This window comes from Pungitius pungitius, chromosome 11, assembly GCF_949316345.1.
Source record: "Pungitius pungitius chromosome 11, fPunPun2.1, whole genome shotgun sequence".
Lineage (NCBI taxonomy): Eukaryota > Metazoa > Chordata > Actinopteri > Perciformes > Gasterosteidae > Pungitius > Pungitius pungitius.
This window is the reverse complement of record NC_084910.1, coordinates 16,901,116-16,970,499: the sequence shown is the minus strand read 5'-3', so window position 1 is coordinate 16,970,499 and position 69,384 is coordinate 16,901,116. Positions and strand designations below refer to the sequence as shown.

Below are 69,384 nucleotides of genomic sequence, written 5' to 3'. Positions count from 1 at the left end.
TTACATTCACTCAATAAAGCCAGTTATGGTCTTTTATTTAAATGAAACCCAGATTTACTTCTAGTTTAGGGGGGTATGAATATTCTCTTGTGCGTCTGCCTCCAGCTCCACCTGAAGTTCTGCTATGAGGCCGTGTTGAAGCACGCTGAGCAGGTCCTCCAGAGACACGGCATCACCACGGCAACCTGCAGCAGGAACACCAGCTCTGCAGCCTCAAAGGTTTGGCTTCCTCAGGTCTCCATTCAGAGTTTGCCTCACTTTGGAGGTCTGCGATACGACTAGCCCGGTTAGCGTGATCCAGCTTTGAAAACTGACCTGGAACTGTAGAGTTACGACTTCAGTCCCCGAAAACTCACATGGCGTTTGTGTGAGCCTCATGAACTTGTATTTATTCATTTAATTACTGGTTATATATGTATGAGCTCAGTTAACAAGCTAGCACCAGTACTAGTACCATATGTTGTTAAGCACAGTCACGGGTAAATGGTTTCGGGAATATACACATAGATGTTTTAAGTGATATGTAGAGCTACAAATAACATTCTTTTAATCAGAAAATCTTTTCCTGTTATTTCAAATTATTGTTTTGTCCATGAAATGCAAATAAATTGTGAAAGGAGGCATATTAAGAGACATAGAGGAGACCAAAATAGCAAAGGAGACATACCAGATTTTAATATATTTTCGCCCACCAACAGTCTTAAGACTCAAAGATATTCCCGTAATGATATGTATTAATTTATCATGTGAAAAAAGGCAATATTTATATGGATCTACCAGCCATTATTTCAATCTTGAAACACTAACTTGAACCTACTGGTTAGTTTATATTAATTTAACACTCTCAAGCCAAACTTGAGACTTTTCATTGCTAGAAAAGCAACACATATTACTAATATATTATTATTATTAACATTATTTATGGTTGGTTTCGCTCTAAACCGTCTCTCTGCAGCCTTACTCGAGACAGGAGTCTCAGCAGGACATCGTCCTCGGCGGGGACATGCCCATCAGCTCCATCCAAGCCACCATCGCCAAGCTCAGCATCCGGCCCCCCAGCGCCACAGACCCCGCCATGGAGGCCCCGTGCGGCCTCGAGGGCCAGGTCGGCGCCATCCCGCCCGGCCTCGACTCCCTGGCCGACGTCCAGGCGCCCCAGGACCGCTTTCCCCCCACGTACCCCCGACCGCCCTCCTCCTTCAGCCCGCCTCTCGTCTCTCCGACCAACTCTCCGCCGCCGCCGCCTAACGGCCTCGACGGCGCCTCCCCGTCCACGCCCGGCTCCAGCCCGCCTCCGGCCCCCTCGGCGCCGGCTCCTTCGTCCCTGGAGCTGCTGGCCGCGCTGACGCCTGAGGCCTTCTCCATGGAGGGAGGGGGCAAGGGCCGGCAGCGGGTGACCAAGCAGAGCTTCCTGGCGCCGACGGAGGGCCGGGGCCTCCACGGGACACGAGGAGAGGAAGGCGGCGGCAATGACGACGACCCGCTCAGCAGCCTGGACCCGCTCTGGAGCCTCGGCAAGCGCTGAGCCCTCACTTCACCCCCCAGGCGTCCGAGAAGCCCCGTAGCGCTTTCTAATCCTGCTCTTAACAAGAAAAACCCCCGCTGAGGCCCGACATTGTGAGACATTTTAGCCGTGTTGATTACCAAGACGTGCCTGGTGGCAGACGGTAGGGGTTCAGATTTGAGGGTTGCTTTAGGGAGGGAGGGGGGGGGGGGGGGGGTAGTTCGTGAGACGCACTTCGCTTCTCCTTCCGTCACATGTGGCTTCTGGGATCAGATCGCTATGCACTCGTCTGTATTCCTTCATTCCTTCTGTCGCTCTTTGCTGCTTTTTCTTTGTAGTCTGGATGTTCTGCACTCCCAGCGCCACACGGGGGGGGCCTCAAAAAGTAAAATCCCAGCATGCACTCCACTTCCATGGCCTCCCCGCGTTCGGCCTCTGCCTTGTGCGATGGTCTGCGATCGTTTTGTGGACCGGATGAACCGGTGGATGGAGTGCAGGCAGGCCGGAGGAGCTGGGTGGAGCTGCTTTTAAGTACACAAAACAAATCACAAATCAGCACGTCCTAACCAAGTTGATTACTTTTCTTCATCTGTAACACTGTAAATATCTTAGATAAAGTCGGACTATTCCAAGAGTTCTTCTGTTAAACTCACTAATCGTTCATCATTGTAATAAAGGTTAAATAAAGTAGACAACACAACTGTTGTATCAAAACTCCTGTGCTTATATAAAGCCTTGTTTTTTTAATCTGTGTGTGTTACAAACTATTAAAGAAGTTGGCGCCACTGCGGCCTGCGTAGATCGCATCCAGTCAATGAGGGGACGAACCTGGGGGTTTTAACGCGGCTTATTGTGACGATTTAGCTGCAGGAAACTTTCCTTTTTCCTTTTCCTGCTTTAACCACTCAAAGGATAAAACAAATGCTGCGGCTGCATCCAGACTTTTCTGAAGGATGAATGAAAGCAACCGGATGGAAAAAGTGATTTTTAAAGCAGCAAAAACTATTAAAAACAAATTTAGCAGATTCACTAAGTCTTAGTAAGCAAAACATTTAAGAAATACTAAGCTTTTCCTGCCTCTTTAAAAGAAAGTTTGAAATTTTGGAAATAATTTTAATCCGCTTTCAGCTGGATGAGAAAGTCGATACCATATCTGTTCATTAAATACGAAGCAGGTTAGCTTAGCTCATAGAGAGTAAACGTAACTGCTGAAGACTTAAAATATCATCACATGTTTAATGATAATTCACAGTTTTTGTAAAGATTAAACCAACAATACAAATTTGTTAACTCTTCAGCTCGGAAGTCGCTGGTGGGGAGACTGTTAGCGTCTTAGCTGATTTCCCGTTCTTTGTGCTAAGCTAAGCTAAGCTAACCAGTATTCTGATAATACAGTACTCGTGTGTTCTCACTGACTCACCCACACAACATACATTTCTGTTCTCAGCCATGAGACGTATTCAAGCTCATTTCCCTCTACTTTGAATAAAAAATAGAGATATTTTAAGTCATTATGATGATTATCATAACTGGCTTTGCACATGAGTAATAAAGTAAAGATGCGCTCTGAGTCAATAACGTTCATCAATGTAAAAACAATCCAATATTCTTTTTTTTATGGATTATCCACATTGGATAACCAGGAGCACCGTCTCAACCACCTGCTGCAGAGACAGCGAGGCACTTTCTTCAAAAGGCCATCACAGGAAAGAGGAGATCCTTCCTGCCGACTGCGGGAAGTGCAATAAATTCACTGTACCTTTACGCTGTGGTTCCTTTTTTCGTTGATCTTTGCACTGTTGTTAGTTATATATTAGTGCTTTTATATACTTTACAGGAGGTGTCTCTTTGCAAGTTTAATACATCAACTTTCTATATATTAACAGTCAATTAAAATGTCTCTAAACCTCTTTTATAGTAGTTGGACCTGATACAAATTGAGGTCCAACATTTAATGTGTGAAACACCACTGTTCAAGATTCCAATACCGACATTTTTCAGAGATTGCTATTGACGTTTCAAAGATACTTCACCTCTTCATTCGCAGATATGACTTAATATTATACATATTATATTACAATGAAGGTGTTGATGTTGGCACTCTATTGCAAAATATCTTAAGTGGAGGAGTTACGGTAAAAGAAAAGGGCTAAGAGCTGTCTGTTATTTATAACGTTAGTTGAGTATTTGAATACTGTATTATTTCTTATATAAAAATTTGTTATGGACGTTAAATTAATTCCCATATTTTGAAAATCTCCTAACGTCCAACCGGAAGTCGTCATTGCGTGATTTCGTCACTTCAACGATGACGATCTCTTCCGCATTGGAGTAAAGCTGTGAGTTGGAAGCTCCCTGAAATGGGGAATATGTACAGTCATTTTGTGAGAACAGCGGGGTCTGGTTCAACCATACAAAAGAAAGAAGCCGTTTCCATGAAGCGTTTGTCTTTACCGGAGGATTCTGACTCGGTTTGAGCCTCGCTGGCCTCACGGCAGTTAACTTCACACAAAAGATAAATCAATCACCGGCTGCATGTGACGTTAACGTTTCACCAATGACCCGTTAGCAAGAGACATTCTTCGGGGCTTTTTTTTAGCAGTGACTTCATCCCTGATTCTGATCAGCGAAGGGTCGGTTGTTGTTGTTTTTTTTTTACATTGAAATAATTCCCATCGCCTATTTTTAGACTTTTGAAGGGCCGAAGATGTCGTGGATCAGGGAGGGAGAATTAAACCTGCTGGAAAAGATTTCAGCCAATATCCTGAAGGTGAGCCTCATTTCGTATATTCTCAAGTACTTCTTGGTGTGCACCTCTCTCTCTCTCTCTCTCCCCCCCCTCTCTCTCTCTCTCTCTCTCTCTCTCTCTCTCTCTCTCTCTCTCCGAGAAACACATTAGCGACCGAGCTGTGTTTGTAGCTCATTAAGCAACATTAACCGATGTTTGTTCTATTACTGAGGATTCAGCACAATGCAGAAATACTCAATCGTCCCTGTAGCAGTAGTGCCTTTGTTACTCCAGAAACAGCTGTGTGTTAAATAGCATGCTCCATGTTGCATTGCTATGTCATTGCTGGATTAGTATCAGATGGTATACAGTAAATCTCCTGGTCAGCCCGTTAAACCACTTTCTTCAAAGATTACAATAGTAAACATTACATATTTACGTTATCAGTTAATCTGCAGAACCAAGTCTCCACCTAATCAAGTTATCACTTGCTCCATAATATGCCAGAAAAAAAGTACTAAATGCAAGGAATCCCTTCCCAAATGGCTTGTTTGTCATGCAGAACAGTTTTCCACAGCATCTCACGGATTGTGTTTCATGTACGTTCCCCAAGGCAAAAATGAAACTTAAAGACCGTGAAGCCTTCACGTTGCTGAAGCTTGAGCTAGAAAAATTGTTGCACTTTTTTTTCTGGCGAAATCCTCTGCGCTCTTACGACTGTATTCTTCACGTTGCTTAATGTCTCTTATTACCCAAAGTCGCTTTTGACTCCCCTGATCTGCGTTATTTCTCCCAGGCGGGACCCATGCCTAAACACGTGGCCTTCATCATGGACGGCAACCGGCGCTTTGCACAGAAGAAAAACATGGAGCGCCAGGAGGGGCACATGCAGGGCTTCAACAAGCTGGCAGAGGTGAGGCCGGAGCTCACCTTCTCGGAAAACAAATCAATCCAACCGGTCGCTCGCTCACGGCCCCTTTTGGTTCCTTCCGCGCCAGACGCTTCGGTGGTGCAAGCATCTGAACATCCGCGAGGTCACGGTGTACGCCTTCAGCATCGAGAACTTCAAGCGCTCCAAAGACGAGGTGGACGGGCTGATGGAGCTGGCCAGGCAGAAGTTTGAAAAGCTGTTGGATGAACGGTGAGTTTTCAATAAGCTGTGGCTTTTGGGGCAAGTCCCGTTTTGTACATCTAATGATTGAGTTTTTCTTTAGAGAAGAACCAGAGCAGCGAGTATTTAAAGTACAGTTCAGTGTCTTTGATAGAATGTCAAGGTTTTAATTTCAGTATTCGCAAAAACCATCTGGGCATCTGATAGATAGTAAGTAACTAGTCGTAACAAGAACTTTTTCAAACTGCCTGTTTAATGCTATTTAATCTTCATAGTTCATAGATTCTGGAATGTTTTGCTGCAGCTGGATACACTGAGAGTTGTCAGCAATGACACAAAGACACACTCCCCTGCTTTAGCCAATGACTAAGATCTACTGATGCCAGAATGACCACGGGGAAGCAGGACTGGCTTATAAATAGGAGTGTACAATATCGGTTATTTCCATGTTCGTCATAGATCCTGCCTCTGTAAAGCCCCTTTTTGCCCCTGTAGGGAGAACCTGGAGAAGCACGGTGTGTGCATCCGGGTGCTGGGCGACCTGAACATGCTCCCGCTCGACCTCCAGCAGCTTATTGCCAAAGCCGTGCTCAGCACCAAGGCGCACAACAAGTAGGTGTTTTACACGGCTCCGGGGACCCCCGTTAACGGCCACGCGACGCCGGCTGATTCTGCCTGTTTTCGCAGGTGCTTCCTGAACGTGTGCTTTGCCTACACGTCGAGGTACGAGATAACCAACGCGGTCCGGGAAATGGCCTGGGGGGTGGAGCAGGGCTTGATCAAAGCAAGGTGACGACACAACGACCACCTTGCCCACAATGCAGCCCGCGGCGGGCCAAAGAGACGTTTACTCAAGCTGAGCTGTGTGTTTCTGCCCTTTCCCGTCGCGCTCAGTGACGTTTCAGAGCCGTTGCTGAGTGAGTGTTTGTACAGCAGCAAATCTCCCAATCCGGATCTGCTCATCCGCACCTCGGGAGAGGTGCGACTCAGCGACTTCCTTCTGTGGCAGGTGAGGATGAGAGGGGCTGCAGGGACGGATCGTCCATCACCGCGGACTATGAACGCTATGAATGTATTAAAAAAAAAAAAGTTAATATCTTTGACAACGACGTCTTCTCCACCAGATCAGGGCTCCAAGCCGTGACGGACGGCATTAACCATGTATGATCTTATCATCGTGCAGAACACTCCCACCGCTTCCATTGATTCTCCTCCGTCTCCCACTCTGCAGACTTCCCACTCCTGCCTGGTGTTTCAGTCCGTGCTGTGGCCCGAGTATTCCTTCTGGAACCTTTGTGAAGCCATTCTCCAATATCAGTTAAATCACGCCTCCATCCAGGTACGGCCTACGCTAATATTGGCGATAAATATATTAAAAGTAATGCATTAGAATTGACTCATCAATCTCAAAAAACACCACATTTTTTTATATTAACCAGCAAAAGAATGTCTCTCTTCTGACTAATTATTATGGCACAACATTCATTTGAAGATGTAATGAACTATTTTAGTGTGATGTTGCAAAACAGCAAAAGCTTTATTTTTACGGGGTAAAACCGGACTGCGCTGCCGACCCTCCTTCACATCACACGTGCCTTCTGTCGAGCACACAAACAGTCGTGGGATTATTATTTTTTTTTCTGATGAATTCCAGAAAGCCAGAGACCTCCATCAAGAGCATCAGGCCCTCCAGCAGCTGGAGGCGGATCGCGCCGGCGCGGCGGAGCTCCTGCAGAGCCACGGCAACGGGAAGCCCCCCGACGCCCAGAGGAGGCGGGAGGCGCTGCTGCAGTACACCGCCTGCCGGGAGGAACGGGTTCAGGACTTCCTAGAAGCGCTGAAGCGCAAGAGAGACTCCTTCTTTAATGACTTGTGGCGCGTCGGCGTCTCGGCCTAAGGGGAGGAACGAGAGGAGCGCGGCCGAAGTGGGGGATGAAACCTCCCAAAAAAGAGGCCCTTCTGTGGAGAGGGGAGGAGTGAACAATACATGGTTTCATGGTGTTACTGATTTTCAACAGCCCCTATGGGGCTGTGAACTAATCGATATTTATGATTGAAGATTTAGAGGAAACAAAGAGTCTAATACGTGGAAATGTCTGGTCAAGATGTAGTTAAGTGACTGTGTAAATCGTCCGTCTACTGCATGCCGTCGATTGTAAGATCTAACTATGGGAATGAAGGCCAGCGATCCGTCCAGATTAATGCAAGTCAGTGCAGCTCGGTTGTGGCCCAAAGGAAGTGTCGTTCGTTGAGTGTGATGTTGATGACATAACTAGATTTTGACCAGTTTCCTTTAAAAGAATAAAGCGATTGTCGTTTGTCCGCTGTGATTAAAGGATGTGCGATTCAGACCTTTGTACTCACGCACCGCATGTCAAGTCCCTGAAGAGTTCCATCTGACTTTTAATATGTCGATATGTCATGGGTACACTCGTGCAGGGGAAATACTCAGCATCTCAATGTATTTGGTCCACTGAATTACTGAGTTCTTTTTAGACCTGCTTAGTGTTTAGTCCACTCGGCCAGTTCAACTAGTAAGTGTTGGAGTCAGTATTGGACTTCCCCACTAATTGACGCGGCGTATGAGAAATTCATTGCATGAAATTTAATCGGCATGATTATATATTTGCAATATTTGGTTGACAGAAAATATTTAGCTAGTAGTTCTATTTTAGTACCTGTAAAGCTGAGTAAACTATGAGTCCTTAAGTATCATCCCTTCGTTGCGTTAGTCACTTTTCCTATGTCTGAAAATGCAGTAGTAAGGATCTTGATAATACACTTCATAGAATCCTGAATTTGAATGCCCCTCTATAGGAATTATCAATATAAAAAAGTATGTTTTCATTGACACACAATACTACTGATGTCAATTCAATGGAATCCGGTATGAAGTATTGAGTTTTTAACTCTTTAAAAGTAACAATTGGACAGTATAAAAGTACTCCATTTCAAGTAAAAGCAAAAAGTTCATTAGGAATGTACTTTGTTTTCTAATGTGGGTTTGTTTTATTGATGTTTATTTATTGATCTATTCATGACCAATGGGTAAAAAATGACGATGCATTTTACTGTTGCCGAGGTGGAGCTCATTTCAACCATTGCATCACATTGTGTGAGCTGAAGCTGAAGTACAGGGTGAACTGGGCCTACTTGTTGTCTGCACTGCGTTTCACCCACAACTCCCCTCGGTGAAAAACCTTCCGCGAAGCGCCCCCTCGCGGCATTGGCCAGTATTTCCCGGGCCGCTTCCTGTCTCTTTAAGTAGATGGGCGGTGCCTGGACGCACGTGATGCATTTGCGGCCAATGACAGACAGCGAAACACAAAACCGGTTCGAACTGGTTTCGTTCTTATATTTCAGCGTATAAACTACAAAAAACATTGGTTTGCATTATACATTCGCCATTTTACACAGCTACTGGTCGGTTGTTATCGCTCCGGGTAAAAAACAAAAACAAACCTACGATTCTATATTGTGAGGTCTGTTCACTTCCTACCAACAACATGGGCAAAGCGAAGGTAGGATTATTTTTTTTATTATTATTTTAATTTTAAACTCTGGTGCACCGGGTTCGTGTTCAACTTTGAGTCAGCCGTTAGGCAGCGTTAGATTTTTCTGCATCAGAGGAACGTCATCGTCCCCGCCGAGCAGCCATGGCGGTCCCGCGGCGCCTCCCGACAACCGCACACGCCGAAACGCGAGGAAAATGTGCAACGCTATAACGTTCGGCCGCCGGGTCAACGCGGAGGCATCCCGACCGTTTAAAACGCCGAATGGCGGTTTGTTGTGCAGCCGTCGCAATAAGTTATTAGCACAGCTCGCACATTTCAGGAAGGAGTTGGGGGAGGGGAGGTCGCATTTTTATTTATTTATTTTTCGCTGTGTTTTGAGCGGGGGGGATGGGGACGGGAACCTGGGGGGGGGCGCTGAGGTGAGTCGGACTTTCTGGTGTTATTTTTAACATTTTTCTTGCTTGCGTTTTCGTCCGCAAATTCGGTCAGCGCGGGCCCTTCTTGCACCGAGGTGGGCTCCCATTAACGCGACTAGTTTACCCCGTTACACGTGCCCGTCAATCACCGAATGCATCGACGGGGAAAAAATAATAATTTCTCAATTATTCATAAATGTATTCTGCAAATCGCAGTTTCCCACCTTGTAACAGTACGTGGGTTTCATTTAAATTTTATATTTTACTTTTTTTCTGGCTTCTTTATAAAAATGTCTACTTTAAGATAAAATAAAAAGAACTGCTATCTTAAAAGCGGTTTGTTAGCCGTGCTCTTGTTTTGGTGCGCGTAGTTGAGCAGAGCGGTGATCGATCTGATCGGTTGGCTAACAGCTGTCTGTGCGCGCGGGCAGACAAAACAAAGGAAGCTGTCAGGGCGCCAACGCGCGGCTCCTCTGACAGGACGGCCTCGATTTGAATTCAAATATGCGCGGGAAGGTCTTTGTCACCTAAAATTCTCCTCGGATTATATCTGCAGAAAAACCTGGGATTTTAGGATCAGATCGCATTTGAGTTGTCATGAATGATAATGGTGGAGCTTGATCATTGATTTTTTTTTTTTTATTAATTGTGTATTATTTTTGTCTTGCAGGCAGCTGTCCTCCCCGAGGTTTGTATGAATGGCCTAAATTTATTTGTTGATAGTATTCATTAAATATTGATGCACTGATATTGCCAGAGTTTTATAATAATCGGATTATAATATATACTAATCATAACACCCTGATAATTATTTCTTTTGATTGTAATCTTGCTAAAACAAGCCATCTGATGGCCACTGCACGGCTGTGAATAGTCTCTTTACGTTTGGTTTTCTGGCGAAGAAGTTTTCTCATCAGTCTCATAAATTTCTCTCCCTCTATGTCAACAGGAAAGACGATTTTCCAAGCGGCTGGCTGCTGTGGTAAGCTCCTCATAATCTCATTATAACTTGTTAAAACTGTTCTTGTTCTTCACCTAGAAGTTGGTTTCAAAAGAGATGCTCTTTTAGTCTGACATTTTAAACTAAATTAAATGTTTCTTTGTTTTGCAGAACCCCCCTAAAGCAGTGGAAGCTAAGAAAAAGCCCGCTGTAAAAGTATGACACCGATAACTAGCTGATATCAACAGAACATCTGTGTGCTGTTTGTCGCATGTGTAAATCTGTTTTCTTGTCATTTGTAGAAGGCGCTCAAAGCAAAGAAGACCAAACTAACTGAAAATGGCGGCGCCAAGGCCGAGGTTTGTTTTTTTTTATGATAAAGATCTGTTGTTTTGAAGTATAAACTCGAGCACCGAAAAGTTTAAATATCTCCTAACAATTCATCACAAACCCATAATTATATCTTTGCATATGCTTATGAGTGTGATGGTAAAACGCTGGGAATCAACTGGTTGTTTGCATCACTGAAAAGTTAAAGTGCACCAAAAGACCGTTTTAATAAATCATGTTGAACAAAATGTCTGTATCCAACTCAAAAGCAACTTGGGATTTACTAAACTAGATGATCTGAGCGTATATTATTGCTTATAACATATAATATAATCTTTCCTTTGTCCCCAGGAGCCAAAGGCTGAAGCCGCGGAAGCCAAATGAATACCAGTTGATGTGCTCAGTCTGTGTACTTGGTGATTGTACAGTTTTAAATTAGTATTTTTTACCAAGTTTTATATTACAAATGTCATTTATATGTTTGTTTTTGGGCTTGCACTTGTAACAAAAGTTTGTTGTCACATTCATATCCATTTTATACCCATAAAAATGATTACCGTCCATATCTGGTAGACAAGGCATTTTTAGTTTGTCTAATCCTGTTTGTTTTTGTTGTTTTTTTAAAACTGCTGAGTAATGGACGTTTTCCACCAAGTTGGAATTTAAATCCAATTTTAAACATTATAAGGCAGCTAAAGCATATTGTTAAAATTTGAGGTAAAATAGGAATTTTGCCTTTATCTCCTTGTATTTTAATGTTAAACTAATAAGAAATTGCTTACCAAATGTTTTGAAACACTGTATAATGAAAAAAGTTCCAGTCAGTAAAAATACCACAAAAAGAAACGTATTAGGTCAAAAAGATTGAAACATCCCCCAAAAATGTATGACGTGAACCTGGTCATCTGATGAAAAGTCCCGTTAAGTTATGTTTCTCTTCTGACTGATGCTTTTCTGACTTTAATGGTTGATCTAAATGTTCTTGAATAAAAATTGTCAAATGTTCTTAGAGTATTACGTTGTTGCAGCACACAAATGTTGATAAGTAGTTCGGCTCATGTTGGTGTGTGTTTCCATGCCAACAGCCCTCCAGCAATTAGTTCAATAGTCTGGTACATGTTGAACGAGGCTGACAAAATAGAAATGATTTTTTTTTTTTTTTTGGTTTTTAAGATGATTCTCAAGGATGTTATTTTTAGGGCAACCTGCTTTAATCTTTAAATTAGTTTCATTTATTCAAATGTCTACTTGATTTAGGAAATTATTTGACTTTAATTAATTCAAATTCATCGGATATTATAAATCCCATAAAAAAAATACTGCTTCATACTTTGACGCAGGTATAAACTGAACCGTTGGTTATTAAGCCTCTAACTGAAGTTAGTGTCTTTTGAATGAATGACGTTACTGATCAAGGGCAATTCCCATATTGTGCTGTTTGCTAAATTCTAATAATATATTTGATCTATTCTATACTAGCAATGTGCGTATTTGCTTTTTAAAGTTGCACTGAAGTCAATCATGTATCCCGCTGTGAATATTTGGGTGATGGGTGTCGTTGTGTTTCCTCTGGAGCTCCAGCAGAGCGCAGCATCACTGCAGCCACAGGAGATGCTCTCCTCTCCCTCCTTTAACCTCCGCGGGCTGCCAAAGTGGGTCAAATACGGCACGGTTCGTTTGGAACCCTTTTAACGGGACCATTGACGTCATCCACGGTGCTGCTGTTTCTATGGTCTCACACATCCAGATGTGGGTAAAGTGAGGTTACTTTGTGAATATTACGGTAAAGCTGCTACCAGTCAAGGTCTTTTCAAACATGAGTTAATTAAATTAGTAAAAAGTATTGTCCTATTCTGTGCTTTTTCTTTTCTTCTCTAGTTAATCAATCATTTATCAACTTTGGAAGCTATTTGTTTAAAAAAAGAAAGCTTGCTAATAACATCAAACTGTCCCCATATCATGCAGTTTGTTGCAACGTTGCCATGGAAACGCAGATGTAGATATGTCAATGTCATTTTTTGTTCTTGTTTTGGGTCACCTCCTAGTCATCAGCCAGCTTTCATCTCAGTAGTTTGGCTCCAGAACCAGCACTGATGCGGTGGGATCTGCTTTTTTCAAACTTTTATGCTTTTTAGCTGGAAATTGAGATGAGCTGTGCCAACATCTGATGGCCTTAAAGCGCCACAACATCTACAGCGCTGACCTTAATATTACATCGTTTTATCTACACATTAATTTTCTTTCAAAGACCGAACAAACCTTTTTTTGCACCTGTTTTACCTACTTAAAATATAAAAATGCAACTTAATCAACTAACAAATGTTTGGAGTGAGACTTATTTCCACAGCGCACACATGACACGTGCGTGGAGTCTTCGTGTCGGCATTTCACGGTGTGCAAAACAAACACCTCCAAATGGACCAAACGTGCCAGCGGCATAGGAGCCGCAAACGTGGACGAGTCCACTTCCCACAAGCCGCGGGGGGTCCATGTGATTCACATGTACACCAGCACGCGTTGTTGTGTGCTGCGGGGATCTGGGCGCCACACCCCCTCCCAACCCCCCCCCCCCCCCGCCTCCGTAGAACATGTCCCGGTCTCATATAAACTCTGTACTTCGCGTACATGTACTTTTCACCTGAAGGAAGTCGGAGCGACCCCCCCGACCCTCTGCTCCCCCCCCCCTGAAAGCGTCCCGAGCCCCGGCTCAGCTGCAGGTGAGCGCGCGCTGGTGTCCGGTGAGAACTTTCACACAAAGCGATGGATAGAAAACGTAGAGGAGGAGAAGACAAGAGACACGTTGTCTCTGTGTGGCGCTGTGGGACGTAAATATGTTGTAAATATGGCTATATATATGTGGCTCCTTCGTTGGCTTCCTTTTACTCCTTTAAAACGACCCTTTGCACTGTTTTATGAAATTAACTAATTTTTTTAATTTAAAAAAAACTATTTTTAGTTGTTGAGAAGCTAGACTTTTAAGGGCAAACGCACTAAAACGAGGAGCTGCATGTAAAAAAAAATGTTCCACCCATTCATTTCCTAATTTAATTAACGAGTGAATGGTAGATGTGATTTTTTTTTTTTCCTTAACTTTTTTTAAATGAAACATTTTAAGCATGTGTACCCCGGTGTGTTTACTCTGATCCGCTGTAGTTGGCAGGTTGGTTCTTACCTAGTTACCTTATTACTGTTCTGTGGGGTCACTTTCCAATTTACACTTCTGTGTCAGCTCAGTGGGGGGGCGCTTCTAACAGGTCCTCAGTTTAGCTTAATGCTAAATGACAAGCTTCAGGTCGGGCTCATTTAAAGCTCATCCAAGTTCAACTTGTACTTTGTCTGCCATGTTGGTAGGTTGGTCTTCACAGCGGGGCCCAAAACGGAGACCATGTCTGGGGTTTTGTTGTCGTGGACACATTGAGTACATAGGTTCTAAAAGTTTCTTTTTTAATTGATTTTAGCTGAAATGATTGGTCGACCGAAGTAGAATTAGTGGCTCTATTAACTCACAGTAGACATTTTCTTTAGACTAAACAATCAAGTGTCTTATTGCTGTAAATAATCAGAAGCCTTAATTAGTTGTTTTTTGGCCATATTGCATTTTAGATTCATGCGAGTAGTGACCAGCGCTGTAATGCTTTGTATTTGTGGTGGACCTTGACGTGTGTGTGTGTGTGTGTGTGTGTGTGTGTGTGTGTGTGTGTGTGCACACAATACATGATGTGTAGATTGCTGCGGAGCCAAAGGTCAAAAGCGCAAACTTTTTAGCTGTATGCTGTTGTCAGCATGTGCTAACGCTAACGTTAGCACAGCAAAGTTCTGAAGACCTGGTCTGCAGGTTCCTGGCTGCAACACCCAAGAGAGTCTTGTGTTATCTCCGTGATCAAACTATTATTAAAGCGACGTGGGGAGGAGGAGGAGGAGGAGGAGGAGGAGGAGGAGGAGGAGGAGGAGGAGGATGTAATCCTAAACTCCTGTCGCCCAGCAGGAGATTTTTATTGACGTTGTTGCAGCAGCAGCAGCTGCGTCCGTCTTCACCTCCTCGCTGACTGGCAGGAGATCCCCCTGCTGCAGGAGGGTCTGCTGGAGAGAGTCTGTTAAGTGACGACAGGAAGGCGGAACCAGGAGGAGGAGGAACGGAATACTGATTTCTAATTGGCTGTTTGGGGTTCGGTACGCAGTGTACCCAGTAAATGTTTATGGGCCTGTTCCAGGCTGATTGACGTCCTTCCAGCTTATTTTCTATTCATCTTAATTGGGAGCGTGTTTGCCGATGGAAAGACGCTTGCATTTTATTTTTACAAGCTTCAAACTGGTTTTCTTGGTTTATATTTAACTATGAAAGGAGAATCTCAAGTCACTGCCGTCTCTGTGCCTCTCACGGAGTCAGTCTGCAGCCGATCTGTTGAAACGTGGTTAAAAGTGATCCACATGTGTGGGGGGGGGGGCGGGAAGACTCCCTTTTTGCTTTTATAGGAGGCCTCAGGTACACCTGAACGCTCCCGAATGATTCATCTGACGCATCAGCAAGAAACGGCTGCTGGGACGGTCAATGTGGTCCCAGGTATCTCGACTTTGAGTCTCTCTCTCTCTCTCTCTGGTGGGGGATCGGGGCGCCTAAATGTCCCACAATGCACCTCCCGGCGGTTTTGTCTATTTGGTCGAACACGCTGGCGTGGTTCTGACCTCTCGCCGGCTGCTCCGATCCCTTCTCCTTGATTGATTTCAGTTCAAGCTGAATCGACTTTGTTCAAGGTGTGAGCAGACTGGACGAAGCCCAGATATCAAAGTTACAAGTGGAGCTTCGTGTGAACTGTGACTAATCAAACTTGCGTGATATTTGAGGCTCGTATCAAAGATTCATGGTGAGTTGCTTTTTTTTTTTTTTTTCAGTGTAGTGAGAATAATTACATAACACCGATGGCCACTGTAGGAAATGGAGGGGGGGGGGGGGGGGAAAGGCACAACTAAAATAGATAAATGTTTCTAAAAGAAGGGCCGTTATCATCCATCTCTAATGTCCGGGGCATGTGACTCCCGCTCCAGCTGAGATTTAATGGCGACATCGGGCCGCTTACGCAACGCTCCTCTGTGACACGCAGGCTGCGCGGTAGAAGCCGCTGTCACGTGACACTGCTCTGCTGCCACTGGGCCTGTTTTGTGTGGACTACGATGTGCCAATCGTGTGTCTATATATGAATCCTCACAGGGTGTTTCCAGTTTTTTTTTTTTTTTTGATTTGGAAGGAGGAGAGGGGAGGGCTGTGTTTTTTTTTTTGTGGGGGGGGGGGGGCAGAGCGCAACCCACTGAGAGTAATGCCTTTGGACAGCGTGTGTGTTTTTTGGAAGTGGGCGTGTGCTGAGGGCGAGTCCACGGGTCGGGTTGGGTGAGAGCAGCTGTATAAAAGGCGCAGACGCTCTCTCGGTAGTTCACGTTTTTTTTGTCTGTTGGTGTCTCTCCCTCTCTGGCATCCGTCGGGGTCTCCAGCGCGGTCGGGAAGTGGAAGGTCCCGCCGGTCGGTTTCTCGGGCCCGTTACCTTTCCTCCGCCGATCAAATCGGCCCCTGGAAGGTGAGGAAACCCCCCACCCAAAACTGTCTGGTGTTAACGAGTAAAGAGCGACTTTTTCCCAGCAGGAGTAACTTTGAAGGCTTGGATCTCATTTTGTGTGCAGCGTTGGACCAGGTTTTGAATGCTCTCCATGTTTGTCCCTCCCTGAAACCTCCATCACAAATGTTGTCAACATCCTCCGTAGTGACGTCCCCTGTACATGAAGCCAGCATCTTTTTGGGGGTTCGTCTTTACGACGTCCTCCTCCTCTTTTGTCTTTTCTCTGGAAAGCCTTTTGGAGGCGACTCTTTCCCCTCGCCCATCCAATATGTGGCTTTTTAAATTATTTATTTTTTTAATTGTCTTCTCCCTGCTGGGCACTTTGGTTTGGTTTTTGCACTGGATGGACTTCCATCTCTGTGTGTGTGTGTGTGTGTGTGTGTGTGTGTGTGTGTGTGTGTGTGTGTGTGTGTGTGTGTGTGTGTGTGTGTGTGTGTGTGTGTGTGTGTGTGTGTGTGTGTGTGTGTGTGTGTGTGTGTGTGTGTGTGTGTGTGTGTGTGTGTGTGTGTGTGTGTGTGTGTGTGTGTGTGTGTGTGTGTGTGTGTGTGTGTGTGTGTGTGTGTGTGTGTGTGTGTGTGTGTGTGTGTGTGTGTGTGTGTGTGTGTGTGTGTGTGTGTGTGTGTGTGTGTGTGTGTGTGTGTGTGTGTGTGTGTGTGTGTGTGTGTGTGTGTGTGTGTGTGTGTGTGTGTGTGTGTGTGTGTGTGTGTGTGTGTGTGTGTGTGTGTGTGTGTGTGTTTCAGGTGTCCAGCAAATCATTCGCCACTCATGTCCCTTCATCGGTCACTCTTCGGCCCCGAGCGGATTATCATCAAAATTGTCCCTTCCTTTTTGTGTCGCTGAATGCCGCAGCATGAATGGAGGCTGTGTTGCTTTTGGCGAGGGGGGGCAAATGTGATGGGTGTCGGGTAGCTCGGATCTTAAATGATCGTGTGAGCACTCGTTGGGTTTCTCTACGCGGCGCTCGTGTCGATCAGCACATGGACATTCCCTGCAGGCGAGAAATGCCCCCCACCCCCCCCTCCTTTATAGATCAGATGATTAATTGATTCCCAAGAATTGCAGGGTTGGCTCAAACTTTTTTTTTTTTTTCTGTCTTGATTTCCATGAGGTCACTAAGTGAAATCTCTGTTTTCTCGGCAGGTCTCGAGAGCCGCCGCCCTTCCCTCTGTTTGGGCCCCCCCCCACTTCACTCCAGCAGACATGATCATCCGACTGGGCCGACTGACACCTGGATACTTCCGTCTCCTCCAGGTAGGTGTCCGGATGTACTTTGCACAACTCTAATTGAGTGGGATCGTTTCGGGTGATGAGATTTCCTGATGGGTGTTTTTATCTGAATGAGAATTTCTCTTTATTTTCACTTGTATCATATTGTGTTTTGGGCTTTTAACGCGTCCGTCACCGACAGGCCGACGAGGGGCTCGGTGCCGTTCCGTGACCCACCATCCACTTTCACCGCCGGGGTAATTGGAGTCGACACTAATGACCCTCATAGAGGCGTCATGGTAATCCACTCATCCGTAACGACCCCCCCCCCCATGTGGCCCCGTCGACTCGAAGCTCTTTGTTCTCTTATTTACACTAATTTGGACACAAAGGCTGTCGCCTCACACGACTTTCACGCCGACCAGGCGGACCGGAAGAAAAGTGACTTCCTCTCGCACGCCATTTGGCGGCACGGAACGTATTTAATATCATTGAAGATTGAAAGATTTTAAAGGTGGTTTAGACTTTGAATCGCTGCTTTACATTTGTGCGTCAGAACCCCCCCCCCCCCCCCTCCCTCACAAAGAGTAGCAGATGTGTGTACTTATTCAAAATTTGTTTTATAAATTCTGACCGTATTTCACTACGATGGGGGGGGGGGAGGCGTGCTCTTACTTCTTCCCAGAACACCGTGTTCCCCTTTGGATCACGTCTCTCCCCTCTTCAGTGTTTTTAATAACGTTTCCTGCCTTCGGGCCTTCGGGCTCTGGAGCTCCAGCTGCAGACGTTTGGCTTATTCTCTCCTTTTCTTTTTTTTTTTGGGCTCGTCGAGTCTGCCATCGGCCGACCTCTGACCCTCAGCCTTGTTTTGCAGAGGCAAGTGGCCGGGGAGGTGCGGACGCAGCCACAGGACCGCGCCGTCAACCAGCTGGCCATGATGCTGGCCATCATGGGCCTGAGCTTGTCCTACTACAGCGCCAAGCAGATGACTGAGGACGTCCCCGCGCCGCCCCCGCCCTGAGGAGACTCTGACCAGCCAATGGGGAGAGAAGGAGGGAGGGAAGAGAGTGAAGAAGACCACTATGACGGGGGGCGTTTTCCTGGTTCTGGTTTGGGTGGGCGATGAGAACCAAACGAGTGGCACCTGGTTCTGACCCTTAGTCGTTTACCGAGGCGCATGCTTGCAAGATGCCGTCAATGCTGCTCTGAGCAACACAAAGGGAACGCTCATTTTGCCAGTGCTCAAAGGGGGAGGGGGGGGTCAAATAAAAAGAACAGTAATGCCTCTTTTTTTTTTTTAAAGGGATAGGCTGACTGCAGTTGAGATGCACCTTGAAACGAAGCGATGGCAGGCTCACAACATGGTGAAAGGGGCTAATAAGTTAGAACGTTCTTTTCTTCACTAGAGCTTTATGCAAAAACCTTTAGTGTATAAATACTCGTAAAATGTGTCTGTTTGGTGTTGGATTCATCGAGTAGATGTGCAATAGTGCAGAGACCTTTTTTCTTTTGAGTGAGACATTGGATCCTCGAGCAACTCCCCACTTTTTAGTGTTTGTTTTTTTTCTTTAATTTCTCACTACCAAATGAAGTCCTGTTGAAATGTATGACTTTGTTTGTCTTAAATCACACTGTTTAAGAAACCTTCCTGCTGACCTTTAACTTCACTGAACATCGCATGGGGGGGTGCAGACTTTTAATCAGTGCAAAAATAAGAACAATCTTGTTTTTTTTATTTTAATGATGGATGAATGTATTACTTTTATTTTGTAACGATTGAATAAAGCTGTGAATATTTTGAGATTCTCGTGTCTGAGCGCTTCCTGTGTCGGATGTGTGTGCCGTCTTCTGCACACGCAACAGGATGCGGTCTGGCACCAACGCAGCAGCAGTCCGCTGGCGTGCCCTCATCACACGCAAGCCCAAAGATGTATCCAATGTGGGGGGGGGCGGGGGGTTAGGTGGAGATCCTCGAGTTATCCACTGCATTCCTCGGGTTATTTCTGAAACATTCATGTGTTGATCTCCCACTTGCAGTGCGTGCGGAGGGGTGGTGGTGGGGGGGGGGGGGGGCAGATGGGTGATGGCGTCTCTGCACGTCCTCCCTTCGCTCGTCCACTGCGTGGGGAGCGCAGGGTGCGCATGTCTGTTCACAGTCTGACGTGATGCTGCGCGACAGGCCGAGAGCTCGGAGGGCGCCACGTGCCCCTCTGCCCACCCCTCAAGCCCCTCCCTCTCCCGCCCCCGCCCTACATCACTGGGCAAAAAAATCAGGCTTTGTCGGCTGCGATGCTGGGCTGAGGACGCAAACCCTTAACGAAGGGCGCCCATTGGCCAGCCGCTGATGCGTCACTGAAATCGGCCTTGTTCTGAGCCACGGAGACAAAAGGACGGGGGGGGGGGAGGGGGCGGTGTCATTGGAGGGGAATGTGGGCGAAAGATCACTATTTGGGACGGGGGCTCCATTCCCTTTTGTTTTCTTTTACTTTTGATGTCCAACCAACTGTGACAAAGGGACATAAAACTGCACCCGGGAAGAGGTGACCCAGAAGTTCTGTAGCGGAGATGGTCTGGTGGATGTTTGGAGGCCTTTTCAATGCGGCTCGCAGAGCATAATGACGGTGGAGGAATCTGCAGGTGCAGAAAAGCTTTCGCTTTGAGTTTTAATCATATCCCTGATGAGCAATTATGTGAAATATGTTGAACTTGTGCGTACTTGATGCATCGTCATGGCTTTGGGCTGACGTGTTGCTTTGGTGTCTTTTAGTTAAGCATTTCAGGCCCACGTTTGGTCTTTGGGTCTCGACCATATTTTCTCAACCCGAGGCTTTGTCGACATTTTTCCAAAACCTGAAGTTTGATTACGTCCATCTGACCAGACCCAGTTTAAAGCTCCACTGAACCATTGCCAAGCGTGTGAACCACCTCGAAGGCCTTCAAATGCTTCTTTGTGGTCTGGGATACAGCGGAGGTAACTTGGCACAGGTCTTTCCTGGGGGGGGGGGGTGTAAGTTCCATTTCCTGCTTCTCAACGTCTCTTTTAATGTGCAGAGATCACATCAGGTCGCGTCTCACCAGCCCGAATGAAGACACCGCAGCGTGAAAACGTGACGACTGCAGAAAAAAAAAAAAACCACGTCGCGCCACACTAAGGACGGGCTCTTATTTTAAAACTAATCCGTTTCAGTGGTCATTTAAAATATTGACGACTTAACCTGACAGTTTGTCCAACGGTTTGTGTGTTTGTTGTGTAGCTGCTGCAGTGTCTCATCCCTCAGCGGTGCAGGACGCCACGTTCTGTCTCCTAATCTCTGTTTATTTTCTCTTTCTCCCTACGGCTTCCTCTGCATTAGGATTTAGTAAAAAGTGGCTTATCTGGGTTTTTTTCTTCCCCTCTGGGCTGTAAAGTCTTTTTTTTTCCGCGTTATGACTGCTGCTAATTGATGGATACAAATGGAAAGTGCTTCCTTCCAGCATTCTGGATCATAGAAAAGCTTATTTTTTTTGTTTAATGTTACGACGACGGCATTCAACCTACAAAGTGCCACCTGTTGTTGTTGTTGTTCTTCTTCTTCCTTCGTGGCACGTGGAGGAAATGGTCTGCAGCGCCACAGAAAGCTCAAACTGAAACGACTGCAGCAGGAAGCCGTGACTCGGTAAACCTCAAACGCCGGGCGCCTTCACGCAATCGCGTGCCGAAATCCGGCTTTGGGGGGGGGGGGGGGGACTCGCGACAGATGTTGGGCATCTGGACTGCCGGGCTTCCTCCTTTCCGCTTTGCATCAGAAATGGGAAGTGGAAGGCTGCCAGAACGAAACCAAACGGCCCCGTGGTTGGAAGTCTGCCGGTTCCAACTGGTTCTGTCTAGTTAATGTCAATTTAAAGTGATCCGTTCACTTTAACCCGGATGAAACTTTGGGAGTATTTTTTTTTTTTTTTAAACCAGTTCAGAGCGTTCCGTTGGCCCATGAAAGCCTGGGAATGCTGGAATGTTGTTTCGGGCCCCACCACGTGTTCACGGGCCCTTTGTTGACCGGAGGACGGCGAGACGCTGACTTCCTGTCTGTCCTGCAGGGCTCAGGCCCCAAGCCTTTCGATGAGTCGGCACATCCGCGCTTCTAAAAGGGGATTAATGCTTCTGATGTGAGGAGTATTTTTTTTTTTATCACTACACAAATGTTGAGTTATTTGATCTATGATATAAAACGATGAACTAGGGACTTCTGGATCGGGTCGCTGTCTCTCTACGGTTGTCTTGTTTTGGTTTTCCCCCAAGAATAGCAATCACAAAGTGAACCACCTGAAAACAGGTCTCATTCTTATTTTTATAGTCCCGACACACTGTTTCTGAATTCATCTTTATGATTTGTGTTTATTTTTTTGATGTGTGATCTAGTTACATCATGGCATGCTGTTGTCCACTGGTTTATTCCAACAAGTGGTGCTAAATCTAAAAATACAAGTTATTTAATTACATAAAACATCCACTGACCAACTTGCAGTAACTAGCTTTGAGTGTTTTATGAGTGAAAAGGAGCCTTCAGCCTGACTGGGTGTGTAGATTAAAGAGGAACGTCTTCAGTTCATCATAAAGAAGAACGACTTAATTGGTCCATTATTTAATTGTAACCTATGCGTGTTCACACCTTGCTTTAACCCGCTCATCCTGTTCGCGGGGGGGGGGGGGGGGGGGTCCACACTGACTTTCACGGTGCACCCTGGAAGGAGGATGTGTTGTGTTCTCATTCCAGTTATTTGTTTCGAGGTGAGCTTCAGCTTGGCTGCACAGACGGGTGATGACATGTTTACGCTCGTAAACTTGAGAGCGCATCGCTGATGTAAAGTGACATTCAACAGCATTGCATGTTGGGGCGTTTACATTTTGGTGACGAGGTCTAAGGATTTAGATTGTGGTAAACAACAACAACAACAAAAAAACACTGGAGGATGCATCTTTCTGCACTGGATGCAAAACGACTGCATGAGTTCAGCCACCTTTTGACCTCAGTAAACGGTGATCAGGTGATTTCACCATGAGACCCTCCCAGCAGAGACGGGGCTGCTGCTGCTGCTGTGATGATCTCGGAGGTGAAATCCTCCGCTTGCAGAGCTGTGACACCGATGGAAACTCACTCACTGTTGCTGCCCTCTATTGGTTAGAAATCACGGCACCGCCTCCATGCGCAGTGACGTCACTGAGGAGAGACGGCTCGGACATACTGGATTCTACGCTCCAATCCTCTCTAGTTGCTTCCGAATAGGAAGGAAGACGAAATATAAAAATCTTTTTATTTGTTTTTTTAATGAGACCTCGTTGAATTAAAATCCAATAAATAATAATCTTCATACGGAACCAAAGTGAAAAGATCAGTTGCATCCCGGTTGTCTTTGTAACCCAAGAACCAGAAGTTTGCAATTTGGCATCGACGCCTCGTTCTATAACAAGGAATATACAAAAGAAATAACTACTGTTCCTACTTTCCCTTTTCCCTTAACCGCTATTTATAAATATATGTGGACAAAAGTGCATGTGTGTGTTTTCTGGAACACTGCAATACTTTTTAAATTATTTTTTTCTCCACGTGAATGCAATCCTGTGGATGAGCTGGTTGGAGGAGTTCCTGTGCCAACGGTGACCTTTCCCAGGTACGCGCCACTGTGAGGGCGAACGCCTTCAGGCCATGTGACCTACTTCTCGCCTGCAAACAGGATCTTTTTTTTTTTTTTTTTTAAGTGTAAAGTTGCCAACTTGGATGAGTTCTGCTTTTTTTTTTTTTTTTTTTTTTTTGCATGTGTGGTCATAACAGATGCAAAAAAAAGGCATCTTTGCTCACAACAACTCCTTTGTTTGCTGCTTTCTACGGACTGCGGTGTTACACGCACACTTCTCTTCCTCAGAGCGAGGTAAAAAAAAAAAAAAACACAGCAGGCCGCTGATTGGCCCGGAGAGAATAACCACTATCCAAAAAGAGAAACCTCCCCCCCCCACCCCCTCCCCACATACACACACACACGCCACCCTACGAAGGCCCCCAGGCAGCTTGGTGAGGCGTCGCTGGACGGGTTCCACGGGGTCCGGATGAGTCGACCTCCCGCGCGGCGTGGAGTCCCTTCTCGAACCGCGTCGCTACGACGTGGTCGTTTTCTCCGAGTCGGCGTTCCCCTCCGTGGTGAACATTCCACAGAGGGCCTCGGGAAGCGCCTGCTCGTGACTTCTTCATGGCCGGTTTGAACAGGTTAAATCCTGACGAGGCAGACGTCCACATTTAGAAAGTGGGAGTGGGGTTGGGGATTTAAAGAGGCACTTCCTCGCAAAGCGTCCTCCGGTTGCAAACATCCAAAAATTCACAACGCCGCTGATTGTCCCGGAGTGACCCGTGATTCTCCTCCCCAGAATAACCCCCACAGCCCGACGTAGGAACCCAACGCAACCACAGATCCACAGTCCTTCTCTCCTTGGCTGCAGCTCGGGTTAAAGTCCTCAACAAAGTGTCATTTACAGTCAGAACTGAGAGCGACGACGAGTCCACAGCAGCCTCCTCAGCACCACTGATGCACTGGTATCTGGTTCTGTTTGCATGTATCCGTCATGCAGAACCTCCCTCTCTTACTCCTCTAAGCACGTTCTTGAAAAGTTTGCACGTATCCATAAACCCAAAGAAGTCCCAGGTCTTCCACACTGCTTTATTGGCTCGATCTCTGGGCTTATTGGGAGGGAAACACAGCAGAGCCATGAAAGCTCTTTTAGGACGCATATTCCAACTGTACTGTGCGCACGTCCAAAGAACGCTTCAAAAACCGCAATAACATCAGTCGGTCCCACGAGTCTTCATTGGAAAATGCTCCATTCTGCACGAGGGCTCGATTCTAAATATCTATTTCCTGTTTTTCAGATGCATCTCAAGTTCGGGGTCGTAACCCATGAGCAGAACCACTGAGGGACGGGCCGTTTGCTTCATGCTGCAAACACAGCTTTGCATGGCAAAGCATGCATTTGTGTACACGAGGAGACAAAGAAGCGCAGTCACATGCGTGTACACATTCATGCAGATGGATGGGGGGGGGGGGGGGTGTGCAGTTCACACAGATGAGGGCGTGTTGCTGCCAAACGTTTTCAGGTATTTCATGTTTAAGCCTACCTGTGTTCTGTGGAAGTAAACGTTTGCTTTTGTTCTTTTCTACCTCGTTAGCCGGAAACCCAACGAGGGGCGACTTACCTGCGGCGCCGCGCCGACACCTTGATGAATGTCGCTCGTTGGCACGCTGTGTTCTGTACAGTCACACCCTGGTGGTGTGAAAAGAGAGGCAAGACTAATAACACCGCACCCGAAAGAAAGAAAGAAAAAAAAAAAAAGTTTCACATGCACACGTGGAATCAGAGGTAAGTATGTGTTTGTTAAGCTGTCTGTAGGTAAACGACACACAATAGTGCTCCCTGGTGGTCTTTAAATCAGCCCCACACTATTCTCAATATTTTGGGCAGCATTTAAATATAAATAGTTTGCACGTGTTCGGAGGATATCTGGGTAGAGACGCAGGTGTTGACCCACATTCAATGAAGAGTTTGACCTGGAAGATTTAAAGCAACGACGCATTTGATTCAAAACCGAACAGCATGAATGTTGGTCAGAGCACTGCGATAAAGATCCAGCATTAGCTAATGAAAAATAAACATTAAATACGATTTAAGTAACAACATTCAACATTAATTCACCACCTACATTTCAGCAAAGCACCAAATCCCATTCTGTCTTCTTTTTAGCTTCATATTGAAATGATTTAAACCCTTTTGTTTTGGGATAAACAAAGAGTTGCACTATTTGCACTATATATATCTCTCTAGTGGTTTGTTTGCTTTTAGCTTGTACATACGGTGGCCCTGAGGGGCAACGACCCAGGATGCTATTTTAAATCGGCCACATTAACATAAGCTTTAAACTAGTGCCACCTTGTGGCTACCTGTGGTAGTTACCTGTAACAGCTTTTCAAGATGAAAAGGAATTCAGGGACGTCAATCTCATTTCAGGTTCAGGCCAGACCATTATAATCATAGGGAGGGGCAAAATCATCATCCGGATGTTTGACATATGACACTGATTGATAAGTCACATTAAATTGAATTTAAGTGGTACTTGAAAGAAGGAAGGGAGGAAGTAATATGGAGGCCTCACCGGTAAAACATATAGTAGCATAGCAATATATGAGTAATTGAAAATCACTTGTTCCATGCATTGATATTACTGATGCTATAATAATAATAACAAAATGTGCAATTAAAAGGGCCCTTTCCACAATCAGTTGTTATCCTTTCAGTTCTTTTTTACTACTTTACTACTATATATATATATATATATATACATACATATATATATATATCAATACTTTCTCCACCGAATAAAACATCCACATTAGGTAGACCTCGTAGCCTATGAATCATTATCTTCTTATTGTTCTTGTTGTCCTCCATAAGAAGCCTCTTCCTCTGTGTGGCGCGTTAACTCTTTTCCACTCTGAAACGCGAGCTGCCGCAGCCGCAAACGGGGCGGCTGGTCCTCAGATAACAGACATCCATCAGTCTGTGTGCACGCACACGGCGTCTGTAGAAGAGCATCTATAATTCAGGTCTTTCTCATGGATCTTACGGCTTCATCACAGTCCAACCGTGGGGAGAACATAGAACCAGGAACGGGGACCAAGTTCCATTAGTCTGATCAATCAAGATCATCCTTCACGCTGATTTGGTTGGATTTACATAGGTGTGCTGTGAGTGCTGCATTCCTGCTTTTATAGTCGATTTAGAGTTCTGCTGTAATAAAACAGATAAACACGGCGTTTTCCGGTACTTGTCTGTGTTGTTGTGCGCGTCCGGTGAAACTCAATCCGTCATCAAAAGTTTATACATCTCTCTTTATCTACGCGCCGCTGTCAGGTTGCTCTCAGGTTGCCAAGCGACTGGTCACAAAAAAAAAAAAAGTGATCCTGAAACTGAATGGCGTTCAACTGATACGCTGCAGCGAACCAATCAGAGCGGAGGAGGAGCGCTCGCAGGGAAGTGGCTGGTAACAGTGGGTGTGTGTGGTGAGTGTGTCCATGAATTAACAGCAGGGGGGGTGACAAGTACTTTGTGCACGTTTTTAAAATAAAACGTTGCAAAAGAAAGAACCTTTTTGTGACGAGTTTACGCCCAAACATGGATGGATTTTTTTTTTTTTACATTTTTCATCCCCTATTGAGAAAGAACTTGAGCTCAATTAAGCCAAATCACTGCAGAATGAAGAAAAAAAATGAAAATCATGGAGACGCATGTGATGTGTGTGTGTGTGTGTGTGTGTGTGCGTCTGCGTCAGGGTTACAGGAGCTCGTCTCCCAACACGGGCTGACAATGGGGCTCTGGGGAAAGAGACCCTCTAAAATATGCAGGAGGAAATCCACACCTGTTTCCAGGTAACCAAGGCAGGGATTCTGAAGCGTGACGCTGGATTCAGTGTGTGTCTCTCTCTCTCTCTGTGTGCGTGTGTGTGTGTGTGTGTGTGTGTGTACACCTGTGTGTGTGTGTACACCTGCGTGGGCGCTTGCAGCACAGCTTCCTAGCTTTACCCGTTCAGACACCCCGAGGGGACGAAAGCAGCCTTCAGCTCCGCTCGCCGGACGAGCCAGACGCCACCGGAGCGGCAAGGAAAACGCCGTGAGACCAGCGCCGGCCTCGGTGCTGAAACAAGCCCCTTCTGAGAAAACCTCTGCTGCGCGCAGCACCGGTCCGAGTCGGCCCAACCGAGGGCGGCGAGCCGGAGACTTGGTGGAGGGTGTGGACCGCAGAGCCGCGACAGAGGTCCCCTCACCCTGAGGCCCACGACCCCGGCCCACGTCCCCCAGGGGGCCGAGCAAGCATGAACCCGGTGTGGAAAGTCTACAAGAGCAAAGTGCTGAAGACCATCAACCCGGAGTATGAGGAGGGAACTCCGGAGGAGGTACGGGGTTCTGTGCCGATTCCAAAGGGACGCGTTGAGGTCTCAGAACGCTGTGCTTGTTGGAGCAGAAAGTCAGAAGGTCACCGGGTCGGATCATTTATTCAGCTCGGGGTCGGAAGGGAACTTTAATTTGATTTATTTTCTGTTTCCAGTAGCAGATATTATATTAACAGCCTCGTTGAAGCAGTTTGTTCCTGTATTTTACATCAAGATCAACATTTCAAAGCACGTCATCGGTAGTGGGAAGTATAACGTTTCCCTCTTTAGGTAGTTTCCACTTTGTGCTCCTCACTACACATTACCTTTCAGATGAAGATTTCACCTATAAAACTCTGTTAAATCACTGTTAAAGATTTAAACCTGTGGTCACCAATGCCTTTGGTTGTTGATCCTCTACAGAAATGTTCCATTGTAACAGGTGGCTTTATTTGTAAAATGTAATTATTCCATGTTTTGGAAACCACTGGATGGACAAAAATGATTCATATAATGATTCGAAAGTAGCCCCAGCAGCCGAGTAAGACTTTTACCTACAATGGAGTATTTACGTTGTTGTACTTGTTAGTACGTTGCACACGTTCAGTGGAACCCAGATCTGTGGACGGGCTCAGAAACCGGATCCTGAACACGGATTAGTTGGCATTCCACCAACTGACACATGGGGTGGGGTGGGGGGGGGGGGGGGGTGTGTCCAGATAGTTTCCATTGGGAGGGGTGTGCAGAGCCGCTATTTGAGTCACAATTCCTCACTTGTGAAACACGAGACGGCCAGGGTGTCTGCGATGATGTGTTTTTTTTTTTCTTCTGCGGGTCGTGGTATCCACACGCTGCACTAGGGAGGGGGGGTGGTGCACTCATCCCGTGCATCGGGACGTTGCTGTGTGAACGTCCATTGTGTCTTCTTTTGTCCTCTCTGTGCAGGCCGCAGAGGTGCAGAACGATGTGAGTCCCGTGCAGGAGGACGAGGGGCCGAACGCTGTGTCCCAGCTGGCCAAGAAAGTGCGTAAATGGATAAAGTTTAGAATCCTCTAACTGTTAAATGTACATATTTGTTACGTTTGTTGTATTTTACAAATATCACAATAAGTTGGTGTAAATGTCATTTTAAAAAGAGTCTTCCTCTCAAGCATCTGAAGACCGAGTGTGTCAAGTGTTTACCTGCTTTGACCTTTGACCCCACGCGTTTTGGTGGGTTGTGTGTCCAGATGCAGGGGGCCGGGACTAAAAGCTGGAACAGGCTATCATCTCTCTTCAACAAGGAGGATGAACACCAGCTTCTGGAGGACACCGAGAGCCCGCCAGTCGCAGACCAGTGAGTGTGATCTTTCTCTTTCCCACAGACGCATCCCGTCTGTGGGGTTTGTGACGTAAAAATATCGCTGGTTTGTTGAGTATTTGTGTAGATATCAGCATCTGTAACAAAATCTCACTAAAACCACAAATATCACCTTTTCAACTCCTCAAAATGTGCTACTTTGAACGAAGCTGGGCTAGCTGTTTCACCCAGTTTGCCGTCTTCATGCTAAGCTAAGCTAAGCTAACTGGCTCTCTCACTCAACAAAAAGGTCAATTTGTGTATTTCCCCAAAACACAAACTTCATTCACTACTTTCTCCCAAATCCTCAGTCCACTTGCGATACAGCCGGAGGAGCCCCCTCGCCCCGCCAGGCGCACGGCATTCTGGGATAGCTTTGCGGCCAACTGGGCGGCCAAGAAGCAGGCGGAGGCTGCCGCTGCGGCTGCTGCGGCCAGCGAGGCCGCAGAGGTTCAGGGGGAGGAGGGGGGGGCCGAGGCGGGAGGGGAGGAGAGCCAGGGGGGGCAGATCACTCAGGATGAGGAGAGTGAAGGAGGAGGAGGAGGAGGAAGAGGAGGAGGAGGAGGACGGAGCAGCAGCAACAACAGCTTCTCCAAATATGTCTCTCTGGGAGGAGGGAGCGAGGAGGCGTCCTTCAAGTGGAACTTTGTCACCAGCAAGCTGGCAGAGCTGAAGACGAAGAGCAACTAGCCGCTCGCGACGAAGGAGCATAGACAATGTGAGGAAGAGGGCAGACAAAGGAGGTTAGGAGTCGGCTAATAGCGAACACAGGACGTCCTGTAAACAAACCCGTAGGGCTACGTCCCCTTTTCATCCTTTACTTTAGCCCAGAGAACACACGCGAAATATATCGTGTTCAATACCGATACTTCTAGTATAGAACAACTTGAGTTTACTTCACAAACGGGACCTCTGTAATAACTTGAAAGGACTCACCTTTAGGTGCAGCACATGACATCATCATGGCTCAGGTAACTACAGGTAATACTGCTCTTTTTTGGGGGGGGGGGGGAGGGGTTTCGTGGTGATGTCTATTTTCCCAAAAGTGCTTTTTTAAACCACTCAAAGGGGCCTTTCATACAAACTTGATCCAACCTGTGGTTTAGTAAAAACCGGATCAAGAGATTAAAGGCAGTGATAACTGGATTAGTTGAGGATTATCTCACTTAACCTGTGCAGAGTGCAGACAGATTAGGCAGAGCCATATGTAGCTATTGCATAATTTAGTATATTTACAAAACACTTTTTTCCCTCCTCGGACATCAGGGAGATGCAACGTGCTGCACAACTATATGTGTGAAACGTGGATGTGTGTGTGGTGAGATAACTGAGACACAGTGACATAACTGACTCACGTTTTCTGATTGAGAGGCCGTGCAAAGTGTGACTTTTTAACATGAAAGAATACGGCTTTAGATGTTATCTCCGATTTTTGTTTGTTTCTCTTGTAATATGTTTTAATCTGTTGTCTTTTTTTGTCCTGGAATGCTAAAAAATTAAATAAAAGACTACTGCAGTAAGAGGTGTGACAAGGTGCGAATGAGTGAATAAAGTTTTCTTTATTTCTTTCGACACTTTAACACTAATCACCTCCAGAGTAGACTTATAACAAAACAATAATAAACTAGTTTAAAGCAACTAACAAGCATCATCCCATCAGACATTTTAAGGGTTTTATTGCTAATGCTTTTGCTTTGCTTCTTTACATTTAAAGTTTATTATGAGCCACAAAAAGCATAATGAGTAAATCATATTATTTTCTAATAATTTCCTTTTGGTTTTCCCTTTTTTTTCTCCAACAATTGGACCTTTATATCAGATTCTTGTCATATTTAAATGCATAAGCTCCACAGCATGATTTGAATATGACCAGCAGGAGGCGCCCTTTACCTTCAGGAGGTCAAACTCGTCTCCTTTATTTGCTACTTTGTAAGAAACTGCCCGTCTTCTTGTCACATACTGAATAAATAAAGCCCTTGATGATGGAGGTGAAAATGTGTTCTCATGTCTTTCCCTTCACCTCCTTTCATTTCCCTTTGTTTCCTCGTCTGCTCCCATTTCCTCTCCTCCTGCGCCTCGTTTCCTCAGATACGGCGCTGTTTCCTTTTCGATTTAGGGGCCTTTGTTGACATTTCCATTTTAATGTGACAGCACGCCCTGATGAAAAGACAAAGATTACGTGAGCAAACGCAGCCAAAGGTCGAACTTGCGTTTTCTTCTTCTTCTTCTTCTTCTTCTATTTTTAGCCAACCAGCCTCCATTATTCTCGTGTGCTTCGAGTGTCCGTCACATTTCAGGGCCGTCACCGTGCATTCGGTGGCGCTCAGTGAGTCTCGGTGGTTTCGCCCCAGTTGTCAGTCTCGCTTTGACTCAGAACACATCCCCCCCCCCCCCCCTCCCACCATGATGAATTCATACAGCACGCTCAGTTCCTGTCTGAGAGGCCGTAGAAAATGCCCAGGAGGAAAATGCGTTTCAACAAAAGCAGATTAGACTTGTCCGGGTGGTGTCCACTAAGAAGCACCTTCTTGTCTTCAGAAGCAGCCAGAGGTGTGGACTCGAGTCATGTGACTTGGACTCGAGTCAGACTCGAGTCATGAATTTGATGACTTGAGACTCGACTCGACAAAACGTACAAAGACTTGCAACTCGACTTGGACTTGAATACCGATGACTCGTGACTTGACTTGGACTCGAGCCTTTTGACTCGAGAAGACTTGCTACTTCCCATGAAAACTGGGGGAAAACATTTTCACACGGCCGCGCCGCTCTGTTTATCTGCATCTGTCAAAAAAATGTGCGCCACCTGTATGCAGAGAGCGCGCGCTGCCTGAACAACATCCAATCACTGCAGTCCATTTGACCGTATCAACGAGACAGCTCGTTCATGGTTACAAAAATCAGGATTTTTGAACCCGGATTCAGACTCCGATGGAAATCCTCGCCAACATTATGTCAACGGCCGTTTTAAAGTAGTGTAATGAGCTGAGTTAAAGTTATTAGTTAATCAGTTATGCAGATGTTGCATGTGTTCACGTTATGCTCCGTTACCAGCTGTAGTTACGCGAGACAACCCGAGTTTTGGGGGGCCGTGTATGCGGAAGTGTTCGTTCGGCGTGGTGACGGCCAACAGTGACCGAAGTTGAGTTGTTTTATATAAATAAATGCAGCGGAGTTGCAAGCCAGTCATCGCCTCCTTATTTACGCTGCAGCATTGGGGTGAGCGTTACAGTACTATAACACAGTCACAGTCGATCCACCATTACCCTTCCCTTCGTAGTCTAGGTCTGTGAGGCAACGCACCATCACCCAGGGTTCCCCGTCCCCACTATAATAAAAGGACTCGAAATGACTCGAAACTAAAATGGTACGACTTGTGACTCGACTTGAGACTTGTTAGTTGTGACTTGTGACTCGACTTGGGACTTGCTTCGTCTTTGACTCGACTTGACTCGGGACTCGAGGGCAATGACTTGAGACTTGCTTGTGACTTGCCTAACAGTGACTTGATCCCACCTCTGGAAGCAGCTACTTAGTGGACATGTCTTCAGAAGCGGCTTCTTAGTGGACATGTCTTCAGAAGCGGCTTCTTTGTGGACATGTCTTCAGAAGCAGCTTCTTAGTGGACATATCTTCAGAAGCAGCTTCTTAGTGGACATGTCTTCAGAAGCGGCTTCTTTGTGGACATGTCTTCAGAAGCAGCTTCTTAGTGGACATGTCTTCAGAAGCAGCTTCTTAGTGGACATGTCTTCAGAAGCAGCTTTTTAGTGGACAAGCTTCTTACGTGCTAAATGGTCAATTGTTGTAAATAGAAAGTAAAGAGGTGCAACAGGGATAGGATGAAATACAGTCCATCAATTATTATTCTTATTGTCCCCCCCCCCAAACTGTCGGGTATCGTCTGTCTCTTCAAACAGGTGTAAAACCAGTCGTCGCCTCGTCTCTCACATCCAACCCGACCTCCTGCACGCCGTCTGCACCCCCCCCCCCCCCCTTTCTTGTAAACTCTGAGATCAGAAGTGCAGCCGGCGAGGAGGTCCCCACACAAGGTGTGGAAAAGTGGGCCTTGCAGCCAAGGCAGTGTGACGTGAGACGCCCTGGCAGACAGACGGGGGACGTGTCTGGGGGCCCCTCGGGCGAGACGGCTGACTCACGCACCGCCGAGACGTGCCCACCAACCGGGACCGTCTGAGGGTTCCAACTCACCTTCAAACTGCCACACCTGCTGCGGGGGGGGGGGGGGCAAGAATGTGGCAACTCGCCTGTGGAATGTACACACGAAAAAAATGTGTATAAACAAACGGAAAGAAATACGGACGAGCTCTCGCGTCCTCGTGTTTCTTCTCCTCTCGCCCGGCAGCACGTTAAAGGCCCGTCATGCTGGAGGCAGATGACTCCTAAAGTTTTACTAAGTTAGACCACCTCTATTCCACTGACTCAAAGTGTGCAAGTCCAAATCGACCCGTTTGAAACTGCGGGACCCTGAGGGACAGACGTCCCAAGTGATCAAGTGAGTTTGACCTTCGGCGTCTGACCACGTTGTAAAAATCCCTTCAGAGCTCAAACTCTGTTTGTGTTGGATGGTGAAATGACGTGTTTGTTGGAGTGAATTCGGTGATTCAACGGGACAAAGGCCCACGAGGCTTCATGCCACCAAAGGCGTCTGTGGTGTAAAACCAGTATTTGTTGCAGACCTTGAGACCACACCTTAATGAAAGTAGTCCAAACGCAGGCTCCTCCCCTTGTTTACAGTCATAGAACTGACGTCCCAGGAGGATGTTCACACTTGACAGCTCGGACTCGCCATCGCTGCGGCGGCTGCACGGTGGGGGTGGGGGTGGGTCACGTTTTCAACCACAGGGGGTGTCGGAGATTAGCTGCGACTTTGCACCAGACAACGCCAGTGATGGTTTTATCAGCCCCCGAGCAGGAGGGACCCCAAACAAACACGGAGCCAGAGCGGTCGTCCCCGTTAATCTCCAGCGTCTGCACAGATAACCAGGCGGCTACTTGATGTGTGTGTTTTCAAAGTCTTTAATCTCTACCCGGCTTGTTATGAATCGGTCCTGTAACCTTTGTTAATCCTCGCTAGATGACGCCTGAGTCCCCCCGTTCGCGTTCCGGCTTGGTTTGGCTTTTGAATTGAATGAGGCGCTTGTCACTTAACTCTGTCAAATGCGATGATTAATCCCAAAACTGAGCTTAAAACACGCCAGAAATTACCAGTAATTTTTTACTTTTTTTTGCTTTTTGAAAAGGTGAGACCCCGGAAGGTTTTGTAACGTTTCAGGCAGGTGAATTATTCAAAGACCCTCACCTCGCGCTAAGGAGCTTCTCACAGGATCCATCTATCTCATGGCTCTTTAGCAACGGATTTGGGATCCCCCCCCCCCCCCCCCCTTTGAAAATCAAACCGGGCTCCTACATCTAATCTCTCTGCTAAGTCACCGCCTCTGGCCTCACCGCAACCCACCAAAACACACACACACGCACACACACACACACACACACACACACACACACACACACACACACACACACACACACACACACACACGCGCGCGCAGTCAGCCCATCATTCATCTCTGCTGAAATCTGATCAGCCGTCTCCACATGCAGGTCCGTCCGTCTCTGTCTGCTGTAAATAGATTGATTTTTTTTTCTTTTTCGGATCGTCCCGTCGCCACAAGTCAATACCCTTTTTCAGGCCACGTTCATTTTAGTGTCTGTTCGGTTGTATTGATCACTTCCACACAATGGAGTGGGGGTGGGGGGGGTTGAGAGCTGCAGAACATGAGCTTTTGGTATTTTTCCACGCGCGACACAGAGAAGGCAACTGAGCAGCTGAGACGTTTGTGACTCCTGAAATTACAGTTTGTGGAGTTATTTTTGAGGGAGCGATGTGCCAGCAGACGGGTTTCAGTCCCTTCAAGAGTCGCACGGCTTCCCGAAGCGGCGCTGCGGGGGCCCGTGAGCCGCTCGCCGTAATTAAAGGGCGTGCGTGCGTGTGAAATCTTTCCGGTGTATATTTGGGCCGCTGCGGGTTGCTGGAATGCCGATCGATTCTTCTGCCTTCCACGTGGTCTCTGTCAGGCTACACACACTGTTGCTACAGCTGTTTAGGGTCATTGTTCTTTGCCTTCTCTCCCCCCCCCCCCCCCTCCCCCCCCACCCCGACCTGCAGCTACAGCCTCTAAGCCTAAACACACACACACACACGGAGCTCACCGTGAGAACAGACCCACTGCAGCGAGACACCCAGAAGGCCAGTTAAGATCCAACCAACTGGAGGGAATTTCTTCAAATTTGGGAAAAAACTTCCATCAGATTTCGGTGGTCGAAGGTCACTCTTTTGTTTTAAGCATAGGGAGCCCTTAACAGTTCTTAACACTTTTTTAATTTGATCTATCAAGGTGCAGGGACGGAGAGCGACGGATCTATTCAAAGCTGCTCCAGTGGCTCGCCTTACACCCTTCTGCTCTGCGTCCCCCCCCCCCCTTCCCCCCCCCCCCCCCTCTCCTCGGGCCTGTCACCAGGGTGTCATTACAACTCCGTCTCTCCTTCGGCTGCTCGATCTGCTGCCTTCTCCTCCCGACGCGGAGGCCTGTGGTGTGACAGAAGGGTCGGGGGGTCGGGGGGGTGGGGGGGGGGGGGGGGCAGAGCTGTCGTGGGACTGAAGGCCGACCGTGAGCAGTGGGAAGAAAACAACTGAATGAAGTAAGCGGTCCAAACGCATCGCAATGACACGCGGTCACGCTTCCAAAGCAGAACAGTACAGTCGGATAGTGGGAGGTGGGACTTAAACAAAGAGGAGCATTTTCTTTATTTCTTTTGCTTGTTTGGACTTCACTATGATTCAGTGTTAACGCTTTGCATCTTCATAGAGGTACCACGCAGAGCGGCATAGTTGTCTTTAACCTCTTGACGCCGAATAATACATCCCAAAAAAAGGGGAACTTCTTAGTCTCTACATTACCCACGGAGGCGCATTCCTCTCTGGACTTTGCACTTTAATTCAGGATGTTGGCAGTAAGTCACGCTGATGGACTGAAGAATGTAATTAGAGGAAACAGGCAGCATTAGACCACGTTAGACCCCGCGTCTGCCGGGTCAAAAGGAAGCTGGCGTGCAATTTGCTGACCCGTAATTTGTTTTTTTGAGCGTCTCATCTGTCGGTCGTGATCAGCACGGTTCATAGTTGCCTTTCTGAAATGCATTTAATATTCCTCGCCTTTTTTTCCACGTCAACGACGCTGCCGATCGTTTGTCATATGAGAAGGACAAAGTCTTGTTTCTAAGATGTCGCATCAGCGGTTTGGTAAAAAGCGGATAATGAGGAAAAAGACGACTCAGCGGTCCAATCCCAGCACCATCTCATCATCATCTGAAAACATGAAGAGCACATGTATGATCCTTCACATGCTCCAGCTTTAAAAGCAGCTCGTCTGCAGGAACAAAGGGGAGCCGGGGGTTGAGCCGGGGGTCACCTGGGGGGTGGGGGGGTGGGGTGGGGACACGGAGACAGTCGGTGATTTACTCTGCGGGCCTGTCTCTCCGTGTCTGCCACTGGAAGTCTGTGTAGAGACTGTAGCTGAAAAAACATTGGGATTGTGAAATATACGTACCTGCGTCACATGACCGTGAGATCACTGCGTGGTTCCCCCCCCCTCCCTCCCCCCCCTCCCTCCTGCTCATGTTACGCATCAAAGCAGCCGTCTAAACAAGGAAGAGGCTGCCGCCGGGGGGGGGCCACGTCGTGAACGTGTGCCCCCCCCCCCCCCCCCCCCCCCCTCCCCCCCACGGAGACGCTCGGTGGAAACACGGAGACCCGAGAGCGAAGGCACGTCGACGGACTCCACCAACGGCGTGAGACGGCGTGCAGGAGGTCGGGTTGTGTGACCTCTGGACGGAGTCGAGGGATCAGAGGTGTGGATGAACGTTGCCGTGTTTACAGTCGGGGGGGCCGGGGGGGGGGGCGCCGCCAGCTGTCGACCTGATGTTTGCTTGGTCCACACCGGAGTGGGTATATAGATCCGGCCATGAGATTGAGCTGCTTTGTCACCACAGTGGGGGCCTCAAATGCTGAAGGAAGCACAGCAGAACTCAACAGCTAAAGAAGGAGGGAAAACTGAAGCTTGAAATTGAATGTCTGTAGTTTTATTATAAACCTGCTTACTGCCTTTTCTGCTCTCAAAGGGACGTTTAAACTTTGCTAGCTTGTGTGTCGAATTCTTCTCCACCCCCCACCCCCCCCGAATGGGAAGGAGTAAGCACGGCGCTACGCCAACCCCAGATATTGTTTAAATATACCAGAAATGTTCTCCTCCCCTCTCATAAACCCTGCTTATCTGCACTCCTGGCAGGTGAAAGCAAACGGGGAGGATCGTTTGTACGGAGCGGCTGAACTCCGGACCACGCGGCCTCCGACCCAAACGGTGCAAAAACGCTGGACTCGTCACCACCAGGAGATTCATCATTAACAGCTTCCTGCACAGTGGTGGATGCCACGAAAGGTGGAGCGTTCGTTAATGATACGTTTCTCAGCCGGGACAAGTAATGAATGATAAATGCAGAAGAACAGTGCTGCACAGTTAACTGTATTATTGGGTTCAAATAGACATAATATTGTACAATGTGATGTTACTGTTGCAGGCAAACCTACTGGACTTTGCATGCTGTTTTCATGGTTATGCTCATTCAAACACAGGACTGGCCTCGTAGTTAATAATTCCACACAATAAGACGCTTTCCTGTTCCAAACTTCAGAGAACACAACACTACACAATGAAAGAACATGACCGTAGCTGAAAGAACATCTAGGACAGCTTAGGTATTTAAATACCTGACGACTAAATCCTGGTTCCCAGAAGTAAGTAATGCATCCTGTCAGCGATCAGCTCCGCAGTTAGCGACTGGGATTATCGCACCAGGGATGAGGAGGCGACTTTTTGACTCGCCGTCAATCCGGTGGGACGACAACCGGGTCTCTTTATTACTTCATTAATTCCAGCGAGGCAGCAATGATTAACGTGAGCTATGTGACATAACAGCTGGACTAGGAATCTGTCAATATGTGGATGATCATCATCAATATTTACTTTTGGTTCAGCTGCAGTCGGCCCGTGTCCTCCATGCAGGGGGAACCGACCTCTTTAGCCCCCCCGCCCGCCTGCTTGTTCTGACGTCACGTGGTTATTTGAAGAGGGTCTGTGGCTCCTGGTCAGGTTTCCTACAGGCCCGAGGCCCCCCGACCCCCCCTAGTCACGCATGAGAGGAGAGGGGAATGAAAAGGGCCACTCCTCTGATTTATGACCCCACGCAGCCGAAGGATACCTCCACTCGGGGAGGGCTTTCGTTACGGAGGTGGAGGTGCACCAAAAGCACATTTCCCCAGCACCTCCTGCCAACGTCGGTTTAGGATTTCAGCCATTTAGAGGAGGGGGGGGGGGCAGCTGAAATTGTTTTGTGGTGTGTCGGGATAATAAGCAGGTACAACACGGTTATTCTCCGGGAGGTTTGCATCGCCACATGTCAGCCAGCTGTTGGACGTCTGATACGATGCGCTGCTGCTTTGGATCATTCCAGTCATTCCCTGGACTCGCTCCTGAGGGGTTTATTTTAGCCTCAAATCGAATCAAAAATTCCATGTGCCCCGTTACCTTCTTGATTCATCACCGCCTCTCAAGTTCCAGAGACCAGAAAATACCAGGAAAGTCGTTTAAATGTTCAAACAATGCAGATTAAAAACACATTTATTCAACAGCTTGATGCGGAACTTTGGAGTGGAATTTGACAATTGATTAATCAAGATTTTCATTATTCTTGTGCTTTTCTATTCTTGTGTTGAGGGCTCTCTCTTCTTGTGGAAGAGGCTGTGACCTGAGGACACCTGCACACTTCCAGCTGCTCATACGTGATGATTGAGAGGGATTCATCCTGCACAGTTAAACAAATGCAAATCCTTCCGTACTTGATTTGCGCCCCGCAACGTTCTTGCGTATTTCCAGCCGTGACTCGGCCCGGTTTCTGTTAGTATTTCAGGTTGCCCTTTGATGCACACACAAGAACCCTGTTCACCTTTGAGTACACTTCAATCTCCGAGTGTTTGGGGACTACATGACGTGAACTCTTCCACACCTCACTGATCATACAGACTTTTATGCTACTTCTGTGTGTTAAGCCTCTCTCTCTCTCTCTCTCTCTCTCTCTCTCCGTGACTCATGGACCCGGCTCCTCTCGAGCGGACACATCCACAGTCTGCCGAAGCTGCTGGCGCAGAAGAACTAGGCCAGATTTGACACACTTCACAAGCCATGCTAACCCTGACACACATTATTGCATCTCATGGCTCAGAAGGAAGAAGAAAAAACAAGAAAATCCGAGCTACAAATGCGCCACAGCGTGAAGCCGCTCGGACGCAACGTGACGGCGTTGGACCAGAGTTGCTTCCCAACAGCTGGACGGGAGGTTTCCAGGCCAGAAGAAGGTCATTTTACGTCGGCCTCTGCATTGTGACACTGAAAAAGTCTGGTTGTGGCAACTTGTGAAATCACAAGCTAGAGAGATGCACATCAGTGTGTGATGTCATTATTCGCTCAGAACTTTGCTATTGGTCATAAGTGTAATGCAGGAGTCCTTTAGACCAGTGATTCTCAACTGGTGGGTCTCTGCATGGGAAAATAAAAATTTGAATTAAAAAAAAAAAATCACCAAAAAATTCATCCTGTGATTTTATTTTGAAGGGACTTTTTTAGGGACGTTTTTTTGCCGGTGTCGTCCATGTCCAATGTTCCTCGATATGGGTCGCGGCTTCTCATTAAGGGGTGATGGTGGGTCCCGGAGCCAGACCAGTTGAGAACCACCGCTTTAGACCCCCTGCGGTGATGTTTTTTTTTCTTCTTCTGTGAGTGGAAAAACCCCGTCAGCAGGCATCAAAGCCCGGAGCCAGCTCGCCATCCCCTCTGCAAACCAGCCACCTTCTGCGAGCGCGATGAAACTCAGGTGAGCCTACGCCGTCTGCGACTAGCTACAAAGAAACAACATCCCCGTAATATTAGAATCAGAGATGTCCTCCATGTTACTGGCGGAAGTAAGGCCGAACACTAAAACACAACCACATTTTGAAACCTTGTCCTCTGAACCCAAAACAGGATGTCACAGTAGGACCCTCCGGTCGGAGTGACACAGGAGGGCTATTGTTTTCTCCTGCTGTGGGAAAGACAGAAATTGGGGAAAGGGAAGTGAGGGATGGATAAATCAGACGTGTGGGTATTTCTGGAGGTCGGTCCCGCCCCAAGTGTTGCTGTTAAGAGACTTAAGTAGGCCTACTTTAGAGTTATCTGAAGAAACAAACCAGCGAGCGCACTTTTGCTCGGTGTCTGCAAAAACGGAGTCCCGGGAATGTGTCGGACGATTGTATCCTCAAACCACGCTTTAACGCATTTTAAAACCTGCAAGTCTGCATTTAGCATAGCTTAGCAATGATGGAAACCGCTAACCTGGCTCTCGAGGAATGAAAATGTGCCGTTCACCTCCAAAACTCCACAATGAACAAACAATAACTTTCTTAATTTATCTGGACACAAACACAGATCTTAATACGACAAGTTGTGGGTTTTTTGACGGGAAATCGGGCGCAGTAGTAATTTATCGACGAACACAGGCTGACTGGTAGTTTAACTGTCTTCTTTGTCCTTGGCATTGCCTATAGCTCTAGCTCAATGCTACAAACAGAGAACAGCATTAATAAGTCCAAAATGTTGAATCTTCTAAGCAAAAAAAAAAAATCCAAGGTCAGCAGTTTCCTAGACGATAAAAGGACGAACCTCTACAAAAAGAAACCGGAGCGTAGTCAGCGCGTCTAAGAAGGAAAGAAGAGACAAAGAGTGTCAGGAAGAGTCTGCAGACGGTTGGGGGGGGGGGGGGGGGGGGGGGTGTTGGCTCTCTCTCTGACGGCGTAGACACAGCATCGGGGGCCACACAGAGGCCTTCTTGTCTGCAAGCACAACCTGTTGCAGCTCTCACTCAGGAGCAAACCGTTCGGGGAATGCTAAAAGGATTAGCGCGTAGCCACTTGAGATAATGTGAAAAATGAGACGCGAGGTGGTGGAGGGAGGCCACGAGGAGTCAAGGACCAGACGAGCGTCACAACACTGACTCAGCCCACCATTACTCCCGAGAAGATTAAAGAGCAACACTCGCTGCTTTTCCTTTCTGCTTTTTGTATTTAGCAATGTGCCAAATTCCTACGCAGATCTCTCAAAAAACGCAAGAAAGACAACAAAGATATTACCTGCAGACTTTTACTTCATTATTTGTGTTTATTTGCTGTGTACATTATACACAAAACTCTTTGGAATACTAAAACTAAATCTCTCATATGTATCAAATAAAATAAAGAGATTCAGAATTTCACAGAGCCACTTTGTAAACATGCAACCAAATGATTTTAAATAATAAGAGAACAAAAAAAGAAAAATTCAGGTTGAAGGGATCTCAGGAGTGTGCCATGCTGATGACGAATACAGAACATAAATCACATTAAAGATGCAAGTATTTTAATTGTGGTAATTGATCACACGTACATACACAGAAATTGTCCCCCCCAGAATACCTCTCAGTCTAACCTCTGCATACCTCTGCACGCCCCCTGTTCATATTTCCCTGGCATCCTTTCATGGAGACAAAGTGAGAATCGCTGAAGGATGAAGTGAGGTAGGATCTGTGGCTATCGGGGAAAGAAGGCTCCTTTTGATCGGAGACGGCCTGCGATGGATCTGAAAGACGGTCGAGTGACATCCTGAAAACCTTCAGACGGTTGATCAACCTTCACCTGTTGGAGGTAAACGTATCATGCTTGTTTTGTGACTTTTAAGTTGTCCCCCTGTGCTCGTTCTTTGCACTGAACATATGTGAAGCAATAGCCGTGGTAATCAATGCTTGTGTCACGAGGGATTATTGGATATACTCTCTGTGAGAATCAATGAAAAAAAGAAAACTGACTGGCCCGGCGTGGCTGCTCGTCTTTGAATCCAGCTCAGTGTTTTAACATCGTTCACTCCCCCCTCTCTCTGTCCAGCTCAGTGCATTAACAGCCCCACAGGGGCGCCTAATGTTTATTCCAACGCCTGCGTTAAAGGAGTAACAACAACAAGAAAATGGCAACACAAAACTGGGACAGATCCGAATGAGGTACTCACGGTTCACTCCACACTCACGCCACAGTTTTCCAGTTCAGAAAAAAAAAAAACATATCTTAGTGGTTTTCCATTTTAATTTAGTCAAGTGTTGGTCCACTAACTGTGTCCACTGTGTCATGACGAACATACACTTATGTGCCTCGTAGGTGGTCACTTGACTGGTTTCAGATCAGATTCGGTCAATAACTGAAAAGGAGCAACAAATTGAAGAGGACAACAACGTCTACTATACGCACGCACGCACACACTCACACACACAATAAAACATTGGGGTGGGGGGTTTGGTTCCATTCACCAGTAGGGCCGGTCTATATACCCGAACAATACATCTATAAATACAACATAACCTAGAAGCTGTTGTCCTGCCGTTCAAAGTAACGGTCTCTTTGGAGTTTGGGCGCGCTGGAGACAAGAGGGAGTCATGTGCCGTGAAGTGCCAACCCTACGTGCAGAGAGGAGTGTCTGAAGCTGACAGTGAAATATAAAGAAATATCATATGTCACTGCGTGGAAAAACCCCCAACTTCCTTGGGAATCACAGCCCATAGTGGTGCTTTTGAAATTCTAGGGATATTCAATGAAGATTCAATTCTTGAGCCTTTTGTCCAAAGTGCACCTCAACGGAAGAGTTCCACACGAAGAGTAAAGGTCTTTATCAGGTAACATCCGCTTGTTTTGGTCGAGAGGGCGCTCTCGAACCCTAACCCTGACCCTGCACTCCACGGCACACGGTTCCTCGTCCCGCGGTCAAACGGTCGACTCTTTGGGTCCCTCTCGGGCGGCGTTCCTGCACCCGTACAGCCACTTGATGACGCGGGCGTTCCTCTCGATGATCGACACGCCGGCGGGCGGCTGCTCGGCCAGCTCCTCCTGGAACAGCCCGTCTCCCGAGTGCTGCGAGAACTCGCTGGGCTCCGAGCGGTCGTCCCCGTCCACGCTGCGCAGGGCCAGCGAGAGCGTGCCCATGGAGCTGGCCCCCGAGAGGAAGTTCGTTCGACCCAGGCGATCCACCATGTCCACGTCCAGGCCGCAGAAGGCGAAGAAGAGCTCCTGCTCCGATAACGCCGCCGAGCAGCGCAGGCGCAGGTCCGACTTGGAGCGCCGCAGCGCCCCGGGGCTCCGCCTGGGTGCCGGTGGGGGGGAAGCCCGCCTCCACGGGTCGTTTTCGTCGTCGCGGTGAAACGAGCGTCCGCCACCGGAGATTCCCTCGCCGTTGCTTCCGTTCTCGGTCCGTTCCGGCGTGGAGCCGAACCCGGGGCTGGGGGCGGACCCCGGGCTGCGCTCGTGATCGGTTTTGCTCGACCTCCTGCTTCCCGGTCCGCCGTCCGCGGCGTCTTTCTCGTTCGTCCAAGACATTCGGGAGTCTCCATCCCGCAATGGCGCTCTCTCCTCCCCGATCACCATCTTCTGGATTCTGCCCTCGCCTCCGCTTCCCTTCTCCCTCGTGGAGCCCTGGAAGAGGCGGCGGACAAAACTGTAGCCCCTCACTTCCGCGTTGTTGTTCTCTCCCGCCGCGGCGCCGTTGGGACTCTTGCACTCTTTCTTCTGTCGGTAGATCAGGAGGGAGTCGGGCCTCAGCATGCGCTTCCCCGTGCTTCTCCTGAGGACGGGGGCGCTGTGCGGCGCCACCAAAGAGTTGTTGCCGGGCGTCCTGGGGTCGGGGCGCAGCACGTTGCTCGCATTGCTCCTGTTGTGCGCCTCGACGTCCACGGACGTCCGTCTGTTCTCTTTCCTCGAGTCGTAGTTTTCATTCTCGTCCCTCGAGGCGAACGAGCCGGAGAGCGTGGAGAAGGCGGCGTTGGACGAGCGCCGCGGGGCGAGGCGAGGCGCCGGGCTCCCGGGGACGGATGCGGCTCGCTGCGGCGGAGGGGTGGCGCATGGCACCAGCGCGGGCTCCTGCTTGGCGTTGATCACCTGCTGGCTCTTGACATATTTGGCTTTGTCCGCCTCGAGCCTCTCCACGGCGCTGATTGAGCGGCCGTGGCCCCCGCCGTCTATCTGTCTGCGCAGGTAGTCCGGACCCTTGTTGAGGAGCCTCAGAGGAGACGGGGACCCAGCTGGCGTCAGGGGCTTCATGTTGGTTTATTGAGCTGGGAAAGACATCAAAACTGCAGCCCCCCCACCCCCCCCCGGAAAGCAGTTGTTGGCAGTTTGCAAAAGGTTTTCAAGGGTTGAAACTTCTTTCCAGGGTTCAAAAAAGTTCTCAAGTATTAGATGGGTGGAAATTCAGGGGACCACCAAGTCCACGTTTGTTGTAACCTCTTAGCTTACAGTCTGCTTGCTGAGCTCAGACAAATTGATATCTCTATCCAGTATTTACACAGGCATGTGGATGGGCGGGCAGGGCACAGGGAAGTCCTTTTTCTGTCAGCCTTCGAGCCCTCCCAAACGGGACGCTCCCTGCCCACACCGCAGCAGAAATAGCAGGCAAGGGTGCACTTTGAAAAAGTTACTTCCACCCCCCCACCCCCCACGCACTTTTTCTTCTTTTCTCCTTCTCTTTCCCAACGACACCCTTCACTGTTCCAGTGACGGCAGCCTGGAGAAATTAGATATCGTGGCCTCAAATATTTGCTTTGCGCAGGTAGCCCGAGGGACGCCTGGGGTCAAGATCTTTTATTGTTTGGCGCCCGTCGCGCCCGAGGTGACCCGAGTGGCGGCCCGGCACCGAGGCCACTTGGTCCGTTGATGGACAGATGGGGCAGATGCAGATCTAGTCCTTGTCCTCGACTCACCCCTGCAGACTCCTGGGAGACACAGACAGAAAAAAGTGTTGGTTTTAGTTGGACGTGTTATTCTCCAGGGGAAAGACACAGAAACCAGATGGCAGGAAGGACGTCGCTCCCTAAAGCTCAGCTAAGATTCTGCCTTTTTTTTTAAAAGCTGGAGGGAGTTACTGCAATGTGGAGCTCACCTCATATTATTGAATACTATAAACATTCTATTATTATAAGTTGACACGATCTTAGTCAATAAACACACATCGTTCTGCTGTTTCAGCGCCAGTGCATGAACGCACCAGGCCATGCGGGGTTCGTGACAGCTTTAAAGTTTTAAACAAACATCATAACTGAAAAAAAAGACTGAGCTTGTTCTCATTTAAACTGCTTTAATGGAACAAAAGCAACATCTGAAGCAACATCTGTTTTATGGTCACGGTTAAAACAGAATAACGAGCCACCGTAAAAGTGACATGACTCTTTAAACCGAACATAGATAAGGCGTGACTCTGTGAAAAGGCCCGTTTGGAGTTGACGATGTGTTCTATTAGGAGACACATTTCACATCTTGTAGGTTTGTGTTCTATGTGAGCAGGAGGCTGCACACGTCTAAAATGGGAAAGGCTCGACCCGTGGAGTATTTATAGCATGAAAACTACCAAGCACACACTTATCGTGTGTCTGCGTATTTTGTGCATGTGTGTGCATGTGGTCATGGGGATATTTGTGTATCTGTTCTACTTTTGCACCTGGGCCTATTCGCTGTGTGTGTGTGTGTGTGTGTCAGCACGAGGCAATAAGAGGCTTCGCTGTAAATGACAGAGTGCCGTACGCTTAGCCTCCCTCTCATTCTGCACCATTTTCCTGTCCGACAAAAAAAAAAGAAAAAGAAGAAGGTTGTCGTCGGCGAAACAAGAAGATAAAGAACTGAATAGGAGAAGATCAAAAGCCTCTTGAGCGTTCGGCTGTTACGTATAGACATCTCCAGGACGCACAAGTGGAGCCCTGTTTTTCATTCGCCTCCCGTCAAAATGTACCAAGAGTCCATCTGGGGAGATTAATGCTCTCTGGGCTGGATGAAGGGGAGGGAGTCGTGCTCATTGTTTTTCGGTCAGGTAGTGTTATCAAATGCTATTTTAGCTGTTCCTTCACATGGGCTAAAACAATGAGTAACCTTCTTTGGCAGGAAAAGGATCTCGTGTTTTGAGACGCGCCGAATGACCCAGCCGATAGTGGCAGACAGAAGCAAACAATGAACCCTCGGTTTTACGTCTTGTGTTAATAAAACTTGAGTTGTGAGATCGCAAAAACAATAGTGTGACGGAATCACACGCAGCGAAGGTCACGAGCTACGAAGCTGAAGACAAAGTTAACAATAAATCAGCAGATTGCCAGCCGCGGACATATTTATATATTAAATATATTGTTCAAAAGGATGTTTGACATTTAAAGAGTTGTCAACCCTGTCGTTGCTTTCATTCAGCTTACAAAAGTCCTAAAATTAACAGTTTTTCTGCAGCGTTCCCTTTCCCCTGTGGCACTAAACCTCTACTGGATACATCAGAAGGGTTTTCCCGTTACCTGGTTCGGTCCGATCACACAAGAAGCGCCAGCCTGTCAAATGGAACCGCACCATCACTTCACAGAGCAAAGCGGGGGGAGGGAGCGACAGCCAATTGGCTTTTTTTTTTCTTCCCAGATGGCCGCCTGCTCGGGAAAGTCGGGTTATTGTTTAGGTCGAATTCCGAGAGAAACGGCTCGTAACAGGTGTGGGAGGAAAAGAGAGGGCACGACACGCGTAAAATGGGTAGAAAATGATGCGGAAGTGGGAGTGGAGGTTATGGTGGTGTTTATTGGACACCTTCCTTTCCGGAATAATCTGTTTCCCATCTGTGTTTAAAATGGATAATGTGCAGTTTAATGCTATTGAAGCGATACAGAGGGATTATCACCATAGGAGCCTAAACACAGTCGTCAACCCTGATGGCAGCTTTTCATTGAGGGGAGGTTGGGGCAAAAAACAAATGATATGGATCCAGCAACGGTTAATCCGATTGGACGCTCATAACCTTGAAATCCACGACGATGTGAACAATATTCAAGCTCCTCCTCGGCTCTTCCCTCAGCAGCCGTGTGCATTCATTGAATCGGACGTTGCCAGCTTGAAGCAAACCGGCCTCTTTTTCAGAGGTTATCTCTTGCTCCGAGTGCTATCGCAGAAGTCACGTGACTAAGTCTGAGTCAGCTGTTTCGGGGGGGGGGGGGGGGGAACAAACAGAATTGGTTCCCGGATTGCGACGAGGACGGACTTCTCTCCTAAACAGAAATCAATGAGATGTTCCAACCTTCATCAGTGAGAGGATAAGTGGCGACCATGTTTGACCACATGCACGCTCACACACACAGTGAACCAGTGACTCAAACGGGATTTGCCGGGGAGAACAACAGCCACCATTATCTCCATTGACCGTAACGAGGCGGATTAGGACCCAGCACCTTCTCCTGTGATCCCGGAGGCTGTGAAAATCCTTCTCCCGCCCTGACCTCCTGTGCCTCTGACTGTAGGTTGTCATTAACCTCTAAACCCTTTTCATCTCTATAGTGAACTTTCCCGCCCCCTTCTCTCCCCTAATGCCACCAGGCCTTGTGTCTTTCATTCCCGTTGAACTCTCCTTCCCCCCCCTTTCCCACTCTTCACCTCCCAGCGTCTCTTGTGCACGCCACAGGGCCTCCACACCCTCTCATCCCCCCCCCCACACACACACCTACTCCATCAGCCTCTTCCTGCTCCGTTTACTGTGCAGCTGAGCGTGAGCTTCAAAAGCATTTTCCAAAACAAGATGTTTTACTTATCGGAATAGATTTTCTTTCATATATTGACATAGTTAGTTAAGCAAATGTTCCTATGGGACAGTAATCCCACGGGTGGGAAGATTTGTATATTTGCTTGAGAAATGCTGGAGAGTTTTAACTCTTTTGGACCCTAAAATACGATCAATAAACCATCTCGGAAGCTGAAATTCCCATTTTAGTAAAGCAGCCCGTGATGGCATGTCAGCAGAAGGCATCGCTTGCCTAAAAAAGATCAAAGACGAAGGAAAACATCCTGTGTCTAATTTTAACCAGCTTTTTTTTAAACGATATAAAACTGATGTGGACACTAAAGATCGCTTGGTTTTCTTTCCCCACCCTGGCGGTGAATTCATCAAATGTCCACATTTACCACCTACGACAGCCTCCACTTGAAAGTATGTAATACACGGCTTGATGTGAGCCTCGGGGTCAGGCTCTGGCTAAAAGACACACACACCTTAAGTGGACGAACACACAAGAAAACCAGTGGGATCTCTTTAAACCGTTGATTCACGGTCAGAGTAGACGATAAGAACAGAACCCAAACATCCCCCGATAATCACCTCAAACCTCTTCAACCCTGTTCTTTAATAATAATTTTAAAAAAACCTCCTCGCTGTCTGCCGGTCTGCCCTCTGTCTTCCTCTCCTGCCTCCCCCCCCCCCCCCCAGTGTCCTCCCTGTGAAGCGCAGGGCCCGGCCTGCAGGAGAGGCTCAGCCAGGCGCCCCCACGCAGCTAAAGAGGGACCAGATGTTGCGTGTCATGCTACATCAAGACGCTCGCCAGCCCTGACAGAGAGCTGTCATCTCAAGATGTTCCTTTTTAATCAACAGCGTTGTTTGCGCTGCTCTCGTTCGATTCGCGTTGTGTTTAAGTTTGCTCAATCGATTTTTACTGCCCTGTACAAATATTTGCGCGCCTCCACAGAAAGAACTAAACACCCCCCCAAAAGAAATCCAGGAAGCTGGTTGTTTACCCCGAAGAAGAGCAACTTCATGTTAGCTGGAGGGGCGAATCCAAAAGAAAAACATCTGGCCCGGGATCAGAAGGTTAAAGGAAGTTTCCTTATGAATAATGTATTCAGTGTGGTAAGCCCGAGATAAGAGGTTAATAAATTCACATGGACCACCTTTGAAGCTCTACGGAAATAATGCAGCACACTCACCTGTCAAATAAATCCGTGGACAGATAAGAGGCATCTGCTGACGCCGAGGAGCCAAAAAACGACCACCACTTTCGCCGCCGCTTTGTTTACACCAACATCTGGCACCACTCGTCAGGATGACGCGGACTAACGATCCTCACCGAGGGGCCGCAACGCTCAAACGTCAACCAACTTCTCTTTGTGTCAAGACGAAGAGCCATTAACCAACTCAAGGAGTCCGCTATGGGGCCGGGGTCTTCTTCCATTATCCATAACGGCCTTTGTTCGCGTTATTGATGAACCAAACCACAATGGTCCTCGTCCAGGTCTGCAGATAAGTCTCCGCCTCATTAGTCAGGAAGGGAAAGGGACAAATTACAACACGATGACAGTATCCAGGGGGACAGACACTGTCCAGTAGCCAGTTGGATCTACGGGTAGAGGCTACCTTGGGAATGGCCGGGGACCTGGGGCGACCTGAGGGACCCCCCGACCCGAATGGGCCTCCTGCCATACTAATGGACGAGATGGGCCCTTAACTCACTGCTGAAGCTGGCAGAGACAGCAACAAACCCCAAGGGTGTCAACACGGGGGGGGGGGGGGGGGGAGCGTCGATACTAGTTGACTGTTGAAGATGACGGTCATAGCTTAAAACACAAAGGAAGTCGTTAAGGACAACCTAGAGCAGTGGTTCTCAACTAGTCTGGCTCCGGGACCCACCATCACCCCTTAATGAGAAGCCGCGACCCAAATCGAGGAACATTATCAACTTCTCAAATTTATTCAAAATCAAGTTCATAAGCTGGATTTCATATTCAGGGTGTTTAATTGTCCTAAAAACCCAATGTCTCCCCCATGTCAGAATGGTTTGACCCAACCTGGCACACGCTGCTGAAAACATGGACGGACGAGCCGGCAAAAAACCGACACTCCGCTGCATTAAAAAAGTCCCTTCAAAATAAAATCACAGGATGAATTTTTTTTTTTTAATTCAAATTTTTATTTTCCCAGGCAAAGGCTGACCCACTAAAAACGGGACACAACCCACCAGTTGAGAATCACTGACCTAGAGTATCTCAATTGAGCAGCTAACAAGCCAGTAACTGAGTGACACCAGTTAGCTAAGCCGGCTTGTTATTAGCTAATACGCGTCCGTCAAATTAGCCGAAACCCATTAAGGAAATTATCCTTTTGGCCTAAGACCATTTAGAAAAATGTGATTTTGAGCGGATAATTGGTTTGAATGGTGGTACGGGGGGTGCGGTGTTTAGCAATGTCGCCTCACAGCGAGAAGGTCATGGGTTCAAAACCTACAAGCGGCCTTGTCGATGTCAAGCCAGACATCGTTACATTGCATTGTTACAATTCAACTTGCCCTGGGTAATAATTCAGTACAATGAGACTCAATGGCTGCTTTAATGTGTGAGGACCTAAACAGCCATTATACTGTATGTCCTCTACCTGATCTGATCCGCCCACGTAGTGCAAACACAGATAACGTCTCCTGTTCACACATATTCTCACTTTTATCAGTTCCTTTTTCCTCTCAGCTAAGATCGCTGCGGCTGTCGATAATTAAACAGCTCTGACCTACAAAGTGTCATGAGTGACCAGGTGTTTACTTTTTGTGGTATAAAACTCTGCTAAAAACTCTGCTGATCAACATTTGACTTGAAAATGCACCCTGAGTTAGGCTTTAGAAAATGAAAATATCGTCTCTCAGAGAATCTTCACACCAGGCGCACTGTGCCGGGGGGGGGGGGGGGGGGGGAAACCTAATAATCGACACAAAGACACCTGAATCTGCCTCCTAGTCCAGGAATGTTAATCCCGGCTGCAATACCTCACTGCCGATGAGTGAGCTATTGCAAGGAGATGACGTAGTCCCACGGATCCGCATGCATGAACTGTACGGACTAAGAATTGTTAAGGAAGATAATATCAGAGCTTTTTCATCAGAAGCCGTGGAACTGATTTGTCTGAATCTTTGGCCCGAAGGCCGCCCACAGCGCGCAGTTTGTCAGTTTTAGATGTTAGTGGACGTCCCAGGCTGTGGACAGTGTTGTTTTGTAAATGATGAGCACCTGCGTTATGTGACGAGGCAGTGTCCTACTGTGTGTTTGTGTGTGTGTGTGTGTCTGTGTGTGTGTGCCCTGGACCGGGAATGCACTTTGCAACTCCGGGTTACACAGATCTCCCCCGAAAAGCCTGTCCGAGGGCTGTTTACGCAGCGCCGTGCGGGGCCAGAAGTCTGAGCACATCCTTCCATCTCCCAGAGTCCTAAATTATGGAGGCCTGCTCCCACACTGCGCGCCCTCGTTAAGGCTCTCAGCTGGGGAGAAGGCTCCGAAAGACGTTTTATTTCACCAGGTCGGCACATTTCTCACCCCGCCCGCCGTCTAGACGTCGACTGCAACGAAGTGATAAAAAGACGCTGCGCTGGATGGGACCCCCCCCCCCCCCCGTCAGAACCGCAGAGGTGAAACTGAAACGTGAAAGCACGGGAAGTGGTGTTAAATCATGCACCTGCGTAGCTGCAGGTGAGCCGGGTGAAACCTCATTACACCGGGAAAAAAAGAAAGAAAAAAAACTTTTTATTTTGATTGAGGACGTTGCACTAAAAGCTGAGGGGTGCTCAGTGTGTGGCAAGCAGAGCTCAATGAGGAACTCAGTAGACCAAATAGAAGGAAAATGAGTGTAACATCTGTGTAGCCCCACCCCCTTTTCACGCTGACACACCTTGGGCTTGTTTGGGGTTGGTGAGAGCTTAAAGCTGCTCCAGCTGTGCTGTGTCCCCAAATACTGGGTTATCTCTGAGTGTCGTCAAAGTCCCACCCAGCCCCCCCTCCTACCAAACCCTACCAAACCCTACCAAACCCTACCAAACCCTACCCCCACACACAGCACCACCACCACCGTCGCTCTACAACACTTAATCTGTGCCATCATCGATCTGCTCCCACAGCCGGACACAGTTTGGTCAGGTTCATTCAGTAAGTAACGATCCATTAACGATTCTTATTGTTTCACTCATTAATGGATGGCCATCATCCCCATTCTCTTTGAGTCCTGTCCTCCTCATACTAGAAATCACTGGTGCAAAACAACAAAAACATGAGGCAACTTTTCCTTCAGCAAACCTCAAACGTGCAAAACCACTTTTTCGACTACGAGGGAAGATTCGCAAAAAAAAATCTCCCTTCGCAGGGACCCTCGCCCGAGCTTTTTCCTGGCTGCCATCTACGCTTAGCTGTTAACCTCCCCTGAACCTGCCAGCTGTCCTCTCTCATTACCGATCGAGCAACCTGCCCCCCCCACCCCCCACACTCTCCTCCCCTCCCTCCCCCAGAGAGCCACAGAACGAGACCCCAGCCGTTGGTCCCTCCACCAATCCTCTCCATCCCTCGCCTCCTCTCCTCCTGTCACAATCACAAAACATCTGGGGAAGCCGGAAGGGTTTTCTCAGGGGGGGGCAATGCTTCTACGCCCCCCAAACCCCACCCCGCCACTCCCCCCTCCCCTCCCCGCGTTGGCGTCGTCTTCCTTGCGGTCGAGCGGACGTGCGCCGCGCTTGAGAGTGATGGGATGTGGCGGCGCTGCAGAAGCGCCCCGGTCCGACTGTGAACAATTACGGGGATGTGAGAACAGCGGAGAGAAGGGCTGCTCGCACAGCTGTCACCCCCCCCCTCACTCACCAACACACACAGGGGACAGTCGGGAGACGGAGATCTGTCACATTGGGTCTCATGATTTTGTCACTCACTCTCAGTTATGGGTTGAGCCCCCGTGGAGAGTTCAGGGTCTGCAGGGAATCACAAAACCATCCAATCGGCTCCAAACATTTGCTGCAAATCTCTTCCTGCCAGTGTGATAAAACGTGTTCAAAGACATTTTTCCCGAGAGCATCATAAATCTTGCAAGAGATAATCCAACAAGTAGAGGTTTCGCTCTGAAAAGCTACGTCCATTTAGAAAAATATGCCTCTGCTCGCCAAATGATCACTTCACTGGACATGATTCCACACTCGCAGTTGTTTACCAAACAGTAGAAATGCTAGCTGCATATACAAAGAGCAGAGGTCTTGCTTCTCCTCCAGAAAAAAAGGAGGAAGAATCCACAATGGCCCATACAAAGAGCAATAAAGCCAAATTATAAGTCTGGCAGTGCATGTATGTGTTTGAAGTCTCACACTGTTGTGAACCTCACATCTCTGAAACCAGCTGCTGTTGAGCAACACAAACACACACACACACACACACACACTTACACACTCTAAGCAGTGCCAGGGGGAAGATGATGTCATTGAGCAGGGTACCTTTTCTTCTTTAATTAGAAACTTGTGCATCCTGCCATAACTTGGGGCTCTTTTCATGTAACATGCAACAAAACGGGGATTAAACGCAACAACGTCCCTCGTTACGTTTTATAACCATGCGACCGTGGTACAGCTCAACTATGAGTGATAAAAAAAAAACACACATGAGTGACACATCGTGAAACAAACAATCTCAACACTCAAAGAGCCTTGGAAAAAACATTTCTAGTTTTTGGGTAGAAAATGGTCCTTGTCTGCGATCGTGTCTCCTGAGATCCTCCTGTCTCTGACCTGCGATCCATCACGAGGACGCCGTTGACCACGTTCACACAGGGAGGACGTTGGGCCTCCTTGCGCATCGGCTCCGTGCCCCCCCTTCCCCCGGGGCCCGTCTGCTCTGCAGCGGCAGGAAGTATCCTGGCCCGCTCCCCTGGGGGGCGGCATCAAACGCAGTCGCGGCCTTATTACAGAAAATTAGCGCACTTCCCACGTGAGACGCGGGAGAAACGACACGGGAGGGGGGGGGGCGTTTGTTTTCTGCAACGTGTTGCATGCAGGTGTTTATGATCCATGACTCACTCTCCTAGCTGCAGGGATGCGAGCCGGGTTGGAAGGAAAAACAAAAGTTGAATCATGGGGAGATAATGGGCCTGAATCTACACTGCATACGTCACGCATAGCGAGTGCCCCCGAGGGAGGGGGGAGAACGATGCGCTTTGTGCTGGTTCGGTTAGTTTCAGTAGTAGAATTGTGGGATCATCACCCCCCCCCCCCCCCCCCCCGCCCCTTCCTCCCTCCTTCCCTTTATGGAAAGTAACAGCAGAGCTTCGTGACGCGGGGTCAAAGCGAGCTCACCTGGGATCCTCGAGGCGGAAACGTGTTTACGGGACACGTGTGGTCTGTTTAGTCTGGCTCCACGCTGTTTACGCTCCTGACCCACACACCCGCCCAACCACTGCATGAAACACATCAGCCGAGGGGGGGGGGCGGGGGGTAGAGGCGGGTCAAGGTGGGGTTGACCCCCCCCCCGCCCCCTCCCCCGCCGAGGGCACACGATTGTCTCCTTTGGAGGAGAAAGCCTTCACAGCCTTTTGGGCTTTAGAGTGGTTGAGCCGCATAACGACCCCTCGGGTCCCCGGCTTTCTTTTGTTCTTTTGTTAGCTCTCAGGTGACACCGTCTTCGGCCCTCATCAGCGCACACACATGCGCGTGTGTCACAAGTCAACCCGTTGGTAGGGAAGGGGCTTCATTCCATTTCAGCGTTACCAAAGCGCTCTCTCGCCCTGGTCAGTCGACTGGAAGCCAGAGCCGGTGCCCTGATTTCATCCAGATGTAAATATGTAGTGTGGAGTTAAAGTGGGATAAACATGCTGCCCGAGGGTTATCTGCTTTAATCAGTCTCCCCATACCATGCACCTAGTACTGATTGCTGCTAGACTTCAAGGCTGGGGTTCCACATGTGCGTTTGAGGGGCAAATTCAACGACATCCCTGCACAGTTGAATTTCCCTTCAAAAGGAGCAGCCAAAAACACACCATTGAGACCTCAGGTACTCTCCTGTGCTCATTTCTAAAAGGGCAGACACGTGTATCCAATTTAAAATGTACCTGTTTGTTAATTCGTCATTCCTATATAGTTATGCGACAGCAAACAGAATGAAGTCCAGTTTTCACCGCTATCGTTTCAGCTGTTCACTTCACATCTGGTTCATTCAATGCGAGAACCTTCACAACCAAAGAGGAGTCACACGGAGCGCGCATCTGATGAATCAACTCCTGCTGCCCGAACGCTCCCGGGTCGGTACCCGGAAAACTTCTCCCGGAACGCGCATCTGGACTCGCGCGTCCACTTCTAACGGATAAGGGTTAATAAATAAATAAATAGAAAGACATTTTAAAAAAAAGACGAAGAGCCCGCTGGTCGCTCACCTCGCTCGCGCAGTTTATCCGGTGTTTCGGAGCCCGGTTGAGGGGCAAAGATCCTCTTCTGTGGCGGCGCGTCTGTGCGCTCTCTGCGGGGACTGCTGGCACTGTGACGCGGCGCGGCGCGGGCAGCAGGCGATGAAGTGAGTGGGAGTCCCTTCAGCGTGGGGGAGGGAGGGAGGGGGGGGGGGGCAGGTATGAGGCTGTCGTGTGTAAACTGACTCCTGTGCAGCATGTAGGGAGCCGAGTGGGGCGGGTTTAAGGGGGGGGGTTTGGGGGGGGCGAACTGGAGACTCCGGTGTCAAATGCTGCGCCATCACAACGAGTCATTTGGGCTTCAGAAACATCATCAAAGTGTCAGTGGTTTTATAGGTGAGGGATCAATCAAATGTAGTTGCATGAAATGTGGGGTTGAAGTACCTGCGTGAGCGTGTGGTTATTTCTAAAAACTTTGGTATTCTCCCACTTAAAGCTATTTCTTGGGGCACTTTATTTGGAGGGACTTTAAAGGGAGGCTTGAACCATCAATGCTGGTGTCTTGACCAATTTGCTGGAAAGAACTGGAGAAAAAGCGTTGCATTATTTATAATACATTAAAAAGAAATAAATGTAACAAAAAGAAATATACATATTTTAAAACACGTTTATTAACAACTAATAAAGCTAACTTACAAGGCTTTATAAAGTGTAGGGGGGAAGCCACAGGAAACGTGTTGACCAAGAGTGTACAACCATGTTGTAGCAGCTGTGTGAGGCTAAACGAAGCTAAGTGCTAATGCAAGCGTGCTAAAGGACAATGCTAACATATATTAGCTAGCTGAATTAAAGTGGGAACGTAACTGTTAATTTATTTATGCACCGCCAAACGCAAAGAACAACTATAACACATGTTTGAACATAAACCTGATTTCATTTTATTATAAAATGAATTACTTAGTTGGCTACTAAGTAGTTGGAAAATAGATGAATCCAGGCTGGTACAAGCCCTGTTGCTACCTAATATCAATCCAGCATTCACTTGATTGATTGATTGATTGACGGTTTTATTTCTGATTGTTATTCAACATTGCCCTTCTAGCAGACTTTCAGCTTTGAATAGCCTCACAATTACCAAATGATCCACAGCTTCATCCCCTTTTATGTTGTTAATAGTCATGTGATGCAGATTAAATGAATGCCATAAAATGTTCCTCAAGTGTGAACCACGGAGATGGGAAAGCACCATGACTTGTGATGACTCTTTCCTTTCTGGCCCTCTGATCATTATTTGTCAAGTATCTTTGGACAATAAGTGATAAAGTGTCAACATGCTGTTGTCCTCAACACTTGATCAAAATCAAAAAATCAAATTTTGCAGCATGCTCTTCTTCATCCACCATCCTCTCCCCCTTTGTGTTTCCTTTGCTCACCCTCGTCCCTTGACCTCAAAAAACACAGCACGCCAGCTCGTGGAAGCGGGAGGTGGTGGGGGGTTAAAGACAGATAAAGAAGTGATCCGCGCATTTCACACACACCTGTTTCTCATTCCCGAGCTCATCACTCTTGAGAGGGGTCGACAGGCGCAGCGCGCGCAGATCCGCCGGTGATACGCGACGGAGGATGTAAACACGCTCGGCCTCACATGATCCACACGTAGTGCACACTCCCTTTCCTCACTGTGCCTAAAGAACAGGTTTTAGAACAGCGTGCACGCTGAGCAAAGCCTTGAGAGAATAGAGGTGTAATAAAACACTGGACCTAGCTAGTGCTTCCTCAACATCTGGGCCCCGTAACGCGATCTGCTGATCCCGTCCCCTGACCTCTGCCCTCGCGGCCGCGACTGGAGGAAGCCCCGCTTCCCGCCGAGCACTGCCCGCTTCCAACCTTGTTTGACGCCATCTTTTTTACCCCCCCCCCCCTCCCGGCAGGAGGTCACTTCCTGTGTCGAGGGTTTTTAGTGGTTGCCGATGGCCGACGTAGCAGGTGGCTGATTCCTAGCACGGTCCCTGGTGCCGCTCAGCTGTTTAAGAGCCTGTTAACCGGAGGTGATAATCCTGATCCCGCACACAGAGGGCGAGGGAGACCAGCAGGGTCCCAAAGGATTCTGCAATGCTGCAACCGTGACAGATACGACTGGTGGTGTTTGCATGTGTGCTATGTTTGTGATGTGTACGTTTACCGCCGATAATGAGAGGCACCTATATTTAACAAATGAACGGGCTGTTTGGAGGTCACTATCTCATAGGTAAAAAAAAACTGTTCAAAAGCTGTCCCGAACCCTTTTACAGTGTATTGTAAATATCTAAAATAAATACAAACTTTACCTCTAATTCTTATGGGGATTAAAGGTTGAATTATCCAGAGTTATGCGACTGATACTTTCAGAAACACGAAGGACTCATGCAAAAATGGCCATGCTTTGTTGTTTTACAGGGTCACTAACCTATTTTTAAAAAGGGACTTTTTAATAACTGTAACCTGAATTTCAAGATTTATCATCCGTAGGAACGAGGGGCTGTGAGGCTGATTGTCACACTTACTTTTGGCTGTTTTTTTATGAGGTTTCTGATTGAAAAGAATAGAAAAACCGGCCTTGGAAAATCGCTGACTGGTGAAAATGTGGTTCACAGAAATAGAAGAACGAGAACACCCCCCCCCCCCCCCCCCCTCCCCCCGCCCCCCGCAAAACACAGACAACCTCGAGGATTGATGACACTTCAAAGGAAGGAAGCTTCCTGCCCCGGCCCATCTCGGACCATTTGCTGGCATCTCTGTAGCTGACGGCGCCTCGTGAGACCATGTGTGACCACGTTTGGGGGCACAGGGGTAAATCCTCTGTTGCGGCGCCGTGTCCTCTCAGTGGCCTAAAGGCGCCTTATCGGTTGTCGTGTTGCTCAAAGTTGATGCAGCCGATTTGTCTTGTAATGAAAGAGATTTTTCCTCTGGTTTTATTGTGACAGTGAGAAAAATGTAAACCCTCTCACTTACTAAGAAGGAGGTTTGGTAGATTTTTGAAAATGTATTAATTACCATGTTCATATCACCTAATGTGTTAGAAAAGTTTTGAGTTTGAAACTAGCGGATGGACAAAACTGAGCAAAATGAAAAGTCATTCATATGTCAGGTTAATAGATATATTACTAAATGATACCAGTGGAGGTCAACCTTTAGACGATGGTAACGTGTCTGCAGATAGTTCCTCTTGCATGTGACCAAAATAAATCCATAAAATTGCTTTGATGATAAAGAAAGATGGTTTTATTTTAAAATCTAGATCTTGTATTGTCTGCACTGTTTTTATCCACTAATCCATGTTCTCCTATGTGTCCCTCCTCTGCACCCGGTGTACTGACTTAAGGCTCAGACCTGGCATTTGACCGGTGTGTCCTCCTTTGTTTATCTTGCCCTCTGTGCTGACCTTTACCCCCTCTCCCCACCGCACTCCCGGCAGTTACGATGCCTTTTGTGTGGAGTTTGCATCTGGTGGAGGAACGGCATGCCCCTCTCATTGTTTACTTTTAATGCTCGCAATCTCACGGGAAGAAAGGGAGGAAGATGCTAGCGAATTGTCGCGTGGGTGAATGTAAGGATGTTTGGTTTGAGCTGCGGCCCGAGGTGTGAGGCGCATGCGCCATCTGATGACGTCACAGCTCTCACTGTTCACCACAGAAGCGTACGACACGTGCGTGATATCTTGTATCAGGGATCAATATTAGTACTAGAGGGAAGCAGCCGTCTCGTCACACGGGGAGACGTTCTCGGCTCACGCACGCGCAGCGTTTGGCAGAAGGTCTTTCCTGTGGGGGGGGGGGGGAAACAATGCCAGACGGCAAGGGACTCGCCAGGGAAGGAGCTGGCGTTATGAGCGGCGCTCTGGAGTCAGACTCACGGGTCCGTCGGCCAAAAGGTCTTCACATAAACAGCCCAAGCCAACACATGCGGCCTTTCTGTGAAAACAAACACTGGAAAGTGTGGGCTTGGTTTTATTATGTGGGCCAGTGTCTGTCAGCTGGATGGCTGCAGAGATTGTCGTGTCTAGATGCTGCAGCAATATGGAACACTGTTGGAACAATAGGAAGCACCTCGTGCCTTATTTTAAGTCCTGATATTAATGTCATACTTCACCACAAAGACAATAAATACATGTAACATATTATAACACAATTCAATCCAGGTTGTAAAGAATTTTCACAAGTTAAGTTTCATACAACTTCAAATATCCCAACTGACTACACAGTGTGTGGACTGGTTTGACATATAAGCAGAATATGGACTTAATTGAGTAAAATTGACCGATCTTAAACCACATAACAACATATTCCTTCCTCTTACCTATACATTTGGAATACTTTTTTAATGCACCTAAATGATCATGCAGTATTTCCTACTCACCTACTCACTCTATGAAAATGTGAAACCACATTTTATCTTTGTACCTTGCAAGTGATATTTCACCCTTTTATTCAAAGCAGAGGCTTTTGGAATGAACTCCAAAGTCAGCCGTTTTGTTTTATTCAAACCTTTTGAAACATTTTTGTTACAACCCGTAACGGAGGATGAATGTGGACGGTCAGCGCTTTACTGGAAGCAAGGCGGACATCAAAGGTCTTCTGCAACAAAAGGAAAACCTGCCCATGCGCTCCAAATGAATCTGTCAAACAGCTGGCACAGGGGCAGACGTGGATCTCCATGCGGGCTAATCGCCTCGATACAACCTTCCTCTCAAGATACAGGCAGCTCACGCTTACAAACCGGGGCCCATTACCATCACCGACTGTGACCCCTCCGCCGCCCGAGGGACCAGGTGAACACAAAAACGGTTTGCACACGCCTGGCGGATGTATGGCTCCGACAGGCCGGCTAACGAGCTGCACCGACCACAGTGGAGAGACGCCGAGCAAGCTCAACCAAGCTCAACCGAGCTCAACCAAACTCAACCAAGCTCAACCGAGCTCAACCGAGCTCAACCAAACTCAACCAAGCTCAACCGAGCTCAACCGAGCTCACCCAAGCCTCGTAGAGTCATGCTCCGACAGCCTTTTCCTGGGAGGATGTTGTCCGTCCGAAAAGGTCTCTCTGATGTATCCTTGTCCGCAGGAAGACGAGAATCTCATCACCTGTCTCGGGAAGGGAGGTGTTGAGCCGGGTAAGGGTCCCTGTGACAGGCCTTATTGTCCCCTCGGGGGGACGGAGGTTCGGCCTCGCTTTGTGTTCGTCCCTCAACAGGAGACGGGGCCTTTTTACCGCACGGGGGGTCCCGGCGTGCGCGGACATGCACACGCCTAATTTAAACGGCTCTGCTTTTTGAAGAGCAGGGGTGGTCGGATGTGGACAAAACCGACGCTTGTCAACACCTGTGTGGTCCCCAAAACACGAGACTAAGTGGACGTGTGTTGCAGTGGAGGCGAAGCGTGACGCAGCTCGCTCGTCTCTTGTTTGTTCCTGATTAGCTTCACACGAGCTCGACTTTCATGAAGCTGATTTAATCTTTACCAGATCGTTTGGAGCCGAGGTCGGTTTACTCAAGACAGCAAGCCAGCATTATGATATCATTTGTAATCAAACCGAGATCAAATATGAACCGGTGGAAGCTCGCAACTGTTTGGATCGGCCATGTGTTCGCCACACGTTGTCGCGGTTAATGAGGGTTGTTGTGCAGCAGCTTGCTGCCAGGCCTCGTAGGCTTCACACCCTGTGTGACAAAGGGTTTGTTGGCTTTTTTGATGTCGACGGTGACAAGCTATCAGCGCCTGTGCCAAGGTGCTGAGCATGTGATTCAACCAGGGCCCAAATGCCCATGAAACCACAAGTCATAGATCAAATATAATGATCCACTCGTCCGGTCGGTAGGACTTGATTTGACAGGCATTTCTCAACTCTTTACGATGTTCTTTCTATAGGCAGCAAGTCTTTGTCTCTAATGAGATTGCAAGATCCAAGTTTAAAGCCGAAGTTGTTACACAACTTTGGCTTGGGTCAAAGTTGTGTTGGGTCCTCTCCATGACGTGTCCCTGATCTTCCGTTCTGCTGTTTGGCAAACGTCCCCGGCCTTGTGTGCGCTCCCCCCCCCGTCTCATGGCCGTCAGTCACAGAGGTGCTCTTTGCTTCGAACCCCGTGGAGGTTCAAAGAGAACGGATTTTCCCAGAACCCTCAGCCTTAATCCAAATCACATTGTCGGCAGCCGTTCGGCTATGGCTGAAACTCGGAGGCTTATCCAGAATTTACCTTTGATTAGCCAGCGTCCTGGGATTGCGTTGCCCACCGTCCTCTGCTCTTTGATCCGCTGGAGCTCTCACTACCCCTTAATGAGCAGTTGGTGGACCCGTCCAAGCTTCCCTGAGGGGTTCACGGAGAAGACTGAACCACAGTGTGAGCCCCAGATCGGCAGACACGCAGTCTGGCTCCAGCCACGGATAACCTCAGGCTACTCCCAATGCCAAATGTCACATGGTCATTAAATCAAGGAGCCTCCATTAAACGGGACACAACGGATTTTGACACCAGTGTCTGAAACGCTGAGACCCTTTATGTGACCATTACAGGGATCACTGCCCAGTGTGCAGTGTGTTGACTTAAAGGGGAAGTTTGACAACGCTTGAGGCCAGCAGTAAATCTGCCAAACACTGTTGACCAGAGGCTTAATTGTAGAGCGTATCACGTAAACTATGCAACGATTTGCGGCCAGGAAGCTACCTCTAGTCCAGTGAGTCCAGGTGTCCGGTTTCGCTCAATGTTGATTCTGGGACTGGAACACAAACGCAAAGAGTTTAAATTATTCTGGGTTCAAACTCATGCATCTGTTAAATTGTAGAGGTTCTAAATATATACATGCATATTTGCCAATAACCTGCAGGCTGCACTGCTTCGTTCCAGAGGGCCAAACAGTTCGGGTTGGGCCTTGGTTGGAGACCTGAGACCTTTATGCTCTCAAAACATTGTCAAATGGACCCTGACCTCAATCGCGGCCTCTTGCCTCAGACCTCCTACTCACTGCTTGTTTTTCGGAGGTCACGAGTCCGCTATGGTCAGTATCTCCTATCATTTCTTTTTGTGGGGAGCTTTGCCCTAATTGATTTACTGATGATCCTCTTTTTTGCCTTCAACCTTTCTGCTGATTTCCGTGTACAATGTTGGAGGTGAATATATGTACTTTTTATATGACGTCATTTTGTCCATATAAACAGTGTACAGTTGTCCTGTAAAGTGGTAAAAGGCACTCAGGCCCAAACACTTTGCAAGAGACATACGCGTCTGTAAAAGTTTCTAGTAGGGTTTGCATCACCGTGTTTTCTGATAGTGATGTGTTCTGGTATCACTAATAAGAGATTAGCTACGGCAAAAAACACCACCATCGTAACCATCCTCTTGTTATTCTTGAACAGTCCTGTGCACCTTTTATCAGCCAAAGTGTTTCTGTGTTGTCTCCGGGGACGGGGCAGGAACAGCAGAGATGCTATAAACAGGAAACAGGGGCCCTCTCTGCTTTGGTTGCTCGTTGCTCCCAGGAAGCGACGGCCCCCCGCTTCAGCGAGTGACACAAAGCAGAACACACACAAACACACACACGGACGCACACAAAGTCCTCGGCATCTATCGAGTATCAGGCTTTTCTTTTACCTACTCGACACCTTAATCCTCCACTTGTCGACGCGGTGAGTGGAAATTCACCTCTAGTTTCACGATGGCTGCCCCGAGAAAATGACTCCTGTCTGAAAAAAAGCCCAAGAATTCATAGTCCTGTTTGAGAGAGAGAGGACATGGATGTGAGACATTCTCGGTGTGGGTCACGACCAGAATTCGGGGAGACATTGCGAGAAAGACGGTAATTTTGTGCGGAATGATTCATGAAAGGTGGAAAATCAATGCAGTGTTGTTACTTCACTTCCTTGTTAACTTTAGGTTGGTAGAGTCATGTTTTCTTTTGATTCTCTGGATCTGATATTTTAGTAGCGGGACGATTAACAAATAGCTGCGAATCAGATGGAAACATGCAAACAACACACACGCCGATGACAAACTTTGAACGAACAACGGACTTTGGAGAGGTAACTTTCCATCGGATCGAAACGGAGGACTTTGCCTCCCTCCAACAGGCCTGGTCCCTTCAGCGTCTATCACTTGGACAAACACACACCCACACACACAGACGCGGATCATCCGAGTGGGAGTCCGACCTGACTGACTTGCAGCTGTGTCAGCAGCAACAGTTGGAAACATCCAGCGGAAAACAAAAAAAAAACAAAAAATAAAAACACAAAAGACAGACGGAGGGAGCGGGATGAAAGGAGATAAGAGAAGGAGTGGAAAGAAAAAAGGTTTATTGTCGACCCGCCTCTTCCTCCAGGGCCCCCTGGCGATTTACCCGACGTGTGTGTAAACGCGGGTTTTTGTGTGTTGTGTCTGCGTGTCGGTGTGTGACTGAATGCACCTGCGTGGTGTTTTGGAGCGAGTGTGTTTCGCAGGTCGGCGCTAATGGGACGGCTAGCATTGAACGATGGAGCAGCTCCCGCGGACAGACAGTAAGTCCGACAGACAAACAGTAAACAGTAGTTTAAGATGTATGGAGCACTGTATGTTTTTGTGAACCTAATTAGTCCTGCACATTTAAAGCAGCCTACGCAGCTAAAACACATTTTCAGTGTTATACAAAAAACACAGAACCATCTTTTCATATTGTCCATTCGCAAAATCTGCGTAGAGATGGCCACTTTGTCAAAAATGTTGACAAATGCAAATTTCACTTGTTACAGGAAGCAAAATGAAACTCTAAAATCCCCGAAGCTGCAGGTGGGAAATGCAGATAATGTGGCCTGCAGCACATGGAGCCACAATGTGTAAAATACTACAAAAATAACAAAATTCCGTTGTGAGGCCACCAATAATCACAATAATTATCTATAATACGACAATATTTATGATATGATCAGATAAGAAAATGCAAATACAAATTGCACTGTGTTGTATGTGAGGAGCTGACAAAGTTTTACAGAATCATCTGGACACAACTTTGATTTCCCCAGAACCCGGCATGTAATGCTACTGTACATGATTTTGAGTTGGCATTTTAATGCGTGCATGCACGGATAATGTAATAAATAAAGAGTCGGGTGGAGAGCTTTGTTCTCCTGCTACGTTCCCTCTGCAGTGTTTAAATGGGAGGCCAGCTGAGCTCTGCAGGGACGTGTTTTCTGTCTGCCTCGCTTTCACGCAGCACAAACACGGGCCCATTAAGTGTAATGGCTCGGGTTATATGTATGTTGACACATGCAGACAATAAAGCTATCACCCCCCCCCCCCCACTCCACCCAAGAACACTCCCCACATCACACAGTCCCCCCTCGCCCTCTTCAATAGTTAAGGCCTGTGTTTCAGAACCAACACCATGACATGTTTCTTTGTTTCTGCCCCCCCCCCCTTTCTTTTCCTTGTGATCATCGCTGACGGGCACCGGCTCGACAAACGCTCACTTTTTTCTCCTCTGCCAAAAACAGTACAATCGTTGCTTGTCCTTCCCCTGCCGCCGTCGCTGTGGAGGTCAGCGGCCCCGGAGAACCCGGAGACAATGGCTCCTTCAGAAGAAGCCCCCCCGTGGGCGCATCTTCTTGTCCCAGACGTGGACAATAGAAGGGTTCCTCTGTTTGCTGAGTACACCTGGATGACACCTGGATGACCTCTTTTTCAAAACGGCATTTAAAAAAAAAAAAAAACTTTTGGGGAGCCCTGTCAGAGCAACGTGATGGTTAGCGTTAGTGGACTACACCTCCCCAGTCCAGATTGAGTCAGCTCGACGGTACAAATGGACTCTGTCTGCCTGATCGTGAGTGGCGGTGACTCAAATTGAACCCTTAACACGGCGTTGTTTTAAAAATCATCACCGTATGTTCACAACGCCTCTCGTGGCTTCAATCTTTGCACTCGTGTTTTGTGGCTTTTGTGTGTGTTTTTTTTTTTCTTGGTTCAGTTGGATCATTTGCAGCTGAGCTGCCACACGTGTGCATTTGTGTCATCGCTCTTTCTTCTCTCTTCTCCCGCGCCCCGACTATGAAATATAATGTGTTCATTATGCCTAAGCCAGCTCTGAGTCTTCCCTCCGCATTCACATTCCCTTGATTCTGAATATCCTGCATTCTTAACATCGTCCCGTTTTTTTTATTATTTTTTTTATCCCCGTACTCCGCCCCGCCCGTCCCAGGACTGCGTTCTCCCACTCGTCGTCTCTCTAAGCACAACAGTGCTCTGCGGCTTTGGGGTTTTGGTCCAGAATGAAACGGCAAAGGCCAGCCGCTCCTCAGAGAAGGCCGACTGAAACGGGGGGGGGGAGCTCAGCTTCCCTCTCCTCCTCTCCATCGCAGCACCTTCATGGCGTCGGGGGGGCCCTCTTTGTGAAATACACACCGAGGGAGAGTCTTGTCCAGAGTCATCAGGTCCACAGAGGCCGCTGCTTTCTGCCCCCCCCCCCCCCCCCCCCCCCCCAGAATGAGGGGTTCAGGGCTGGGTCAGAGCTCCCATAGAGCCTGCAGGGGTTCGAAGGGGGGGGAAGGACAGCTTCAGTGCTCTAATGAAATATTCAAATCCGGCCCGTGTGCAGCAAAGCAGCAAGCTGAGTCACGCCCCCCCCCCCCCTCTTCCATCCTCCCTGCACTGCCTCTTGACATTCTCTGTGGCGCCCAGGGTGAGCACGTGCGTGCCCGTGTTCCTGAGACGAGCGCTAGCGAGCAGGCGTTCACGTCATGCGCCCACACACCCTGAGCGCCGCTTGCATCGAGGCTGTGGACACGCACACACACACGCACACACACACACGCACACACACACACGCACACACACGCACACACACACACGCGTGACCCACTTCGTCCCGCACAGTTTTCCATGATCGCGCTGACTCCCACGTGCTCTTTTTGATTCGCTCTGTGCTTGAGTAAATACTGCTGCTAACTAAGTGCTGCTCTTAGGTTGTTAAAAGGTTCTCCTTAGCTCCATTTTCATTTACCTCGATTTTAAGTTTTCACACCCGCAAAAGGTTTCTGTTGATGTTTTTAAGTATTTTCTGCCTTTATGTAGTTACTTACTTTTAACAACGTATTACCTTTGACTGGTTTAGTGCTAAAGAGCAAATGCCCTTTCATTTAACTACACCTTCCAACTCAATTTAAATATGGGATTAATTATCCTGCTACTTCATCATCCTTTAGTCTCATGTGATCCAGTTAACTCACATTAACATGACAACAACATCCTCTTGCTAGTGATTGATCGGGACGCACAAGTCTGACGTGCAGGAGACACGCCCCCCCCCCCCCCCCCCGGTGAAGGGACGTGGCCTCCCCCCCTGCCACTGTGCTCTATACTGTACACTCAGGCAGACCAGAGGACGGCGTGCTCCGATTTTGGTGCATATTTCACGAGGGCTTTTATTTATTTCTGTCGTCGGCGAGCTGAGAACGGGGTGAAGTTTGTGGTTCCCTCCTCTGCTCCCTTTATAGACTTCGGTGGTCAGCCCCTCTCATGTGGTGTCACGGCGAGGCGACACTGGCAGTGAACTCTGGAATCGTCTCGTCACACCGACGCGGAGGCCCGCGGTCACGTGACCGAAAGCTGAGACCCGCCGGACCGATTGAAGCCGGGGGACACGTTTAGCAAAGAGGGCGAGAGGAGCCGTGTTTTAGAGAGGAACAACCGGCTTCGTGACACAGGTGGCGTTTTTTTTTTTGGCGTCGGTAAGACACACAATTCTCATCTCAAATGCAAAGAGCAGCTCAATTCACCCTCAAAATGACGAGTTGTACATCAGTTGCTCAATGCTTTCAATTCTTGGAGAAGCTTTTTTTTTCTTTTTTTCTTGCATGCCGAACGGAGAATCCACAAACTAAGTATCCATAATTTATGGCTGTCATTTAAAAGGTTGACATTTGACTGTGACGCCTTGCTCCACACAGCAACAAATAATATTAGTAAGTTCATTAATATACAAACTTTGCTTAATACAGTATAATTGTGTTCATTTCCTACCCAATAACTGCTTGTGCTGTAAACTCTATACATTGTTTTTATACAAAACATTCGATTTTTTAAAATGTTGTGCTCTTGAATTGCACAGTGAAAACAGCGCGGGGTCCAAGTGACGGATTGTTCCGTTTAAATCATACACGCGAGAGGAATTTCGTGCGGTGGTAAATTATACATGAAAACTCGGGGTCGGTGGAGTGGTGAGGAGGTACGTGCTGGAACATCTCCTCCTGGACGAGGAGGATGATTTGTGTTCGCGCCGTGGCGCGTCGCGAGAGGCTGAGTCACACAGCACCGCTGGTGTGTGTTTTCTGTGGGCGGCGGGCGGATCCGTTTGCAATAACTCATGCTCCTTTTTTTCTCCCACTGTGGGTTCTTATTTGTCGGCCTGTGGAGGAAGTGATAAACGCCGGCCTTGACTGGTGAAGCCCGATGGAAGCCGATCACTGCCCCTCCCTCTCTTCCTCGGCCTTGTGGATGGAGTCATAACTCTACCTGGCCGATGTTCTACTACAAACACCCCCCCCCCCCCCCCCCCCCCCCGTAGGATCAGTAGGGCCCTCCACCGGTTAAGACGTGAACTTGTAGCTGCAGGACTCGAACACCAACGTGCACGCTGACTCTCAATCTCTCCTGGAATAATGTCATGTGTTCCCACGGTGGAACACCTCCAAGCTCAAATTTTAACGCCTGCTTTGAAGTTCAAAGTGCCCCCCCCGCCCACCCCCCACCCCCCTCCCCCGCCTCGTCTACTCTGGCTGGGGCCAGACCGGGCAGAATCGCTGAGCGAGCGCACCTTTGGTGGTGTTGAGGTGAGGGCCGTGGTCGTCTGGACTGGAACACACAAGAGAAGAACAAGAGGAGAACAAGAGGAGAACAAGAGAAGAACAAGAGGAGAACAAGAGGAGAACAAGAGAAGAACAAGAGGAGAACAAGAGGAGAACAAGAGAAGAACAAGAGGAGAACAAGAGGAGAACAAGAGGAGAACAAGAGGAGAACAAGAGAAGAACAAGAGGAGAACAAGAGGAGAACAAGAGGAGAACAAGAGAAGAACAAGAGGAGAACAAGAGAAGAACAAGAGGAGAACAAGAGGAGAACAAGAGGAGAACAAGAGAAGAACAAGAGGAGAACAAGAGGAGAACAAGAGGAGACCAAGAGGAGAACAAGAGGAGAACAAGAGGAGAACAAGAGGAGAACAAGAGGAGAACAAGAGGAGAACAAGAGAAGAACAAGAGGAGAACAAGAGGAGAACAAGAGGAGAACAAGAGGAGAACAAGAGGAGAACAAGAGGAGAACAAGCTGGGCCCGACAGCGCGGAGCAAAGGCTTTTTATTAGAGCAGCGTGATGAGGGAAACCACATGGAATATGTCGCTTGAGGGGGGGGTTTGAACTTGATTGACATGGGACAGACTGCACGTGCATCTTGGCTGAGGCGGAGCTGAAGTCATTCTCTGGACCCGCTGGACAGAAATACTACCGAGCTACGCGGTTCCCTTAGTGGATATTTACACATAGTTTGACCCTCTGTTCGTCTCATTGTATGTTTCCTGACAGACGGCGCCACCTTCGGGCACATGTTCGTAGGCGCACCTTTGTTCTCACAGCGGCCCGCAGGGGGGGGGGGGGGGGGGGGGGGGTGCATGACTGAGCTTGAGTGAGTCAGGAATTTCTTCCAAGGTAAAGGAGCTCTTCTGCATTCAGGCAGATGGCACTAGTGTGTGTGTGTGTGTGTGGGGGGGGGGGGGAGGTTTATATTTAATGAATACATCTCATGCTGCAGTGGAGAGACAGCGGCACGGATTGCACCGGGAAATGTCACCACATCAGTTGTTTTTATGTAACTTCCTGGTGTGTATTTCATTATTTCTCATCAACAATTTCCAAATGCATTTCTTTCGTCTTGCTGTTGCAATTTCAACTGAGAACAGAAGGAGACTTCTATTAAAGAGAATAATCAGAGCATGAAGCCATGCTTCTGAATACACACATCCTTTAACCTCGGCAAAACCTGGCGCTTACATTACCCACAATGTAGCTCGATCTCAGATTTCAGTTTGTTCGGGGATTTGGTTGCATTGTGCTGTTCAGTGTAGCCGTAAACATCAAGCGCAGGTGAGTGGCTTCGGGTCTTCTTTCAAATAATTTAACGCAGCGCTACTCTTGCAACAGAGAGAAAAGGAAGGGACAGCACTATTCTGCCCAACGCGTTTCAGGTGTTTTTCCGTCATTTCTCCAGGCTCTTGTTAACGCCAACTCGTTATTTTGATAAAGACGGCCTGCAGCGCACCGCCGGATTACACCAGAGACGTTACGTGGGTCGCTGCCCGACCCTCGGGGGCCCACATGGCTATAATCAGGAAAATGACCCTTTTGCATACCACGATGGAAATGATGCCCTCGGGCGACAGCGGTGGTCAGCGGGAGCCACTGTGCACTTACCAAGGATGACGTGACCAGGCATTAGTTAGAGCAACAACATTTGCAAAGGCAGTGAGGTGATGCGGCGCTGAAGATGTTTGCATCCGCGTGATGAGAGAAAGATGCACTCTTATTCATTTAACGTTACTGTTTGTTTCATTCATATCATTGTTTATGAATCGGC

The 69,384-nt window shown here is 48.0% G+C and overlaps 5 protein-coding genes across 6 annotated transcripts in view; 4 read left to right on the top strand and 1 right to left on the bottom strand.

Annotated features, from left to right (window-relative positions):
* The window catches only part of ptpn23a (protein tyrosine phosphatase, non-receptor type 23, a), a 14,328-nt gene extending 12,627 nt beyond the window's left edge, over nucleotides 1-1,701 (top strand). For both annotated transcript variants that reach the window (XM_062565765.1, XM_037453057.2), the window contains exons 23-24: nucleotides 106-219; nucleotides 956-1,701. In XM_062565765.1, the coding sequence (XP_062421749.1) occupies nucleotides 106-219; nucleotides 956-1,525 (684 nt within the window). In that variant the 3' untranslated portion in view covers nucleotides 1,526-1,701. The remainder of the gene's footprint in view (nucleotides 1-105; nucleotides 220-955) is intronic.
* A 2,036-nt stretch (nucleotides 1,702-3,737) lies between these two features.
* dhdds (dehydrodolichyl diphosphate synthase) lies at nucleotides 3,738-11,549 on the top strand. Its single transcript, XM_037454320.2, has 14 exons — nucleotides 3,738-3,843; nucleotides 4,194-4,274; nucleotides 5,029-5,145; nucleotides 5,231-5,373; nucleotides 5,839-5,955; nucleotides 6,031-6,132; nucleotides 6,238-6,352; nucleotides 6,575-6,682; nucleotides 6,998-8,864; nucleotides 9,945-9,962; nucleotides 10,224-10,256; nucleotides 10,386-10,430; nucleotides 10,517-10,573; nucleotides 10,896-11,549. Exons 2-9 carry the CDS (start codon nucleotides 4,212-4,214, stop codon nucleotides 7,238-7,240), a joined length of 1,008 nt encoding a protein of 335 aa, XP_037310217.1. The 5' UTR covers nucleotides 3,738-3,843; nucleotides 4,194-4,211; the 3' UTR covers nucleotides 7,241-8,864; nucleotides 9,945-9,962; nucleotides 10,224-10,256; nucleotides 10,386-10,430; nucleotides 10,517-10,573; nucleotides 10,896-11,549.
* A 1,685-nt stretch (nucleotides 11,550-13,234) lies between these two features.
* Nucleotides 13,235-19,159, top strand: LOC134132887 (putative transmembrane protein ZNF593OS). The gene is made up of 4 exons (XM_062565686.1): nucleotides 13,235-13,261; nucleotides 16,029-16,111; nucleotides 17,291-17,401; nucleotides 18,189-19,159. The coding sequence occupies exons 3-4, from the start codon at nucleotides 17,351-17,353 to the stop codon at nucleotides 18,375-18,377; spliced, it is 240 nt and encodes a 79-aa protein (XP_062421670.1). The 5' UTR covers nucleotides 13,235-13,261; nucleotides 16,029-16,111; nucleotides 17,291-17,350; the 3' UTR covers nucleotides 18,378-19,159.
* A 7,749-nt stretch (nucleotides 19,160-26,908) lies between these two features.
* Nucleotides 26,909-29,329, top strand: LOC119197325 (uncharacterized protein C1orf232). The gene is made up of 5 exons (XM_037453537.2): nucleotides 26,909-27,324; nucleotides 28,246-28,323; nucleotides 28,530-28,636; nucleotides 28,951-29,165; nucleotides 29,256-29,329. Exons 1-5 carry the CDS (start codon nucleotides 27,244-27,246, stop codon nucleotides 29,327-29,329), a joined length of 555 nt encoding a protein of 184 aa, XP_037309434.1. The 5' UTR covers nucleotides 26,909-27,243.
* Nucleotides 29,330-40,619: 11,290 nt separating this feature from the next.
* Nucleotides 40,620-54,880, bottom strand: fam110d (family with sequence similarity 110 member D). The gene is made up of 2 exons (XM_037454614.2): nucleotides 54,799-54,880; nucleotides 40,620-44,584 (listed from the first exon to the last, which is right to left on the bottom strand). Exon 2 carries the CDS (start codon nucleotides 43,911-43,913, stop codon nucleotides 42,585-42,587), a length of 1,329 nt encoding a protein of 442 aa, XP_037310511.2. The 5' UTR covers nucleotides 43,914-44,584; nucleotides 54,799-54,880; the 3' UTR covers nucleotides 40,620-42,584.
* Nucleotides 54,881-69,384: the final 14,504 nt, after the last annotated feature.

What these genes read in the sequence shown, in the direction of transcription:
- LOC119197325 (XM_037453537.2), top strand. Translation starts at nt 27,244, where the DNA reads ATGAACCCGGTGTGGAAAGTCTACAAGAGCAAAGTGCTGAAGACCATC. An exon ending in AGGAGGGAACTCCGGAGGAG is followed by an intron (nt 27,325 to 28,245) that starts GTACGGGGTTCT and finishes CTCTCTGTGCAG; the next exon opens with GCCGCAGAGGTGCAGAACGA. An exon ending in AGCCCGCCAGTCGCAGACCA is followed by an intron (nt 28,637 to 28,950) that starts GTGAGTGTGATC and finishes CCAAATCCTCAG; the next exon opens with TCCACTTGCGATACAGCCGG.
- LOC134132887 (XM_062565686.1), top strand. Translation starts at nt 17,351, where the DNA reads ATGATCATCCGACTGGGCCGACTGACACCTGGATACTTCCGTCTCCTC. An exon ending in GATACTTCCGTCTCCTCCAG is followed by an intron (nt 17,402 to 18,188) that starts GTAGGTGTCCGG and finishes GGGCTCGTCGAG; the next exon opens with TCTGCCATCGGCCGACCTCT.
- fam110d (XM_037454614.2), bottom strand. Translation starts at nt 43,913, where the DNA reads ATGAAGCCCCTGACGCCAGCTGGGTCCCCGTCTCCTCTGAGGCTCCTC.
- dhdds (XM_037454320.2), top strand. Translation starts at nt 4,212, where the DNA reads ATGTCGTGGATCAGGGAGGGAGAATTAAACCTGCTGGAAAAGATTTCA. An exon ending in GAAAAGCTGTTGGATGAACG is followed by an intron (nt 5,374 to 5,838) that starts GTGAGTTTTCAA and finishes TTGCCCCTGTAG; the next exon opens with GGAGAACCTGGAGAAGCACG. An exon ending in AGCACCAAGGCGCACAACAA is followed by an intron (nt 5,956 to 6,030) that starts GTAGGTGTTTTA and finishes CTGTTTTCGCAG; the next exon opens with GTGCTTCCTGAACGTGTGCT.